This window comes from Elephas maximus, chromosome 3 (genome assembly GCF_024166365.1).
Source record: "Elephas maximus indicus isolate mEleMax1 chromosome 3, mEleMax1 primary haplotype, whole genome shotgun sequence".
NCBI lineage: Eukaryota > Metazoa > Chordata > Mammalia > Proboscidea > Elephantidae > Elephas > Elephas maximus.
The window spans coordinates 20,983,260-21,055,348 of record NC_064821.1 but is presented as its reverse complement, the minus strand read 5'-3'; the positions used below and the strand labels follow the sequence as shown (position 1 = coordinate 21,055,348).

General features: G+C 39.8%; 2 protein-coding genes across 2 annotated transcripts; both read left to right on the top strand.

The window, feature by feature from the left end:
* Positions 1–17,809: 17,809 nt before the first annotated feature.
* LOC126071022 (vomeronasal type-2 receptor 26-like) lies at positions 17,810–26,252 on the top strand. The gene is given in 7 exon segments (XM_049875333.1): positions 17,810–17,814; positions 18,046–18,337; positions 19,727–19,914; positions 20,394–20,511; positions 22,746–22,869; positions 25,316–25,561; positions 25,564–26,252. Coding segments are annotated over 7 exon segments (1,662 nt in total).
* A 26,225-nt stretch (positions 26,253–52,477) lies between these two features.
* LOC126071021 (olfactory receptor 7G1-like) lies at positions 52,478–53,212 on the top strand (the record flags this gene model as incomplete). The annotated part of the gene is made up of 1 exon (XM_049875331.1): positions 52,478–53,212. A coding segment is annotated over one exon (735 nt), but the record flags the coding sequence as incomplete, so codon positions are not given.
* Positions 53,213–72,089: the final 18,877 nt, after the last annotated feature.

Sequence of the window (72,089 nt, the reverse complement as noted above, 5' to 3'; positions counted from 1 at the left end):
TATATTTGATTATCCTCCATAAACCCAAAAAAAAAAAAAAAAAACCAAAACAAACAAACCCATTGCCATCGATTCCCATTCATAGCAGCCCTACAGGACAGAGTAGAACTAACCCATAGAGTTTTCAAGGAGCACCTGGTGGATTTGAACTGCCGTCCTTTTGGTTAGCAGGTGTAGCTCTTAACCACTACACCATCAAGGTTTCCCCCATAGACCATAAAAAATCTTAATTATTAATGGTCTAAGTCCTTATTATGTTTAGATACAATGTAAACACTCGAGGTTACAGATTTCAGCCATCTCTTTATAGATATCATTCCCTTTCCCTCTTTTCTCTCTTTTTTTTTTTTGGTAATTTGTCTTGCAAGAAATCATTGTTTTGTTTAGCTTCTGAAAGCAATAACAATGATTTCATCTAATCTTTCCACAGTTCATCAATCCTGGGCAATTTTACAGATAATTCTTCAAGAAATTATACTTTGTACCTTTAAGATTTGAGTAATAGTTGTATTAATTGATCTTATTCGAGCTAGGAACATGAAGATGTTATTGTTGTTGTTGTTAGCTGCTATTTCATTGGCTCCAGGTCATCGCAACTTAATCTATAGGAGAACAAAATCTTCCCTAGTGGTGTACTATATACATGATCTTTGATGTGTTTGAGACCATTGTTGAGAGTAATGTGTCAATCCATCTCAGGGAGGCTTATCCTTGTTTTTACTGACCCTCTACTTTACCAACTATGATGTTCTTTTCTAGCAATTGGTCTTTCCTAATGGCATGCCTAAAGTAATTGAGCCTAAGTCTCACCCTCTTCCCTTCTAAGGAACATTCTGGTTGTATTTCTTCTAAGACGGATTTGTTTGTTTTTCAGGCAGTCTGTGATATAGTCGATGTTCTTTGCCAAAACCACAATTAAAAAATGAAAATAGCCCCAGCAAAATATCACTATACTCCCCAAACCAGGCATTGTGGGGTTCAGGTGGAGGTGGGATCCCAAACAGGCCGCAGAGTCACTAAGGAGACTTTTCCCAGAAGAAATGTAAGAGGTGATGGGGCTGAAAGCAGCAAGCCGTGGCAGGAAGCACAAAGATATGATTGTTCTCAAATGTCTAGACAAGAATTTGGTATATGACACAATCTAGAGGATCTGCATAGGTTAAAAAAAAGGGGGCCTTGATGAGTATTCAAGTAGCCTAAACTATAGAGCAGCACTTGGTTGGTAGCACACTGGAGTCAAACTCTGTAGGGAGAAAATGGTGGTCATTACACAGCATTCTTTGGAGGCTTAGTTGCATGAGTTGGAATAGAGTAGCCTGTGGGTAGCCTTTCCCCAGTTGAAGGGCAGGGGTAAGGCATTCTGCTTAGCTCATTTTCAGTCTCTAAAAAATATTGGTGAAGTGAAGGAGGTGAACAAGGAGGATGACCTAAAGACCAGGAGGAGGAATACACTTCACTCAGGAATAAATTATTTTCACCTCTGCAATGCCACATCACTCAGACAAACCTAGAATGTTTTGAGTTATTGTGTAGTTCACAGGGTTGCTACCAAAGCAGTGTCCATCACCGCTTCAAGTAATTAGAGAAGCTACCATTTAAGGACATGCGGGTCAACTTTGGTGGACTCAGTAATGCCCTTAATGGGAAATGTCCCACTGAAAGTAAGCCTTGTTGAGACATGGCCAGGCTGGCATGCTTAGGACAAGTAGATAAAGATGAGACTTAGAGGAGGATATCTTTTGATCTCTTTGACCTGATTAATCCAGAAACTTGGTCAGGTTTTTTCTGTTGCCCACCAACTGTCTCTCTCTCTCTGCTTGTTTCTCCTGAACCATAATTCCTTCCTGTACAACCTGTTTTCTCTCAGTAATGGCTCGTAATCCATCGACTACTCCCATCTTAGATTTGCCATCACATCAAGGCTTTCATGAACGAGTCCCAGTCCATCATTCATTCATTCAACATGTTTGTTGATCACTGTTTTGGACACTAAGAGCCCTCATAGGGCAGTGATTAAGCAGTCAGCTTCCACAGGAAAGGTAGGTGGTTCAAAGCCAGCAGTCGCTCCATAGGGGAAAGATGTGGCAGCCTGCTTCCATAAAGATTTATGGTTTTGGAAACCCTGTGGGGCATTTCTACTCTGTCCTACAGGGTCACTAGGAGTTGAAATCTACTTAAATGTGGTAGGGTTTTGTGTGTGTGTGTGTGTGTGTGTGTGTGTGTGTGTGTGTTGGACACCATGGTTATAGTGGTGATCTGGACACAGAACTGGTTCTAGCTTTTTTCGGAAACCAGAGTTCAGTGGAAGAGACTAATAATGAATGAAGTAAGATCCTCTTCTGTAGAAACAGGCACTATGGTGGTAAGAAACAGCATCCACTGGCATTTGCCAAAGACAACCTGTGATGTAAGACCGTATTTATAAAGATAACTTGGTCTGATCATGAAAGAACTTAGTTTCATGGGGAAAATAAGCAGATAATCAAATCAATTCAGTGCAGTATGATCGGTGATGTAATATCTGATGTTTTGAATAACGAGATGATAGAGCGCATGATTTTGCCTGGAATGGTGGTGTAGTTTCCTAGTGCTGCTTTAATGGAAATGCCACAAGTGAATGTTCTCAGAGAACAGAAACTTATTTTCTCACAGTTTAGGATGCTAGAAGTCTGAACTTAGGGTGTGAGCTCTAGAGGAAGGCTCTCTCTCTGTTGGTTCTAGGGGAAGATCCTTGTCTCTTTCAGCATCTGCCCCTGAATTCCTGAGTTCCTTGATGATCTTCACATGGTAGCTGTTTTTCTCCCATTAATGCTTCCTTCTCTATGTGGCCCTTATAACTCAGAAGTGATTGAATTTTGGACATACCCTACATCCAAATGGTCTCATTAACATACAAAGAAAACTTTATTTACAAACAGGATTACATCCAAAAGATACAGGGGTTAGGAATCCAACAGGTATTTTGGGAAGGAGGGAAGAGGAATAATTCAGTGAATGATAGATGAAGCCAGGGAAGTCTACAAAAATAAGGATTCATTTGATCTGAGTTTTGAAGGAAGGTAGGAGTATTTATAGGCTTACAGAAGAAAAAATGTTACTCAAAGCAAATTAAATGATGACATGTGTCTGTATACACTGGTGCTTGCAAAACCACCTGAAATCATCTAAAAATGAGCTTTGATCCCAGCTCAGCCACTTCTGACACCCTCTGAGGACATACAGTGTTGAACAATAAACAGTTGTGCTCTTACAGGAACCTATAGAATAAAAATGGGCAAAAATCAGCCATGGCTTTGAAACAATGACACATTTCAACTAGAAATCGATGTGCCCCATTGTAAATCTGGATGTACCATGAGAAGAATTTAATGAGCTGCATTGTCTGTTATAAGCATCTTCTGGAGACACTTTCCTTGAAATATAGGCTGTTCTTCCTCCTCTGCATCAGGCTTCCAGACTTGGAGTGCCAAAGAAAGAGTATTCACATAAAGAAACCGAGGGGAGGGAAAGTGGCATGAAAAGAGGAGAGAGATGTGGGTCAAGAGTAGGGTTCCTCTTAGTTGGGACATGTTAAATCAAGTCAAAAAAAATGAGGACATGGTGCCAGAATTATCAGGGAGCCCAGGTCAGTGGGCACAGCACTTGTCACCAGACTGAGGAAGAGGTAGGTCAATTTGGTGCAAGGGGCTGCCTCTGTTCTTCCCTGAGACATATGCTACTGCACTGTAATCATGACATCCCTTTCTGCCAGGAGGGTATGTGGACCTGTGAGTGTTGCTCTGACGTGGTGGTGAGTGCTTTCTGTGGATGCACAGGTCATCACCATCAATGGTTTATGCCAAAGCATCAGATGCAATTACGCTACAAGGCCAGTTGCTGATTAAAACACTGACTCCTTCTAACCCTGACAAATCCCTCAGAGATGTGTTCTGTCACAATCACCCCAGCTCCTTGCAGGGACATGTAGAGATTTGCAGAACCATCTGTCTCAGGATGAAGTGGTCCCCGAAGCCTTGTTGACCATAGAACCTGATGGAATCCTAGACGTTAAAGGAAAAGGAGAGTCACAAAACATGTTTTTCACGTTGTTTTTCACTGGGTGTGTGTGTGGGGTACAGGTGCAGAGCCTCAGGGCAGGGTTATCCCCAGAGCTCCTGAAGGGGACTGAGTGAAGCAGGGAAAAGAAGGGGAGTTGAAGCTGCTGTGATCATTGTGTCAGGAGGGTGAAGTCTCAGCACCATGAAGCCCGTAGAAATCTCCCCTTTCTGTTCATAGCTTCTTCTACCTATGCCCTTCTTCTGGGCCTCAGCCTGGCACATGTCTCCCTGTATTTCCACAGGATGAGGGAGGGACTATAGTGGGCTTATCCTGTGCCTACACAGGAAGAAATCTTCCCAGCCGAGGAATGAATCTACTATCACCCCCAGCTCCTTGATCTCCTGGGCTCCCTTTAGAAAGAGGGCTGTGTCTTTAAGCAGGACAGACCCTGCCATGTCGTTCTCTCTGGTGTATCTGATCCTATTTCTGCTGCATTTACCCACTGTATGCAGTCTGGATTATGCTGAGTGTTTTAGTTTCCCTAAGGCCAGTGTCTATAGTGATAGGGACCTGGTGCTGGGCGGGTTTTTCCCCCTCTGCCTTTGGCAGGAGGACCAGAAATACATCGACTCTCTTTTTGGCTCGGGCCAAAAAACGAATGGAGATGTCCTCAGTAAGTTCATTGTTGTATGTGTGAGTGTGTACATGAGAGTGTGTGTGTAGGTGTATGTGATTGTGTGTTTCTCTTTCATCCCCCTGAGAGTTCTCTACCATAAGCACAAGAACTGCAGAAATACAAATTAATGAATTCTGAATGTTCCATCCCTTCTTTGTCCTTCTCCTTCCTTCCTTTTCCCATTTTCTTCCTACCCTCTTCAAGACAGAAGGGAGAAATTTATATCTGTCATAGCACAGTCCCCATTCACACTATTTCCATCAGCCTGAACCACGGTTATTTACTGAAGGGTTTGGACTGAAGTCTTTAATTTTTATGAACTCCAACATACTACCTTGTTTTCTTTTGTGCGTTGTGCTTTCCTGCGGTACCAAGAAGTCCAGAGTCACATGCTTTCTTCATGTAGTTTTATAGTTTAGGTTGTGGTTTCTGCTTTATTATAAATTTTGAGTTAATATTTACGTGTACTGCAAGGTGTGGATCAAAGGTATTCTTGTCACATATAAATATTCAACTGTTGCAGCTCCATACTGAAAAGACAATTTTTTCTCCCTTGATTCATCAGAAATAAGTTGTGTGGGTCTATTCTGGAATTTCTAATGTATTCCATTGGTCTGTATGTGTTTATGAGAATATCACATGATCTTGATTATTCTATTTTTATGATTAGACTTGAAATTGGGTAGCAGTATTCCTCCTAATTTAATGTTCTTTTCAGCATCTCCTTGATTTTTGCTCCTTTCTATTTCTGTATGAACTTTAGAATGAACTTGTTGATTTACAAACACAGGTCTGCTGGGATTCTAACTGGGACTTCACACAGTTCAGAAATTGTTTGGGGGAATATTGACATCTTAATAATTTTGAGCCTTCCCAAACAGGAGCACAGTGTATTTCCCCACTTATTTAGATCTCTTTTAATTTCTTTCAGCAAAACTTTGTACTCTCTCATGTACATGTCTTGCACGTCTTTTGCCAGTTTCATCCCTAAATATATTCTATGCTTATGATATTGTAAATGGTGTTTTAAAATTTTATTTTATAATTGCTCTTCACTAGTGTGTAGAAATATAATTGATTTTTCTATGTTGCGCTTATGTCCTACAACCTTGGTAAACTCACTAATTTGGCAGGGTTTTTCAGATTCCATCAGATTTTCTACAAAGGTGATTATGTCATCTGTAGATAAACAGCTGTATTTTGCATCCCTTTCATTTATTTTTCCTTCCTTATTGCACTTTTATTGCACTTTCTGGAGCCAACAGCAGATGTGGCATTCAGGAGGTGAGAACGGACATCCTTGTCTTTTTTTTTAAGTTAGGAGGAGAGCATTTGATCTTTGTACATTAAGTATTATGTAAGTGGTAGTTTTTTTTTTTGTAGATGTCCTTTATCAAGTTTTTATCAAGTAGATTTTGTTTATCCTGGTACAGACTACCAGGAAACTCTGGTGGCATAGTTCTTAAGTGCTATGGCTGCTAACCCAAAGGTCAGCAGTTCAAATCCACCACATGCTCCTTGGAAATTCTATGGGGCAGTTCTACTGTGTCCTACAGGTTCGCTGTGAGTTGGAATTGACTGGAAGGCAACGAGTTTGGTTTGGCTTTTATCAAGTTGAGGAAGTTCCTTCTATTCTCAGTTCACTGAGAGTTTTCCTATGTAATCCATATGAGATTTCCTAAAAGGCTTTTGGTGCATCTATTGAGATGATCAAGTGATTTTTCATTTTTGACATTGCTTAAAGGGAGAGTTTTGATAATTGACTTTCAAATGCTATATGACTTGTGAATGCTTGGTGGAAAATGCCATTGGCCTATAATGGACTATCCTTTTCAAACCTCATGGGATTCAGTCTCTTGAAAAATTCAATGAGAATTTGGGAATGCATGTTTACTGGAGATTTTTATTTGTAATTTTCTTCTCTTGTAATGTTTTATCTGGTTTGGTATCAGGGTAATGTTAGTTTAGCCAAATGACTGGGAAATAAGAGATTTTGTGGAACTGGTTTTAGCTCTACTTTAAATATGTGCCAGATTTCACACAAAAAACAATTATAGACTTTCTATCTTTCTTCCAAGACTGAATTTTGAAATAAATATTATTTATCATAAGTTTTTTTTTTTTCTTTTTAATACCAAATTGGAATCCATTAGCTCACATATTACACGGAATGACTGCATCTAGATTTGTAAGCTTGTGGGACAAAAAGCATTCATTTTCTTACTGCTCTTGTCCAAATTGGTGTGAAGGCTATTTGGGTCCTCCACTTTATTTTCTGGTATAAATTTTATAAATTACTCTGCATGTATTCTAAAGCTTATTGAATGCCACTCAGAACGAAATATTTAACTGGGGCTTTGCGTTTTCTGTAGACAATTAACTTACAAATTTAACTTCTTTAATGTCTATGAGATCTTCAGGTTTTCCATGAGCCTTGTGCTGGGTTAGGAAATTAACATCTAACAGATTAAATTCAGCAAAAAATGAATTAAACAAGTTAACTTTAAAGCTGTCATGAAATCTTATAAATGTCTAAATAGCAAAAAAAAATCACTGTCTTATAAAAAATTGAGAAGAAATAAGCAAAAATTTTAAATAAAAAATTTAATCGACCTCTTAGGACAGTTCAAATAGGAGAAATGAAGTCCTGATACATGCTACCACACGGGTAAACCTCGAAAGCATTATTCTGAGTGAAATAAGTCATTCACAAAAGGAGAAGTAATGTATGATCTCCCGTATATGAAATATCTAGGAAAGGTATGTATATACAGACCAGAGTTTATTAGTCACTACTAGAGGTGGAAGGAGGAGGAAATACGGAGTCATTGCTTAGGGGGCACTGAGCTTCTGTTAAGGGTGATGGAAAAACTGAAACTAGGTAGTGCTGATGGCTACACAACGTCATGATGAACATAATGTACATGTAAAAAAGGTTAAAATGTAAAATATTTTGCTTCATATATACTTCCAAAACCAAATAAAACCCATTGCTGTCGCGTAGATTCCGACTCATAGCAACCCTATAGGACAGAGTAGAACTGCTCTATAGGGCCTCCAAGGAGTGGCTGGTGGATTCAAACTGTTGACCTTTTGGTTAGTAGCCATAGGTTTTATGCACTGCGCCACCAGGACTTATATATGCATATACTTAACCAAAAAACTAAACCCTCTACCGTCGAGTTGATTCCAAATCATAGCAACCCTACAGGACAGAGTAGAACTGCCCCATATGGTTTCAAGGAGCGCCTGGGGAATTCAAACTGCCGACCTTTAGGTTAACAGCTGTAGCTCTTAGCCACTTTGTCACCAGCGTTTCTATATGTATACTTACCATCATTTAAAAAATTAATAATATGAGTGCTCTAAATAGCATAATTAGTGTGGTTGATCTTTTTGACATGTATGTCATATATCCTCTATATAATATGTATGAATTCTTGTTTCAAGAGTACATGGCACAGCAACAAAATCTGGCCATATGTTTAGACAACAGAAGAAAGCCTCAAAAATCAAAAGTAGAAATAATTCAAGCAAATTACCTCGGTAAAACATAATAATGTAAATTTTAAAGAGGATAGATCACCAAAATTTAGGAACCTTTTAAAAATACCTCCTGAATCTTTGTAAAATAATTAGTTCGAAAAACTGCACAGAAAATTGCAATATTGGTAGCATTTAAAAACACCTAAAGCACTGATTTAAGGAAATATTTGGCGAAAAATAATGTACCACTTAAAGGAATTAGTAAAAAAAACTAAATCAAACTTATACTTGTAGAAACTAGAAAAAAGAGCAAAAGAAAAGACAATTAGGACTAAAGAGAAAAGAAAACATTAATTTTTTAGGAAATAAAAAAATCTTAGAGCTATTAAAAACTCTAAGAGCTTATATGTTTGGCTACCAAATTAACGGGGGGAGAAGAAGCCTGAAATATATAATGAGAAATTATACAGGAGAAATAAAAGCAGGTAGAGAAATAACTGTAAATTTAAAGAAAACTTGCAGGGAGCATTTTGCTAAAGCCTTTGGAAATAAACTTGAAAACCTGAATGATCTGCTTATTTTTCAAGGACAATATCATTTATCAAAGCTGGCGCCCTAAAAGTTGACATATTAATGAGCACAGAAGACACTTGAAAAAACTCCTTAAAAATGCCTCAGGTGACAGACTGAGCCCAGCACAATTAGATGGTGCTCAGCTACTGCCACTGACTGCTCTGATAGAGATCACAATAGAGAGTCCTGCACAGAGCTGGGGAAAAATGTTGAAAGAAATTCTAACTCACAAAAAAAGAGTAGACTTATTGGTCTGATGGAGACTGGAGAAACCCCCAGAGTATGGCTCCCAGAGAACCTTTTAACTCAGTACTGAAGTCACTCTTGAGGTTCACCCTTCAGCCAGAGATTAGACAGGCTCATAAAAAAAAGAAAATAAGTGTAGCTGAACCACGCATATGAGACTAAATGAGTGCACCAGCCCAGGAACAAGGGCAAGAAAGAAGGAGAGGAAAGGAAATCTGGATGAATGGAAATGGGGAATCCAAGGTCAAGAAGAGAAAGTGGTGATACGTCATGGGGTTGCCAACCAAAGTCACAAAACAATGTGTATATTAAATGTGTAATGAGAACTAATTTGTTCTGTGAGGCTTCATTTAAAACACAATAAAAAAATAAAATGCCTCAGGTGAAAATGACAAAAGAGAGTAATCCTACTAAATGTTCGAAAACAAATTGTACTGGTGTAATTAAAACTGGTCCAAGGCTTCATAAAAAGGCATGATTACCATTTGAGACAGCTTGTTGCACTGTGGGGGCTTTTGTGTTGCTGTGATGCTGGAAGCTATGCCACCGGTATTGAAATACCAGCAGGGCCACCCATGGTGGACACGTTTCAGCGGAGATTCCGGAATAAGACAGAATAGGAAGAAGAACCCGGCAGTCTATTTCTGAAAAGAATTAGCCAGTGAAAACCTTATGAATAGCACTGGAAAACTGTATGATATACTGCCAGAAGATGAGCCCCTCAGGTTGGAAGGCACTCAAAATACGACTGGGGAGGAGCTGCCTCCTCACCCTAGAGTTGACCTTAATGATGTGGCTGGAGGCAAGCTTTTAGGACCTTCATTTGCTGATGTGGCATGACGCAAAATGAGAAGAAACAGCTGCAAATGTCCATTAATATTTGGAACCTAGAAGTACGAAGTATGAATTTAGGAAAATTGGAAATCATCAGAAATGAAATGGAATGCCTAAACATTGGTATCCTAGGCATTAGTGAGCTGAAGTGGCCTGGTACTGGTCATTTAGAATCAGACAATCATATGGTCTACTATGCAGGGAACAATGACTTGAAGAGAAATGGCATTACGTTCATCGTCAAAAAGAACATTTCAGGATCTGTCCTGTAGTACAATGCTGTCAGTGATAGGATAATATTCACACACCTACAAGGAAGACCAGTTAATAGGACTATTATTCAAATTTACGCACCAACCACTAAGGCGAAAGTTGAAGAAATTGAAGATTTTTACCAGCTTTTGCAGTCTGAAATTGAATGAACATGCAATCAGGATGCACTGATAATTACTGGTGATTGGAATGCACAAGCTGGAAACAAAGAAGAAGGATAGGTAGCTGGAAAATATGGTCTTGTTGATAGAAACAATGCTGGACATCACATAATTGAATTTAACAAGACCAGCGACTTCATTGCAGATACCTTTTTTCACCAACATAAATGGCAACTATACACTTGGACCTCACCAGATAGAATACACAGGAATCAAATAGACTGTATCTGTGGGAAGACAATGGAAAAGCTCAATATCATCAATCAGAAAAAGGCAAGGGGCTGACTTCGGATCAGACCATCAATTACTCATACGCAAGTTCAAGCTGAAACTGAAGGAAATTAGAACAAGTCCACAACAGCCAAAGTACGATCTTCAGTATATCACACCTGAATTTAGAGCCATCGTGAATAGATTTGATGCGTTGAACACTAATAACTGAAGACCAGACAAGTTGTGGAATGACATCAAGGACATCATACATGAAAAGCAAGAGGCCATTAAAAAGACAGGAGAGAAAGAAAAAATCTAAATGGATGACAGAAGAGACTCTGAAACTTGGTCTTGAACGCCAAGTAGCTAAAGCAAAAGGAAGAAATGATGAAGTAAAAGAGCTGAATGAAAGATTTCAAAGCGCGGATCAAGAAGACAAAGTAAAGTATTATGATGACATGTGCAAAGAGCTGGAGATAGAAAACCAAAAGGGAAGAACGTGCTCAGGATTTCTAGGTCTGAAAGAACTGAAGAAAGAATTCAAGCCTTCTATTTTTTTTTTATTGCAATACTGAAGGATTCTATGGGAAAATATTAAATGACACAAGAAGCATCAAAAGAAGATAGAAGGATTACACAGAATCAGTATAGGAAAAAGAATTGATCAACTTTGAATCATTTCAGGAGGTAACATTTGATCAGGAACCAATGTCACTGAAGGAAGAAATCCAAATTGCACTGAAGGCATTGACGAAAAACAAGCAGCGCTGGAAGTGCTCACTCTCCTATGCCAAGACATTTGGAAGGCAGGTACCCGGCCAACTGACTGGAACAGATCCATATTTATGCCTATTCCCAAGAAAAGTGATCCAACTGAATGTGGAAATTATGGAACAATATCATTAATATCACATGCAGACAAAGTTTTGTGGAAGATTATTTAAAAGCAGCTGCAGCAGTGTGTCAACGGGGAACTGCCAGAAATTCGATTCAGATTTAGAAGAGGACATGGGTCCTGCTGAAAGCAGAGAATACCAGAAATATGTTTACCTGTTTTTTATTGACAACGGAAAGGCATTCGACTGTGGATTATAACAAATTATGGATAACGTTGCAGAGGATGGGAATTATGGAACACTTAACTGTTGTCATGATGAATCTGCACATTGATCAAGAGGCAAGTGTTCAAACAGAACAAGGGGATAGTGCATGGTTTAAAGTCAAGAAAGGTGAGCTTCAGGGTTGCATCCTTTTATCATACATATTCAGCCTGTATGGTGAGCAAATAATCTGAGAAACTGGAATACATGAAGAAGAACAAAGGGTCAGCAGTTCGAATCTCCAAGGTGCTCCTTATATATCAAGAATGGAGGAAGGCTCATTAATAGTTTAAAGTCAGGAAAGGTGAACATCAGGACTGTATCCTTTTACCATACCTACCCAATCTGTATGCTGAGTAAATACTCTGAGAAGCTGGACTATATGATGAAGAATGGAGCATCAGGAATGGAGAAAGATTCATTAACAATCTGCATTATGCAGATGACACAACCTTGCTTGCTGAAAGTGAAGAGGACTTGAAGTACTTACTGGTAAAGATCAAGGACCACAGCCTTCAGTATGGATTACACTTCAACAAAAAGACAACAAAAATCCTCACAACTGGACCAAAAAGCAGCTTCATGTTAAACAGGGAAAAGATTCAGGTTGTCAAGGATTTCATTTTACTTGGATCCACAACCAACACCCGTGGAAATAGCATTCAAGAAATTGAAAGATGGATTGCGATGGGCGAATCTGCTGCAAAAGACCTCTTTAAAGTGTTGAGAAGCAAAGATGTCACCTCGAGGCCTAAAGTGTGCCTGACCCAAGCCATGGTTTTTCAGTCTTCTCGTATGCATTTGAAAGCTGGACAATGCATACCAAAAACAAAAAAAAAAAACAACCCTGGTGCCGCCGAGTCGATTCCGACTCATAGCGACCCTATAGGACAGAGTAGAACTGCCCCATAGAGTTTCCAGGGAGCACCTCGTAGATTCAAACTGCTGACCCTTTGTTTAAAGCCACAGCTCTTAACCACTATGCTACCAGGTTTTCCGGACAATGCATAAGAAAGACTAAAGAAGAATTGATACCTTGAATTGTGGTGTTGGAGAAGAATATCGGCTATTCCATGGGCTGCAAAACAAGGAACAAATCTATCTTGGAAGAAGTACAACCAGAATGCTCCTTAGAAGCAAGGATGGCGAGACTACGTTTCACATACTTTGAGCACATTGTCAGGAGGGATCGGTCCCTCGTGAAGGACATCATGCTTGGTAAAGTAGAGGGTCAGTCAAAAAGAGGAAGATAGTTAATGAGATGGATTGACACAGTGGCTGCAACAATGGGCTCAAGCAAAGCAATGATTATGAGGTTGCACAGGACTAAGCAGTGTTGCATTCTGTTGTGCATAGGGCTGGTGTGAGTTGGAATCCGCTGGACAGCATCTAACAACAACAACCATTTGACTTCCAGCTCCAGTAAACCTAAGTTATGTTTTGTGATATACCCAAGCCTTTCCAAAAGGGTTTATGAAGGTAAGTGTGCATGACTTACTCAGGTCCCTAGCAGAAAACATCTTGCATTTTTCCGTGCACTGAGGCACCTCCCATTTAAGTTGTTAGGTGTAGTCGAGTCAGTTCTGGCCCACAGCTACTGCATCTACTACAGAATGAAACACTGCCTGGTGCTGTGCCATCCTCACCATTGTTGCTGTGCCTGGGCCCATTGTTGTAGCCACTGTGTCCGGTCCATCTCCTTGAGGGTCTTCCTCTTTTTCCCTGACCCGCTTCTACCAAACATCATGTCCTTCTCTGGGAACTGATCCCTTCTGACAACGTGTTCAAAGTGTGTGAGACTGTAGTCTCAGCATCCTTGATTCTAAGGAGCATTCTGGTTGTACTTCTTCTTCCAAGACAGATTTGTTCACTATTTTGGCAGTCCATGGTATATTCAATATTCTTCACCAAAACCGCAATTCAAAGGCTTCCTTAGTCATTGTCCAGTTCTCTCATGCATATGAGAAGACTGAAAGCACCGTGGCTGGGGTCAGGTGCACTTTAGTCCTCAAGGTGACATCTTTGCTCTTCAATACATCTTTTGACTTCTTGACTGCTGCTTCCACGGCTGCTGGTTGTGGATCCAAGTAACATGAAATCCTTGACAACCTTAATCTTTTCTCCGTTTATCGTGATGCTGCTTATTGGTCCAGTTGTGAGGATTTTTTTTTTTTTTTTAATTTTGAGGCATAATCCGTACTGAAGGCTGTGGTCTTTGATCTCCATCAATAAGTGCTTCAAGTCCTCTTCGCTTTCAGCAAGCAAGGTTGTGTCATCTGCATAATGCAGGTTGTTAGTGAGTCTTTCTCTAATCCTGATGCCCCATTCTTCTTCATGTAGTCCATCTTCTCAGATTATTTGCTCAGCATACAGGTTAAATAAGTGTGGTTAAAGGATACAACCTTGACGCACACCTTTCGTGACTTTAAACCATGCAGTATGCCCTCGTTCTTTTTGAACAACTGCCTCTTGGTTCTTGTACAGCTTCCTCATGAGCACAATTAAGTGTTCTGGAATTCTTATTCTCTGCAACGGTATCCATAATTTGTTATGATCCACACACTTGAGTGAATTAGCATAGGCAATAAAACCCAGGTAAACATATTTCCTGGATTCTCTTCTACCAGTCAGGATCCACCTGACATCAGCAATAATATTCCGTTGATAGGACCTCAGTAAAATAATCTGCTTGGATGAAAGCTATACCATTGAGGTAAATCCTACCTCAATTCTGCCCCGAAGTCCTGCAAATCTCAGTTAGTTGCTTGGCTCATCACTGACTTGATTCCCCTAGGAACAACAAAACAAGTCTTTTGAAATAAAATTATTAGGGATGCTAAGGAAATTTATTTAGGTCTTGATTATAATTTGTCAATTTAATTTTTTATAATTGTAACTACTGATCCTAAATATTTTCTCTGTTCTTTGGTCATAAACTTCTTTGTTTTTGTTGTTGTTAGGTGCTGTCCAGTCGGTTCCGACTCATAGCGACCCTATGCACAATTGAAACGCTGCCTGGTCCTGAGCCATCCATAAAATCGTTGTTATACTTAAGCTCATAGTTGCAGCCACTGTGTCAGTCCACCTCGTTGAGGGTCTTCCTCTTTTCTGCTGACCGTGTACTCTGCCAAGCATGATGTCCTTCTCCAGGGACTGATCCCTCCTGACAACATGTCCAAAATATGTAAGACACAGCCTTGCCATCCTTGCTTCTAAGGAGCATTCTGGTTGTACTTACTCTAAGACAGATTTGTTCATTCTTTTGACAGTCCATGGTATATTCACTATTCTTCACCACCGCCACAATTCAAAGGCATCAATTCTTCTTCAGTCTTCCTTATTCATTGTCCAGCTTCCACATGCATATGATGTGATTGAAAATGCCATGGCTTGGGTCAGGCGCACCTTAGTCTTCAAGGTGACATCTTTGCTCTTCAACATTTTAAAGAGGTCCTTTACATCAGATTTACCCAATGCAATGCGTCTTTTGATTTCTTGACTGCTGCTTCCATGGCTTTTGATTGTGGAGCCAAGTAAAATGAAATCCTTGACAACTTCGATCTTTTCTCCGTTTATCATGTTTTCTTTATATTGAGGTGTAATCCATACTGAAGGCTGTGGTCTTTGATCTTCATTAGTAAGTGCTTCAAGTTCTCTTCACTTTCAGCAAGCAAGGTTGTGTCATCTGCATAACGCAGGTTGTTAATGAAAAAAAAAATGAGTCTCCCTCTAATTCTGAAGCCCTATTCTTCTTCATATGGTCCAGCTTCTCAGATTATTTGCTCAGCATACAGATGGAATAGGTATGGTGAAAGGATACAACGCTGATGCACACCTTTCCTGACTTTAAACCAATCAGTATCCCCTTGTTCTGTCCGGACAACTACCTCTTGATCTATGTAAAGGTTCCTCATGAGCACAATCAAGTGTTCTGGAATTCCCATTCTTCACAATGTTATCCATAATTTGTTATGGTCCACACAGCCTAATGCCTTTCCAGAGTAAATAAAATAACAGGTAAACATCCTTCTGGTATTCTCTGCTTTCAGCCAGAATCCACCTGACATCAGCAATGATATCCCTGGTTCCACATCCTCTTCTGAAACCGGCCTGAATTTTTGGCAGTTCCCTGTCGATATACTGCTGTAGCCGTTTTTGAATGATATTCAGCAAAATTTTGCTTGCATTTGATATTAATGATATTATTCTATAACTTCCACATTCGGTTGGATCACCTTTCTTGGGAATAGGCATAGATATGGATCTCTTCAAGTCAGTTGGCCAGGAAGCTGTCTTCCATATTTCTTGGCATAGACAAGAGAGCACCTCCAGCGCTACATCTGTTTGTTGAAACATCTCAATTGATATCCCATCAATTCCTGGAGCCTTGTTTTTTGCCAGTGCCTTCAGAGCAGCTTGGACTTCTTCCTTCAGTACCATCGGTTCCTGATCATATGCTGCCTCTTGAAATGGTTGAACATCGACTAATTTTTTTTTTGATATAATAAATCTGTGTATTCCTTCCATCTTCTTTTGATGCCTCCTGCATTGTTTAATATTTTCCCTATAGAACCCTTCACTATTGCAACTCAAGGGTTGAATTTTTTCTTCAGTTCTTTCAGCTAGGGAAATGCTGCGTGTGTTCTTCCCTTTTGGTTTTGCATCTCAAGCTCTTTGCACGTGTCATTATACTTCACTTTGTCTTCTCGAGACACCCTTTGAAATCTTCTGTTCATTTCTTTTACTTCATCAATTCAAGAATAAGTTTCAGAGTCTCCTCTGACGTCCATCTTGGTGTTTTCTTTCTTTTCAATGACCTGTTGGTTTCTTCAAGGATAATGTCCTTGATGTCATTCCACAACTCATCTGGTCTTCAGTCACTAGTGTTCAGTGCGTTGAATCTATTCTTGAGATGGTCTCTAAATTCAGGTGGGTTATACTCAAGGTCATATTTTGACTTTCGTGGACTTGCTCCGGTTTTCTTCAGTTTCAGCTTGAACTTGCACATGAGCTATTGATGGTCTGTTCTACAGTTGGCCCCTGGCCTTGTCCTGACTGATGATATTGACCTTTCCATCATCTCTTTCCAAAGATGTAGTCAGTCTGATTCCTGTGTGTTCCATCTGGTGAGGTCCCTGTGCATAGTCACCGTTTATGTTGGTGAAAGAAGGTATTTGCAATGAAAAAGTCGTTGGTCTTGCAAAATTCTATCATTTGATCTCCGGCATTGTGTCTTTCACCAAGGCCATATTTTCCAACTACCGATCCTTCTTCTTTGTTTCCTACTTTTGCAATCCAATCACCAGTAATTATCAATGCATCTTGATTGCATATTTGATCAATTTCAGACTGCAGCAGCTGATAAAAATCTTCTGTTTCTTCATCTTTGGCCCTAGTGGTTGGTGCATAAATGTGAATAATAATCGTATTAACTGATCTTCCTTGTAGGCCTGTGGATATTATCCTATCACTGACTGTGTTGTACTTCAGGATAGATCTTGAAATGTTCTTTTTGGCAAGGAATGCAACACCATTCCTGTTCAAATTGGCATTCCCAGCACAGTAGACTATATGATTGTCCAATTCAAAATGGCCGGCCAATACCAGTCCATTTCAGCTCACTAATGCCTAGGATATTGATATTTTTGCATTCCATTTCATTTTTGCCAATTTCCAATTTTCCTAGATTCTTACTTCGTACATTCCAGGTTCTGATTACTAATGGATTTTTGCAGCTGTTTCTTCTCATTTTGAGTCGTGCCACATCAGCAAATGAACATCTGAAAGCTTGACTCCATCCATGTCATTAAGGTCGACTCTACTTTGAGGAGGCAGCTCTTCCCCAGCCATCTTTGAGTGCCTTCCAACCCGGGGGGCTCATCTTCCAGCACTTTATCAGACAATGCTCCACTGCTTTTCATAAGGTTTTCACTGGCTAATGCTTTTCAGAAGTAGACTGCTGGGTCCTTCTTCCTAGTCTGTCTTAGTCTGGAAGCTCAGCTGAAACCTGTCCTCCATGGGTGACCCTGCTGGTATCTCAATACCGATGGCATAGCTTCCAGCATCACAGCAACACGCAATCCCCCACAGTACGACAAACTGATAAAAAAGACATTGAAATCCATGTGAAATTGTTCACTACAGTTTAGTAAGTAAACCCAGCTAAATGCATGTGTACCTTGCCTACTGTAAGCCCGTGCTTACTGGTCATGCTGTATGTACTTACATATACTGGATATGCATTATATCTAGGGTATAAAAACTTAATTGAGAGTGAGATTAGAAAAAATTCTAGAAGATGTCTCCTTGTGGTGCAATAAAGGAACTAAAGAAACAAAGGAGAAAAACAGAGTTCTAAAATATTATTTTTCCTTGCCTTGGCTTAAAGTTACTCCTGAATAATTATGACTTGATCATTCTCCCTTATGATGTCCACTCTTTTTAGGTTGTTCCCAAAAAACTACCAGTTTTTTCTGGTCTTTCACTTTGCCATTGAGGAGATCAACAAGAACCCCTACCTGCTCCCCAACCTGTCCTTGGGTTTTGACCTCTACAATGCCATTCCCAGGGACCACAGAACCTCAGAGAGTGCCCTGTTTTGGCTCTCGGGAGGGAGGCAGATTCTCCCTAATCACAACTGCCGGAGACAGAGCAAATCTGTCGCTAGCATTGTGGAAAGCAAATCAGCATCCTCTGCAGAGGTTGGAACACTGCTGGAGCTCTACAAAAGCCCACAGGTCAGTGGATTGTGAGCTCTGGAAACATAAGATCAGGTAGTGTCAATGGCATTCCCTGCTGTCTGATCAAGGGAAAGGAGGAAGGAGGGTTTATGTATTCCTTGACTGTTGTCCACAAATTCCAATGAATTCTGAGGATTGTGAGCTTATAGCTTGTGCCATGAAGGAGGATGAAGGAAGGGGAAGGAGCAGTGCTGTGTATCCTTTGAAGCTCAGCCCAGATTACAGCTCAGGACCAATACATCCACGCCAACTTCTGGAAATATAATCTGCTCACCTTCAACAGATAGCTGTGTGCCTTGTCGAAAATGCCCCAGGCAGGGAACTTCCCCAACCAGGATAAAACCCTTCTCAGGGGACAGACAGAGGCCAATAAATAATTGATGTGGGGGTAAGGCCTGGCCCTGTAGTCCGAATATGGTATATTAATAAAGTCCCCAACAATCAGTTGAGATGCAGATGCAGCTTTCTTATGGTTCAGCTTCTCCCTCTGTCCAATCCTGCTTTTCTCATGTGCCCAGAGGTGTGTCTCCTGAGGGCACTCCCATAAACTTTCCACATGCCACTCTCCATATCAAAGTCCCTTTCCAGGGAACCTGATCTAAGACAAGCAGCAGTCAGAAAGAATTAAGGCCAAAATAAGATTGAAAAAAAAAAACCATTGCTGTCGAGTCACTTCCAACTCATAGCGACCCTACAGCACGGAGTAGAACTGCTCCACGGGGTTTCCAAGGAGCGGCTGGTAGATTTGAACTGCAGCACTTTTGGTTAACAACCATGTTCTTAACCACTGTGCCACCAGGGCTCCAAAATAAGAGCCTTACGTTACGAGAATTCTGTGATGGAAAAATCATATTTCGAGACTCAGAGTTTATAATTGTGCTCCTCAGGATAATCTACAGTATGCTGAGGTATTAAGTTAAATCCAAAATATCAAGGGTGTAACAGGAAATATTTATTATCAGGGTTCATATCCAACATTGATCGCTAGGGAGATGGGCCTCAGTTACTAAGCCACAGGCTTAAAGCTGGTGGAAACACTACCATCGTGCAGGTGCACCAGCTGATATTAGTGCCTTCTTCTGTTGACCTGCAGGAGATGATGAGCACACGGAGATCTTCCACATCATCTTTTATGCTTTAGCCTGAAAGTCACACCAGGGGTTACACATCATGTCCTGAAAGCAGGGAGGCTGGAATATATGGTCTTCTGTTTGAACAGAATGAAAAAAGAACTGTGGAGTGTCCAATGCAGTTTCTTATTTTTCTTCAGCAGATATTCCATTAATTCCCCCTTCCACAGAGAGAATTCTCTTACTCCCTCTCTAATGAAGACCACTGAAATCCCATGCAACTCAGATTCATGACCTTTCTTTGTTTCATGTTCAGGTCACATATGGTCCTTTTGATCCTATTCTGAGTGACAAAGACCGGTTCCCATCACTGTATCCGATGGCCTCCAAGGATGGCTTTCTGGTCCATGGAATGATCCAGTTATTGATGCATTTTGGCTGGACCTGGGTGGGGCTTTTTGTCTCTGAAGATATGAAAGGGGAGCAGTTCCCCAGGACCTGGAAGCAGAGATATTAAAGGAAAGTATCTGTGTGGCCTTTGTAGAAAAAGTCTCTGAGATCAGGAGACTACACGAAGTCAGTACGTTGATGTTGAGAGACAGGATCAGGGATTCATTAGCAAATGTGTATATACTGTATGGTGATGCTGAGAGTATCAAATTTATAAGCTATTTCACAGAAACTTATTTAATCTCTGGAAAGGTATGGATCATGGAAGAAAACTGGCATAATCTTTTGCATGACATCTGTGGAAGCCTCTTATTTTCACATTGGGAGAAGGCAATCCCTGGCTTCAGACACTTTGTCAAGGGAGTGAACCCATCCAGGTATCCAGAAGACTTTTACCTCAGGAAAATCTGGCTTCAAATATTTAATTGTTTGATTGTCGGGACACAATGTGAAGAAATCGAGAACTGCCCACCAAATGCTTCCTTAGAGTCGGTGCCAGTCTCTCTGGGCATGATGAACTTGTCTGATTCTAGCTATCCTGTCTATAATGCTGTATATACTGTGGCCCAAGCCCTCCATGAAATGCTTCTGATTAACACAGAAATGGGATCTACAGGAAATGCAGAGGGACCTACGCTCCTCCCCTGGCAGGTACATCTCCTCCAGAGGCAGGATTTGTATTGTTCACCTAATGGCATTGGTGGTATTCTATTGAGGCACAGCAGCATGACCAGGCTTGTGACTCATGGTCAATAGGATCAGGCAAAATGAATGAAAGATTGTTCCCAGTGGATATACTGATAAGTGCAATTTTTGAGTATCAACTTGGAAAACCCTGGTCATGGGGTGTGGGGAGAAGTTCAGTTAAAGACCATGCAATAACAAAATGGTTATCAGAAAAGTTTCTTAAGGCCTAATATGTAAGATATGACCCAACCACAACTCATGCGAATTCACAGGTAGGTAAAAATGGGTCAAGTCTTTATTTCTCCCTGGGATACATACATTCCCCTTCCTTGGTATTCTAAAATGTCTTTGGGAAATGTTCTTTTTTTGAGCCATACCTGGTGACACTCTGACAAGTGCTTTATTTATTTTTTCTTACCAAACCTGCGATATCATGGGAGCGGGGGTTATAGTCCCAATTTGACATATGAAAACCCACACAATACATGTAAGATTCTGGGATTAGCTAGGATGAAAATGGATTTGTTGGGATGTTAAAATCTTCATTTACACCAGTTTTAATGAAGCCGCGAGCAGACTTTTTTGGTCAGGGTTGGATCAAAGCAAACATGTAAGCCAACCTCTAGATGGTGTCATGATTGGATTTGATTAGGCCTCCATTATTCTGGAGCCCTGGTGGCATTCTCCCTTGAGACCATGAGATGGTGGGCACACACAAAAAAATCAGCAACTACCATAACAAAATCCTGAGGGTAGAGAGGTGGGGAAAGAAGAATTAATTGGTAGGTATGAGCCCTCCATCTCTAATTTGAATGCAATCCTGTTTTAAAATTATGCCTCACCTCTAGCTTCATCCATTTATAAGGAATATCCAATTTACAAACAGCATTGGGGACAATATATTCTTGGATGAGAAAAAAAACTCTATGACACGGTATGATATTGGAAACCCTGTGAATTTTACTGGTGATTTTAGCCTGCTGATTAAAGTCAGAGAGTTTATCTTCAATAATCCACACGATCAAGAGTTAGTCATCAACAAAGAGATGATAGAATGGCCTGTTGGATTCAAAGAGGTATGACATCATCTCAAAATTGGACGTATACATTGTAGCTTTATCTGAACAGAGCCATGAGAGGCGATTGAGTTGGCACCCTGTTAACCCAGGGCTAAATTTATGATATTACTTTCACATATTATACGGCTGCACCTCTGGGAAGAGTAAGTTTATATGTGTAATTGTTTGATTGTTTTTAATTTGGGTTCGATTAGGCGTTAAGTATTGGAATGCATACACTGAAGGGAGGTAATGGACCTACTTTTTAAATTTTATACTTGGTTATCCTCCTTATATCACAGAAGAGTCTTAATCATGCATGCTCCAATCCCTATGTTTAGATGCACTGTAAACACAGATAGAGTCTGGATTTCAGCGATCTCTTTATAGATTTCATCCTCATTCTTTTTTCTATCAGTAATTTCTCTATCGAGAAGTCATCATTGTTTTGTTTATCTTCTGAAAGCACTGCCCGTCATTTCATCCAACTTACTACAGTTTATCAATCTTGGGCAGTTTTGTGGATGTTTGTACAGAAGTGATACTTCCACTTTTAAGGTTTCATTAAATGCCTGACAAAGGGGTACTATACCTGAACTCATGAACTCAGATTTGGATTAACCCCAATATCGGGTCCATAACATCCACTCATCGTTCTTTGCTGGTACACTTCAATTTATTTATGTAGGTACCTCTAGTAGGAAGTCTATTTATCACATTGTTAAATTCTTCCATGTAATACCTAAACTCTTATATCCAGTCAAGTATGGGGGCATGGTAAAATTATCCTTGGACATACAAGGCCTCAGAATCCTTATGATACAGTGACCTACACTGAAAGGACTTTAAGATAAAGTAGCAAAAAACAAGGAGAGAAACACTCAGGGGATGTTTCAGGTGATGATGTATGAAATGAAAGTCACCAGCTACTTCGGTAAAATTTTGATTGTATGTGTAACCAGTTAAAGAAAGAGGAACAATATTATTGGTAATTTATGTTTAGAGATCTAGGTAATATCAACAGGATGGAGCTGGAAAAGTGCCAGAAAGTGTAATAGAAGATCCAATTTCTTGCTTATTAGTGGACAAACTGCTAATAATGTGCAAAGTAATAACCAATGCATCCTTGTTTCTCTGCAGACTCCTCAATCTGTGTGTAGCCAGAGCTGTGGTCCAGGATCCAGGAAAATTCCAGAAGAAGAAAGGCCATTCTGTTGCTTTATTTGTACAATTTGCCTAGAGACAGAGACTTCATATCAGACAGGTATGAATGTTTATGACTGCCCTCTAATAACGCCAGCCCTCGCGCCATTCTCTCCATGAAAAGGACAGGAAGGGGAAGTTGCAGTGGGGTCCTAGGCCATGATTGTCTTCTGTTTTCTCTTTCACTCATTCATTCACCATATTTACTTTTATACCTAATATTGCTACAACATTATGGGAAAGGAGTAGATCTTTTGTACACTATTGGAACTAAATTGGTGTTAATTCAGAATAGATTGTTATAAAGTTAAGACGATAATCGTAAGCTCTAAGGTCACTACTAAGGAATACACTAAAATATACGCTGAAAAAATACACAAGAGGTAATCTAAATAGTTGCAAGATAAAAATCAATTAATCATGATTATGTATACATGTTTTTTGTATATATGTAATTATAAAATACATGCAGAAAAATACACAAGAGGGAATCAAAATAGTACACAAGAAAAAAATATATGAATCATTAAAAAAGACCATCATGCGGGAATTCTGGAACAAAAAAGGCATACGATAAGTAGAAAACAAAAAGCAGAAGTCTTGTTTTATCAATAATTACCTTCCATATAAATTGATTAAACTCTCCAATTAAAAGGCAGTGATTGGCCTAATGTATTGAAAAGAAAAAAATAAATGATCAAATACTGCATGTAAGAAACTCACATACAGTGAGTTATAAAGACACACATACGGTGAAAGTGACAGGGTGGAACATTGATATTCCATGCAAATATTAGCCAAAAGAGGGCTGGAGCTGCTATGCTAATACCAGACAATGTAGACTTTGAGCAAAAAATCATTACAACAAAGAAGGACATTATATATTCATGAAAAGGTCAGTATGTCAAAGGATACACCCCTTATTATTAAAACAGAAAAGAAATATAAGAAGGCATTGTCGTTTTGCTTCTGCAATATCCATCCTTCATACCTTCCCACCAAATCCCAAAGAATGTTCTGGTATCTATCTCTGTACCCCTTAGCACAGTTGTTAGGCATTTGTCTGCTAAGCAAAGGGCGGGAAGTTTGAATTCACCAGCCACTACCTGGAAACCCTATGGGGAAGTTCTACTCTGTCCTATAGGTTTGCTGTGTGTAGGAATTGACTTTACTGAAACAGGGTTTTTTACCCCATAGCTTATGAATCTTGTGCAAAGTTAAACCAAAGTTCAGAACTAGTTATAGCCCCTACTGGTCAATGTGAATTCCCAGCACCTTAACCTGTGTCTTAGACTGGGTTAGCTAGAGAAGAAAAACCAATAAGATGTATAAATATATGCATTTATATCAAGAAAATGGCTCACACGGTTGTAGAGGCTGGGACATCCCAAGTCTGTGGTTCAAGATAGAGGATTCTCCTGATGCACATAGCCACAGAGACTGGCGAACCCAAGATCAGCAGGTCAGAGAGCACGGCTCACACTCACAGGCTGTGAAGACTGATGAATCCCAAGACCAGCAGGCAAGACCACAGGAAAGCTGCTAGCTCAAGTCCCAAGAATCTAAGGTCAGATGAACAGGAGATGAACACCTGCCGGATCCAGAATGAGTAAAAGCCCACAAGTCTTGCCAGAATATCCACTTATATTCAATGCAGGCCACACGCCCGGGGAAACTCCCTTTCAACTGATTGGTTACTCACAGAAGATCCCATCATGGAGATGATCCCATAATATCAAGTCTCATCATGGAAGTCATCACAGCATCACAGGACTCTCAAACCACTGAGAATCATGGCCCAGCCAAGTCAACACACAGCCTTAACCATCACAACCAGTAACTGATTTAGAAAAAAAAGGGGGGAGGAGGGAACCTTTATGGTTAGAAACATCAAGAAGAACAGGGCTAAATTGTTTTGGGAAAGATAATCCTCACACTTCAGAGAGCTACATGAATCTTCTTTCTCTCTCAATCTGAGTGAGAATAAGGAAACTTTTAGACTTGATTATTCCATGAAAATACTGTCAACTATGGCAGTACAGGGCCAATCATCAAGAATACACTGGGGACAGCAGAGGAAATGGTTGTGACAATCTTAGTGCTTAACAATATAATAGACCTTTTTTGTACCATTAGCTGAAGATTCAGTTTGACTGGATTTTTTCTTACCTGCAGCTGAAAGCGTTCTCCCTGGATCAGGAATAAACCTAAAAACCCACTGCCATCGAGTCGATTCTGACTCATAGTGACCCTATAGGACAGAGTAGAACTGTCCCATAGAGTTTCCAAGGACTGCCTGGCAGATTCGAACTGCCGACATTTTGGTTAGCAGCGGTAGCACTTAACTATTGCGCCACCAGGGTTTCTGGGTCAGGAATACAGAATCTTAATCTGGTGTGTCTGAGTATTAATCTGAGGAGGTCAGTGTGCACAAAGAAGGCAAATGTAAACTTGGTAAAATGAAGAGCTTTTGAAACTGAAATGCCGAATCTTTGCTTTTTCTCCAGATGCACAGCAATGTGTCTAGTGTCCAGCCCATGAGTACCCAAACAGTGAGAGAAATCACTGCCTCCCAAAGGTTGTGACTTTCCTGTCCTTTGAAGATTCACTGGGGGTGACTCTGGCCTGCATTGCCTTGTGCTTCTCTGTTGTCACAGCTGCGGTTCTGTGGGTCTTTGTGAAGCACCGAGACACTCCCATAGTCAAGGCCAACAACCACACTCTTAGCTACATGCTGCTCCTCTCCCTCCTCCTGGCTTCCTCTGCTCCTTACTCTTCATTGGCTGTCCCAACACAGCCACCTGCCTTCTCCGACACATCACATTTGGAGTTGTGTTCACTGTGGCTGTTTCTACGGTTTTGGCCAAAACTCTTACTGTGATTCTGGCATTGAAGACCATGAAACCCGGAAGAACCATGAGGTGGTTGCTGGTTTCAGGGGCTTCTAACTCTGTGGTTGCCATCTGCTCTCTGATCCAAGTGATTATCTGTGGTATCTGGCTGGGTACCTCTCCCCCTTTCATTGACATAGACACACACTCTGAGCCCAGACACCTCATCGTTGAGTGCAGTAAGGGCTCAGTCACTGCCTTCTACTGTGTCCTGGGATACCTGGGATCCTTGGGCATGGGGACTTTTTCCTTGGCTTACGGGGCCAGGAACCTGCCTGATACCTTCAGTGAAGCCAAGTGTCTGACATTCAGCATGCTGATGTTCTGCAGTGTTTGGGTCACCTTCCTTCCTGTCTACCACAGCACCAAGGGGAAGGCCATGGTGGCCATGGAGATCTTCTCCATCTTGACCTCTAGTTTGGGGCTACTAGGTTGCAGCTTTGCCCCAAAGTGCTACATTATTCTAATAAAGCCTGATAAGAATGCTTTGAAAGGACTAAGGGACAAAATAGATTTCAGGGGAAAGATGTGGTCTAAGAATTTCTCTCACTAGTGCCTGTCTCGTTTTTAGGCTACCGAACAATAAACCAGGTGATTTTGCATCCAGATGTTAGAAAATAGTTGAAACTGCTTTACTTCTTTACTTTGGAACAAGTTCTGCCTCCTTTAGTTCTGGAATTCTTGTGTACAACATTTCTCAGCCAGCCTTCATGATCACAAATGTGAATGTTATCTCAGATCAATGGTTATCCAGAAAATGTTGTTTGTGCATTAATTACTACACTTCCTTTAGTCAACTGAGAGTCGCTGTAAACAATCATGTTTTTTGGAAAATATTTAAGTTGTACTGCGGCTTTCTATTCTATTCTCTTCTGAACCCTTTGTTGTTGTTTTTAGGTGCTGTTGAGTTGGTTCTGACTCACGGAGACCCTAGGGAGAACAGAATGAAACACTGCCTGGTCTTGCACAATCTTCATGACCATTGTTATGCTTGAGCCCGTTGTTGCCACCACTGTGTCAATCCATCTCACTGAGGGTCTTTCTCTTTTTTGGTGATCCTCTACTTTACCAAGAGTGATGAACTTCTCCAGTGTCTGGTCCCTTCTGATAACATGTCCACAGTATGTGAGATGAAGTCTAGACATCCTTGTTTCTAAGAAGTAATCTGGCTGTGCTTTTTCCAAGACAGATTTGTTTGTTCTTCTGGCAGTCCATTGCATATTCAGTATTCTTAGCCAACTCCATAATACAAAGGTATCAATTTTTTTTTTCCATCTTCCTTATTCATTGTCCATCTTTCATAGGCATATGAGGCAACTGGAAACACCATGGCTTGGGTCAGGCACACTTGACCCCTTTAGAGATTTTAAATGTTAACTGTAGGTTTATAATATATTTAGTATATTCCTGAATTCAAGAGGTAATTAGTTCACATGTCTTGCACAAATGTATCATCTATTATCCATAAACTTGTTATTACAAGATTTTTGCCCCACTGTTTTAAATGGTATCTTTATCACATACTGAATTCTCACATATATGTGGATCGGTTTCTTACCTACATGATTTCTTCCTTCTATTGATAGATTTTTGTGTTTGTGCTTATTTTTCGTCCAAATACCAGACTTGATGGAACGGTTTTATCATTGAGGTAGAGTTATTATAACATGCAATGAACCATTTTGATGTTAAATCAAAATCAGTGTCAGTTAATGAACCCACATTGTTCTGTAACCACCACCTACTTCTAGAACCTGATTATCACTCCAGAACAATACACATTGCCCGTTAAGAGGTTACTCCCAATTCTTCCCTTCTCCTAGGCCTTGGCAACCATCAATCTTCTGTGTGTTTCTATGGATTTGTCCATTCTAGATATTCCATACAAGCATTTTTGTGGAGGTGGAGCCAAGATGGCAGAATAGACAGACACTTCCATCGAGCCCTCTTTACAACAAAGAGCTGAAAAAACAAGTGAAACTAAGACAGGGAGCAAAGGCCCTGAGATCAGAGGGCGCCTGTTTGAAAAATAGCAAAGAGATTGGTGTGGTTAGAGGAGAAGCAAATCCAAGAGAAAGAGACTATATTATAAGAGAGGTAATAGGGGGTTGAGTGTGGAACCTAGAGACTTAGTAAGACAAGGAACAGAGGGCCCCCAAAATCTGCAAACAAAATAACAAGAAGTGGGCCAAGGCACAGAAACAAAGCCATTCCTCAGAACAATGGGGCAGGGCGTCTAAAAATACCTTTTAAAGTTGCCTTTCATAAGCAGCTGGAGAAAACCAGGCCCAGGGACATGCACAGAACATCCACGTGACCGCTGTGTAACCCCTTCCACCGGGGCAATGAGGGGCTGCAGGCCCAGCCAGGGAATTGTATCCGGGGAGCAAGAGACTGTGCGGGCGTGACACCCAATAAGTCCTGCTACGAATCCCACAGGCCTCCAGGACAGGAGCCATCTTAGAAAGCTGCTGCGCATACCTTAGTTAACATATCCCCACCTATGCCTATGAATAAACATGAATCTTTTCCCGCCCAAGAACTTTTAAAAATGTGGGCCTTTGTTTTGTTCTGTGAGATGAGGGTAAGTATTGCTCTAGGCGCTCCTTGTCTCCGCTCCCAAGCCTCTTCAATAAAGCTATGCTCATGTGGAAAACTATGTGCGTTACCTGCTCATTCTTGACCAGTAACAGGCAAGAACCTTATTCCAGTAACAAAACGAGTATATTTATGACAAGCTAGGAGCCCTGAACATCAAAGGCAAGCTTAGAAAATGAACTGAGGGGCAGGGGAAGGAAGAGACGGTTCAGAAGCGGAGAGGAGTTACCGAATCACTGGGAGTCCTCAGGCAGCATTTCCCGGAGCAGCAGCAGTTTCCCCAGGGAGAAGCAGCCACCCACACACCCAACTCACACCTCTGGAACCAGAGCAGAATGGCGCTCTCAGCAAAAGCTAAGAACTTGTGAATATTTTCCCACACTCCCCCACCCCCTGCAGCCCCCCTACAAGCCGGCTTCAGTGGCTGACTTCCCTGGGCCTGAGATGGGCCCTGTTGAGTGCCTAGAGCCATCCTCCCAGCCATGGAGAAGGATTAAATTAGCACTGGGGGAAAAGACAATTTGCCAGCTCTACTATCCGGAGGAGCTGAGGACAGAAGTGGATCCTGTCCTGGCATAAACAGTCTGTGGACTTTGAGTACCTTTCCCCTCGGCATGGCTTTTGTGCACCTATTTCAGGAGAATAAGCCCTTGTTGGCAGACTGCAACCCTTTCAGCTGTGTGGCGGAGAGGTTGGTGTTTGATGTTTGAGACTGCTTTGCCTATTAAACACGGTCTTCACCTTCCCATAGCAGGGGCCTAAGGACTGGTAGCTCCACTCAGGTCACGCAGCCACCTGTGACAGGGGTCCAAGGATAACTGGTACCTCCCAGTCCTTACAATCAAAAACATTGGGTGCCCGTGGTCCACCTGCAGAACCCACACACCTGTACACTGTATGGATCAGGGGACACACCTTCCTCAGAGACACGTGGGGGATGATTCTCAGTCCCCTGCCTTTTTCAGAGTGTGACCTCTGCAGCAACCAGATACCGGTACCTACACCAATTACCCCTGCCCTTCTAAGACTATAGGACAAAGCCTGTACCACACACTTGATGATCAGCTAACTGAAAAACTGAGCTGAATTCATGCAAGAAAAATGAATGGACTTCTAGACTGATATACCTGATAATAGCTCTAGCCATTTGGGGACAGGACATCCGAGCTCTAAAGGTGAAAATAATCAAGCCAGCTCACTCAAGCAACCCATTTGGGCATATCAAAACCAAACAAAGCATGAAGCTACAACACAGTAAGCAAACATAAAATAAACTAAAACAATAACTTGTAGATGGCTCGGAGACAACAGTCAATATCAACTCACATAAAGAAACAGACCATGATCACCTCAACAAGCTCTCAAAAGAAAGAATCCAGGGATCTTTTAGATGAAAGTGCCTTCCTGGAATTTCCAGAGGCAGAGTACAAAAGATTAATATACAGAACCCTTCAAGACATCAGGAAGGAAATGAGGCAATACACAGAAGAAGCCAAGAAACACAGATAAAGCAATTGAAGAAATTAAAAAGACTATTCAGCAACACAATGAAAAATTTAATAAGTTGGAAAAATCCATAGACAGACAGCAATCAGAAATTCAGAAAATTCAGAGAAGCAGATTGGAGCAAGTGGAAGGCAGAATTTCTGAACTTGAAGATAAAGCACTTGGCACTGATATATCTGAAGAAAAATCAGATAAAAGAACTTAAAAAATGAAGAAACCTTAAGAATCATGTGGGACTCTATCAAGAGAAATAACCTACAAGTGATTGGAGTACCAGAACAGGAAGGACAGCAGAAAATACAGAGAGAATTGTTGAAGATTCCTTGCCAGAAAACTTCCCTGATATCATGAAAGACGAGAAGATATCTATCCGAGACGCTCATCGAACTCCACATAAGGTAGATCTTAAAAGAAAATCACCAAGACATATTATAATCAAACTTGCCAAAACCAAAGATAAAGAGAGAATTTTAAGAGCAGCTAGGGATAAACGAAAAGTCACCTACAAAGGAGAGCCAATAAGAATAAGCTCGGACTACTCGGCTGAAACCATGCAGGCAAGAAGGCAATGGGATGACATACTGAAAACATTGCAGGAATTGAATTGCCAGTCAAGAATCATATATCCAGCAAAACTGTCTCTCAAATATCAAGGTGAAATTAGGACATTTCCAGATAAACAGAAGTTTAGGGAATTTGTAAAAGCCAAACCGAAACTACAAGAAATACCAAAGGGAGTTCTTTGATTAGAATATCAACAATATCAGGTATCAACTCAAGACTGGGCAGAGCAACCAGAAGTCAACCCAGACAAGGAAATCAAAAAAATAATTCAAGATTAAATAACACTCAAAACAGGGTAACAACGATGTTGTTATGTAAAAGAAGGCAACATTAAAAGATCTTCCATATGGAGAAGACAATACAGCAATACAAAGAAATAAAAGTGAGTTATAAATTTAGAAAATAGGGGTAAATAATAAGGTAACCACAAAGGAGACAAACTATCCTACACATGAAAATGAAATAGAAGAAAAAAATACAGACTCAGCAGAAACAAAGTCAATAACAATGAAAAGGAAGAAAGGACAATATATAAAGCTAATCTACTTAGCTCATAAAATTAAGAGGGAAAAAGAAACTGTTAATGACCTGCAAAAAAAGACATCAAAATGATAGCACTAAATTCACACCTATCCATACTTGCGCTGAATGTAAATGGACTAAATGCACCAGTAAAGAGACAGAGAGTGGCAGAATGGATTAAAATACATGATCTGTCTATGTGGTGCCTCCAAGAGACACGTAGACTTAAAGACACAAACTAAAACTCAAAGGATGAAAAGAAAAAAAAAAAATACATCAAGCAAACAACAATGAAAAAAAGAGCAGGAGTGGCAATATTTAATTTCTGACAAAATAGACTTTAAAGTTAAATTCGTCATAAAGGAGAAGGAAGGACACTATATAATGATTAAAGGGACTATATAGCAAGAAGATATAATCATATTAAATATTTATGCACTCAATGACAGGACTGCAAGGTACATAAGACAAACTCTATCAGCATTGAAAAGTGAGATAGACAGCTCCACAATAATAGTAGGAGACTTCAACACAGCACTCTCAGTGAAGGACAGGACATCCAGAAAGAAGCTGAATAAAGACACAGAAGATCTAAATGCCATAATCAACCAACATGACCTCATAGACATATACAGAACACTCCACCCAACAGCTGCAAAGTATACTTTCTTTTCTAGTGCACATGGGACAGTATGTAGAATAGATCACATATTAGGTCATAAAAGAACCCTTAGCAGAATCCAAAACATTGAAATATTACAAAGCATCTTCTCTGACCATAAGGCCATAAAAGTGGAAACAATAACAGAAAAACCAGGGAAAAGAAATCAAACACTTTGAAACTGAACAATACCCTGCTTAAAATAGACTGGATGGTAGAAGACATGAAGGATGGAATAAAGAAATTCATAGATGCCAGTGAGAACAAAAACACTTCCTCTCAGAACCTTCAGAACACAGCGAAAGCAGTGCTCAGAGGTCAATTTGTATCAATAAATGCACATATCCAAAAAGAAGAAAGGGCCAAAATCAAAGAATTATCCCTACAACTTGAACAAATAGAAAGAGAGCAACAAAAAAAAACCCTCAGGCACCAGAAGAAAACAAATAATAAAAATTAGGGCAGAGCTAAATGAAATAGAAAACAGAAAAACAATTGAAAGAATTAACAAGACCAAAAGCTGGTTCTTTGAAAAAATCAACAAAATTGATAAACCATTGGCCAAACTGACAAAAGAAAAACAAGAGATGAAGCAAATAACCCAAATAAGAAGTGAGATGGGCGATATTACAACAGATCCAACTGAAATTAAAAGAATCATATCAGATTACTATGAGAAATTGTACCCTAACAAATTTGAAAACCTAGAATAAATGGATCATTTCCTAGAAACACACTACCTACCTAAACTAACACAAACAGAAGTAGAACAACTAAATAGACCCATAACAAAAGAAGAGATTGAAAAGGTAACCAAAAAACTCCCAACAAAAAAAAAGCCCTGGCCTAGACCACTTCACTGCAGAGTTATACCAGACATTCAGACAGGAGTTAACACCACTACTACTAAATAAAGGTATTTCAGAGCATAGAAAACGACGGAATACTACCAAACTCATTGTGTGAAGCCAGCGTATCCCTGATACCAAAACCAGGTAAAGACACCACAAGAAAAGAAAATTATAGACCTATATCCCTCATGAATGTAGATGCAAAAATCCTCGACAAAATTCTAGCCAATAGAATTCAACAACATATCAAAAAAATAATTCACCATGACCAAGCGGGAGTCTCACCAGATATGCAGGGATAGTTCAACATTAGAAAAACAATTAATGTAATCCACCACATACATAAAACAAAAGACAAGAATAACATGATTTTATCAATCGATGTAGAAAAGGCATTTGACAAAGTTCAACACCCATTCATGATAAAAACTCTCAGCAAAGTTGGAATAGAAGGAAAATGCCTCAACATAATAAAGGGCATCTATACAAAGCCAACATCATCTGAAATGTAGAGAGCCTGAATGCATTCCCCTTAAGAACGGGAACCAGACAGGTATGCCCTTTAGCACCGCTCTTATTCAACATTTTGCTGGAAGTCCTAGCCAGAGCAATTAGGCTAGACAAAGAAATAAAGGGCATCCAAATTGGCAGGAATAAGTAAAATTATCTCTATTTGCAGATGACATGATGTTAGACGCAGAAAACCCTAAGGAATCCTCCAGAAAACTACTGAAACTAATAGAGGAGTTCAGCAGACTATTGGGGTACAAGATAAACATACAAAAATCAGTTGGATTCCTCTACACCAACAAAAAGAACATCGAAGAGGAAAAAAGCTTATCAATACCATTTGCTGTAGCCCCGAAGAGGATAAAATACTTAGGAATAAACCTTACCAGATTGTAAAAGATTTATACAAAGAAAACTACAATACACTTCTGCAAGAAACCAAGAGACCTGCATAAGTTGAAAAACACACCTTGCTCATGGATAGGAAGACTTAACATTATAAAAATATCTATTCTACCAAAAGTGATCTATGTATTTAATGCAATTCCGATTCAAATTCCAAAGACATTCTATAATGAGATGGAAAAACAAATCAGCAACTTCATATGAAAGGGAAAGAGGCCCCGTATAAGTAAAGTATTACTGAAAAAGAAGAACAAAGTGGAGGCCTCACTCTACCTGATTTTAGAACCTATTATACTGCCACAGTAGTCAAAACAGCCTGGTACTGGTGCAACAACAGATACATAGACCAATGGAACAGAATTGGGAATCCAGACATAAGTCCATCCACATATGAGCAGTTGATATTTGACAAAGGCCCCAAAACAGTTAAATGGAGAAAAGACAGTCTTTTTTTTTAAATAATTTTTATTGTGCTTTAAGTGAAAGTTTACAAATCAAGTCAGTCTGTCACATATAAGCTTATATACGCCTTACTCCATACTCCCACTTACTCTCCCCGAGTCAGCCCTCTACTCCTTCCAGTCTCTCCTTTCATGACGGTTTTGCCAGTTTCTAACCCTCTCTACCCTCCTATTTCCCCTCCAGACAGGAGATGCCAACACAGTCTCATGTGTCCACCTGATACAAGTAGCTCACTCTTCATCAGCATCTCTCTCCAACCCATTGTCCAGTCCCTTCCATGTCTGATGAGTTGTCTTCGGGAATGGTTCCTGTCCTGGGCCAACAGAAGGTTTCGGGACCGTGACCGCTGGGATTCTTCTAGTTTCAGTCAGACCATTAAGTCTGGTCTTTTTATGAGAATTTGGGGTCTGCATCCCACTGATCTGCTGCTCCCTCAGGGGTTCTCTGTTGTGCTCCCTGTCAGGGCAGTCATCGGTTGTGGCTGGGCACCATCTAGTTCTTCTGGTCTCAGGATGATGTAAGTCTCTGGCTCATGTGGCCCTGCCTAAGACAGTCTTTTTAACAAATGGTGCTGGCGTACCTGGATATCCATCTGCAAAAAAATGAAACAAGACCCATACCTCACTCCATGCACAAAAACTAACTCAAAATGGATCAATGACCTAAATATAAAATCTAAAATGATAAAGATCATGGAAGAAAAAATAGGGACAACGTTAGGAGCCCTAATACATGGCATGAACAGTATACAAAACATTACTTACAATGCAGAAGTAAAACTAGATAGCTGGGAGCTCTTAAAAATCAAACACTTAGGCTCATCAAAAGACTTCACCAAAAGAATGCAGATTACCTACAGACTGGGAAAAAGTTTTTAACTATGACATTTCTGGTTAGTGCCTGATCTCTAAAATGTACATGATACTGCAAAAACTCAACTGCAAAAAGACAAATAACCCAATTTAAAAATGGGCAAAAGATATGAATAGACACTTCACTAAAGAAGACATTCAGGTAGCTAACAGATACACGGGAAATGCTCACGATCATTAGCCATTAGAGAAATGCAAATCAAAACTACAGTGAGATTCCACCTCACTCCAACAAGGCAGGCATTAATCCAAAAAACACAAAACAATAAACTTTGAAGAGGCTGTGGAGAGATTGGAACACTTATACACGGCTGGTGGGAATGCAAAATTGTACAAGCCCTTTGGAAATCGATTTGGCGCTTCCTTAAAAAGCCAGAAATAGAACTACCATACGATCCAGCAATCCCACTCCTTGGAATATATCCTAGAGAAATAAGAGCCTTTTCATGAACAGAGATATGCACACCCATGGTCATTGCAGCACTGTTTACAATAGGAAAAAGGTGGAAGCAACCAAGGTGCCCGTCAACGGATGAATGGATAAATAAATTATGGTACATTCACACAGTGGAATACTAGGCATCGATAAAGAACAGTGATGAAACTGTCAAACATTACACAACATGGAGGAATCTGGAAGGCATTACGCTGAGTGAAATTAGTCATTTGCGAAAGGAAAAATATTGCATAAGGCCAATATTATAAGAAGTCGAGAAACAGTTTAAACAGAGAAGAAAATATTCTTTGAAGGGTACGAAATGGGGGAGGGCGGGAGGGTGGGAGAGGGATATTCACTAATTAGTAGATAAGAACTACTTTAGGTGAGGGGAAAGATAACACACAATACAGGCGAAGGCAGCACAACTGGACCAAACCAAAACCAAAGAAGTTTACTGAATAAGCTGAATGCTTTGAAGGCCAGTGCAGTGTGGGCAGAGTTTGGGGACCATGGTTTCAGGAGACATCTAAGTCAATTGGCATAATAAAATCTATTAAGAAAACAACAGAATGAAACACTGCCTGGTCTTGAGCCATCCTTACAATCGTTGTAACGCTTAAGCTCATTGTTGCACCCATTGTGTCAATCCACCTCATTGAAGGTCTTCCTCTTTTCTGCTGACCCTGTACTTTGCCAAGCATGACATCCGTCTCCAGGGACCGATCCCTCCTGACAACATTTCCGAAGTATTTAAGATGCAGTTTCACTATCCTTGCTGCTAAGGAGCATCCTGGCTCTAATTCTTCCAAGACAGATTTCTTCATTCTTTGGCAGTCCATGGTGTATTCAATATTCTTCACCAACACCATAATTCAAAGGCGTAAATTCTTCTTCAGTTTTCCTTATTCATTGTCCAGCTTTCACATGCATATGATGCGATTGAAAATACCACGGCTTGGGTCAGGCACTCCTTAGTCTTCAAGGTGATATCTTTACTTTTCAACATTTTGAAAAGGCCCTTTGCAGCAGATTTGCCCAATGCAATGCGTCTTTTGATTTCCTGACTGCTGCTTCCATAGCTGTTGATTGTGGATCCAAGTAAAATGAAATCCTTGACAACTTCAATCTTTTCTCTGTTTATCATAATGTTGCTCGCTGGTCCAGGTGTGAGGATTTTTGTTTTCTTTACGTTTAGGTGCAATCCATACTGAAGGCTGTGGTCTTTGATCTTCATTAGTAAGTGCTTCAAGTCCTTTTCACTTTCAGCAAGGAAGGTTGTGTCATCTGCATAATGCAGGTTGTTAATGAGTCTTCCTCCAATCCTGATGCCCTGTTCTTCTTCATATAGTCTAGCTTCTCGGATTATTTGCTCAGCATACAGATTGAAGAGGTATGGTGAAAGAATACAGCCCTGACCCACAACTTTCTTGACTTTAAACAAATCAATATCCCCTTGTTCTGTCCAAACAACTGCCTCTTCATCTATGTAAAGGTCCCTCATGAGCACAATTAAGTCTTCTGGAATTCCCATTCTTCGTGATGTTATGCATAATTTGTTATGATCCACGCAGTCCAATGTCTTCGCATAGTCAATAAAACACAGGTAAACATCCTTCTGGTATTCTCTGCTTTCAGCCAGATCCATCTGACATCAGCAATGACATCCCTGTTTCCACGTCCTCTTCTGAAACTGGCCTGAATTTCTGGCAGTTCCTTGTCGATATACTTCTGCAGCTATTTTTGAATGATCTTCAGCAAAATTTTGCTTGCATTTGATATTAATGATATTGTTCTATAATTTCCACATTCAGTTGGATCACCTTTATAGGCATAAATATGGATCTCTTCTAGTCAGTTGACCAGGAAGCTATCTTCCATATTTCTTGGCATAGATAAGTGAGCACCTCCAGCGCTGCATCTGTTTGTTGAAACAAATCAATTGATATTCCATCAATTCCTGGAGCCTTGTTTTTCACCAGTGCCTTCAAAGCAGCTTGGACAACTTCTTTCAGTACCATCGGTTCCTGATCATATGCTACCTCTTGAAATGGTTGAAAGTTGACTAATTCTTTTTGGTATAATGACTCTGTGTATTCTTTCCATCTTCTTTTGATGCTTCCCCTGTCATTTAATATTTTCCGCATAGAATCCTTCACTATTGCAACACAAGGCTTCAATTTTTTTCTTCAGTTCTTTCAGCTTGAGAAATGCCGAGGATGTTCTTCCCGTTTAGTTTTCTATCTCTAGCTCTTTGCACACATCATTATAATACTTTTTCTTCTCGAGCTGCCCTTTGAAATCTTCTGTTCAGTTCTTTTACTTCATCGTTTCTTCCTTTTGCTTTAGCTGCTCAACGTTCATGAGCAAGTTTCAGAGCCTCCTCTGACATCCATCTTGGTCTTTTCTTTCTTTCCTGTCTTTTCAATGACCTCTCGCTTTCTTCATGTATGATGTCCTTGATGTCATGCTACAACTCATCTGGTCTCCGGTTACTAGTGTTTAACGTGTCAAATCTATTCTTGAGGTGTTCTCTAAATTCAGGTGGGATATGCTGAAGTTCTGTCAGTTTATCATACTGTAGGGCCTTGCATGCTGCTGTGATGCTGGAAACTATGCCACTAGTATTCAGGTTCCAGCAGAATCACCCATACAAGACAGGTTTGAGCTGAGCTTCCAGACTAAGACAGACTAGGAAGAAGGGTCCAGCAGTCTGCTTCTGAAAAGAATTAGCCAGTGAAAACCTTAAGAATAGCAGCGGAACATTGTCTGATATACTGCTGGAAGATGAGCCCCCCAGGCTGGAAGACACTCAAAAGGAGACTAGGGAAGAGCTGCCTCCTCAAAGTAGAGTCGACCGTAATGATGTGGATGGAGTTAAGCTTGTGGGACCTTCATTTGCTGATGTGGTATGACTCAAAACGAGAAGACAGCTGCAAACATCCATTAAAAATTGGGGCCTGGAATGTATGAAGTATGAATCTAGGAAAATTTGAAATCTTCAAAAATGAAGTGGAATGCATAAACATTGATATCCTAGGCGTTAGTGAGCTGAAATGGACTGGTATTGGCCATTTTGAATTGGACAATCATATAGTCCACTATGCTGGGAATGACAACTTGAAGAGGGATGGTGTTGCATTCATCGTCAAAAAGAAAATTACAAGATCTACCCTGAAGTACAACGCTGTCAGTGATAGGGTAGTATCCATACACCTACAAGGAAGACCAATTAATATGATTATTATTCAAATCTACAGTCCAACCACTAAGGCCAAACAGGAAGAAGTTGAAGATTTTTGTCAGCTGCTGCAGTCTGAATTTGATCAAACATGCAATCAGGATGACAATTACTGGTGATTGGAATGCGAAAGTTGGAAGCAAAGAAAAAGGGTTGGTAGCTGGTAAATATGGACTTGCTGATAGAAAAATGCCAGAGATCGAAGGATAGAATTTTACAAGATCAATGACTTCTGCATTGCAAATACCTTCTTTCACCAACATAAACGGCTACTATACACATGGACCTCGCCAGATGGAACACACAGGAATCAAATCGACTACATCTGTGGAAAGAGACAATGGAAAAACTCAATATCATCGGTCAGAACAAAGCCAGGGGGCCGACTGTGGAACAGACCGTCAATTGCTCATATGTAAGTTCAAGCTGAAACTGAAGAAAATTAGAGCAAGTCTACAAGAGCCAAAATATAACCTTGAGTGTATCCCACCTGATTTTAGACACCATCTCAAGAATAGATTTGACGTGTTGAACACTAGTGATATTAAAGTTCTGTTTGGGGGAAAATAATATAATTGCTCTGAGAGCCTTAGACTGACCATGTAGAGTGTATTTTCTGTTGGGAAGTTAATTCCTATACCTACTAAAAAAAAAAAATACCTACTACAAGCACTTAATACAATGCCTGGCACATTATACTCAAAAAAAATTTAACTGGGACCATTGTCTTCTATATGTTGCCACAATTAATAAAAAATAAAAAAACAAACCAGTTGCTGCAGAGCCAATTCTGACTCATAGTGACCCTACAGAACAGAGTAGAATTGCCCCAAAGGGTTTCCAAGGAGCAGCTGGTGGATATGAACTGTCGGCCTTTTGGTTAGTAGCCAAGATCTTAACAACTGTGCCACCAGGACTTCAAATTTATAAGGCTTATTTATTCCTTGCTCTCACGTATTTTCACTACTTTCCTCAGCAGTTTTATTAGTTTACCAGTATTGTAATATCTATTAACAGGTTTGAAAATCAAAGGAATGATTACCGAGTAGGCAGGGTAGAGCTGGCAATCTTTTTTGGAGCCATATTTGCTTTGATTCTTATTCATTGATGTTTTTCTTTTTAATTTTTATTGTGCTTTAAGTGAAAGTTTACAAATCAAGTCAGTCTCACACCAAAACTTGTATACACCTTGCTACATACTCCCAATTGCTCTCCTGCAAATGAGACAGCCTGCTCCCTCCCTCCACTCTCTTTTTTGTGTCCACTTTCCCAACTTCTAACTCCATCTACCCTCTCATCTCCCCTCCAGGCAGGAGATGCCAGCGTAGTGTCCACCTGATCCAGGAAGCTCACTCCTCACCAGCATCCCTCTCCTACACATTGTCCAGTCTAATCTCTGTCTGAAGAGTTGGCTTTGGGAATGGTTCCTGTCCTGAGCCAAAAGAAGGTCTGGGGTCCATGACAACCAGGGTCCTTCTAGTCTCAGTCAGACCATTAATTCTGGTCTTATGAGAATTTGAGATCTGCATTCCACTGCTCTCCTGCTCCATCAGGGGTTCTCTGTTGAGTTCCCTGTCAGGGCAGTCACTGGTTGTAGCTGGGCACCATCTAGTTCTTCTGGTCTCAGGGTGATGTAGTCTCTGGTTTATGTGGCCCTTTCTGTCTCTTGGGCTCATAATTACCTTGTGTTCTTGGTGTTCTTCATTCTCCTTTGCTCTAGGTGGGTTGAGACCAATTGATGCATCTTAGATGGCCGCTTACTAGCATTTAAGACCCCAGACGCCACTCTCCATGCATGGGATGGAGAATGTTTTCTTAATAGATTTTATTATGCCAATTGACTTAGATGTCCCCTGAAACCATGGTCCCCAAACCCCTGCCACTGTTACACTGGCCTTTGAAGCATTCCGTTTATTCAGGAAACTTCTTTCTTCTGGTAAGAAGCAGGGCCATCAGTCAGAAACATCTCTGTGGCGTTGGGATGACAACAAAGCATATCTTGTGGTCTTCTTTGATGGTGGTGGTGGGATTGTGTTCAGCATCAAAACTGGAGCCAGCTCCTCACCAGGCACACCAGGTGTATTGTAGTGTAAAACTGTCTCCATTTATGCCCATAAAACACTTGCAGAGATGAGTCACGTGAGGCATTGTTCATACTGCTAGTTTCCATACCTCACCCAAGACCTACTGACTTTTATATATAGAAAACATCTGAAGGATTAATATTCAAAATAATTACTTTTTTGAGATTTTGATGTGTGCTGAAGTTTGAGAAACGTGACTTTAACATTAGAAGAAGATGAGGGAATGTATTTAGAATCTAGAATATGAAAGAATCTGGAAAGTGAAATCTTTTCATTTTTACTCATTAAAATATCATATGAAAAGTAGTGTATGGAATGTATCTGTAGTCCTTAAAGAATAGTAATCTAATCCAAATTCATATACCTCTGACCTGGGTGTCTTAGCTAACTGGTGCTGCTATAGCAGAAATACCACAAGTGGATGGCTTTAACAAGCAGATATTTATTCTCTCACTGACTAAAAAAAAAAAACTGACTAGGAGGCTAAAAAACAGGAATTCAGGACACTAAAGACTATGTTGGCATCTCCGGCCTGGAGGGGAGATGAGAGGGTGGAGGGGGTTAGAAGCTGACGAAATGGACACGAAAAGAGAGAGTGGAGAGAGAGAGCGGGCTGTTACTTTAGGGGGAGTAATTGGGAGTTTTTAGCAAGGTGTATGTGGGTTTTTGTGTGAGAGACTGACTTTATTTGTAAACTTTCACTTAAAGCACAATAAAAATTATATTAAAAAAAAAAAGTTGGGCAATGAACAAAGACCGAAGAAGAATTGATGCCTTTGAATTATGGTGTTGGTGAAGAATACTGAATATGCTATGAATTGCCAGTAGTACAAACAAATCTGTCTCAGAACAGCCAGAATACTCCTTAGAAGTGAGGATGGCTAGAGTTCATCTCATGTACTTTGGACATGTTATCTGGAGGGAACGTTACCTGGAGAAGGACATCATGCTTGGTAAAGTAGAGGGTCAGCGAAAAAGAGGAATGCCCTCGTTGAGATGGATTAACTCAGTTGCTGCAACAAAGGGCTCAAACGGAATTGATTGTGAGGATGGCTCAGGACTGGGCAGTATTTCGTTCTACTATACACAGGATCGTTCTACTATGCAAGGGAGAAACTTGATGCCACCTCACAACAACAACACACACTAACAACTCCCCAATTTATATCTCCAGAAAGGAACACTCCTCTGGATTGAAGATTTGTGTGGTTATCTGTCCACTTGATATCTCTATGTGGCTGCCTAAGAGGCACCTCAAACTAAACATATTCCAGAATACAGCCCTGATAATGAGACTATTAGCCCATGGTCACAATGGTTGTCAACTCCATTCTTTTAGGTGCTGAGCAGTTTTCTCCACTGATCATTATCTTTGATTTCTCTCTTTTTCTTATACCGTCTGTCCACCCCTTCAGGAAACTATGTTGTCTATCCAATGCAAATATATTCAGAATCCCATCAGATTTCGCCACCTTCACTGTTAATCACCATGATCCAAGGCACCATCATTGTGTTGTTGTTGCTGTTACCATACTTTTAGGATTATTAAAAAAAAAAAAAAAAATCTCTGTACCTGGTCATTCTTCATCTTCCCTTTCCATTTGGTGAAGTTTGTATAATCTGCCCAACACTATGTCTTTGATCTCTTCTATTCTCCCAGCACTTATTCCATTACAACGTCTGCTGGCCTCTGTGATTTGATTATTTTTGATGTTGTTGTTGATTCTGTTTGCGTTGTTTTTCTTCATGGTTATTTAAATTAAAACTTACATATTTCATTTGAATGGCAAGGTTATTCTCCCCTCTCTCTTTTGCAATTATGTGCTCCCTCTTTCTTGTCCTACAGGTTCACCAATCACCACTCCTCCAATCCTGAATTCCATTTCCTGACTCCCCAACTTGGTAGTACTGAGAGTATCACAAATTCAGCCACCATGACAGCTGGTAACTTGAATTATTTCCTCCATGGAGGCTTTTCTGAAACTTGCAGCTGTTATATGCACCACTTTATGTTTGAGTATCTTGTTGTTGTTGTTTGTTTTTCTTTTTTATACTACCTAGAAAACTTTAACTTGTATTTTTTTATACTTCAGGTGTTTCTGTGAGACCAGGAAAAGTTTATTTATTTATTTATTTATTTTGTGGCCGGCTGTATCTTGTTCTATTTTATCTCTTATTTCATGCATTTGAAGTGAATGGAGTTAAGATGGCAAAGGGTAACATCACAATGCCGTCTTGTCTCAAGCTGGGTTTTTAAGTAATACATGTAGAAAATTATAGGTTAAAAAATTTATATAGAAATAGATGTGCTAAAATAAACTGATGAACCCATGAAAATAGTGAGTTCATTAAAGGTAAAGGTATTTGAGTGAATACTAAATTGGAGCACCATCTTCACCTCTTAAATAATGGCTGTTATCTGTCTAAATCTACTGAGATTATGGATAAACTGCATACTAGTGCCTATACTGTGAATTCTCATAACTCCATTAAAAATCAGGAGCCAAAATATCAACCTCTTTCCACTAACGTGAATAAAATTTTACGTAGAAACTACTGCCATGAAATTGGATACTCTGGCTCCAGAACCCTAAAAAAGAAGTAACAAGTCTATCTATCGTTATCACAGTCAGAATTGATCACAGAGACTAGCTTAGAATATCTCTATGTAAAATATACAGAACGAAGATTAAGGTTCAGGGGACATTCAATGACTTTTAGAAAGAAACTGCACTGAATATTTGTATTTTACAGTATCTTATTTTTTTTAGCTATATTTCTAAATATCATATCCATATAGGTAAACGATATCTTCACACCTCAAATAGGAGTCGGGCTTTCTAATGTCTTTGGAAAGACAGAGATGCTTTCAGTTGGAATTAGAAAAAGAAGGCTGAAACACAGAGAAGGTTAATGCATTCACAAGTACAAGGTATGTGACATGGAGGTGAACAGGAACAGGTGAAGAGGGGCGAATGCATGTAGCTGCCTTTACGGGGTCACGAAATCAACCATCATGAATTTCGCTTTTTGAAGTCTTTGTCTTTAAGGATTTGCGCTGCCCTGGGATCAGAATGACACTAAAAGTGAGTGATTAATGAGGAGCTTTTTTGGCTATTTATCCCCCAGAGAGACAGAGAACGCAAATAGTATGCCTATGACCACCTCACTCAACAGCCCTCCCCCAGTCAGGAAGCAGTGCCCCTGAGACTCTGCCCACAGTCGATCCTCATATGGAGGAGCCTTGTCCCTCACTTGTCCCTCCGCCTTTCCTGAGGACACATCTTCTACATTCAGGGAAGATGTCAAGCATCATTCCTCAGTGATACCAGCCAGGTAACCTGTCGTTCCTTAGTTAATGTTTAAAAATGAAGACAGGTGTTTCACTACAGGTTCGTCCAGGGGAAGCTGTGAAGAGAGTACATGCATGAAATGATTTGAACCAAGTCTGCCAATAACTCATACCTAACCGTCTTCCATCTCCCTTACATGTTTCCTTATATCTTTGTACCAATATCAGGAAACTTTTATTCTACCAGTCTTTTAATTGTCTTTACAATGGCATGGACCATTTTCCTCCTGAGCAGAAATCTGCCCCTTCTTATACAGCATGACTTTAAAAATTCTCTATCATTTAGTTGCATTCTTGTGATGGTGAAGGATGAGGATTATCAGCTTCCCCTTAAGTTTCCATTCCTGGTTCTTAACACAAATTTTTCGTATCTCTGTGGCCTGGTACTAGTCTCTGGAGGAAGAGGTAGAGCCTGAGGCAAACTCTTCAGGCTGCCTCCGTAGTCTACTTGTTTCTCTTTAAAATTACCAAACATTTAAAATGATCATAACAGCACAGATGTTGTTGTTATGTGCCGTTGAGTTAGTTCTGCCTCATAGTGACCCTATAGGACAGAGTAGAACGGCTCCATAGGGTTTCCAAGGAGAAGCTGGTGGATTCAAACTGCCGACATTTGGGTTAGCGGCCAAGGTCTTAACCACAGCACAACCAGGGCTCCAACAGCACAGATAGTGTAATTAAAAAAAAAAAAAATACAGCACCTTACCCTTTTCTTATTAAATAAATGTTTACGCCCAGCTACATCAGCTTCTGGTCTTTTTTTTAAATTAAATGAATAAATAATGGACATACAGAAGATACCCCTCTGTATTTCCCACCATTCCTGTCTTACCTTTTCCCAGATGGCATTTGTTTCTGGTGCTGCTGTTTTTGGTCTAGGGCGCACACATTTGATTGTCTTGTCACGCCATTTTTTCCATCAGATACATCAACAATATGGAAACTAGAAACCAAACAAGTGTTTCCGAATTCCTTCTCTTGGGACTAACAGAGGATCTGGAGCTGCAGTTCCTCCTCTTTATCCTGTTTTTGTCCATATACCTGGTCACTGTCTTTGGAAACCTGCTTATCATCCTGGCTGTTGGGTCTGACTCCCACCTCCACACTCCCATGTACTTCTTTCTTTCCAATCTCTCCTTCACTGACATCTGTTTCGGCACAACCACGATCCCAAAGATTTTGGTGAACCTCAAAGCACAGAATCAGAGCATCACTTATGGAGGCTGCCTCAGCCAGGTCTGCTTTGTCCTGGTTTTTGCTGCTTTGGAAAATTTTCTTCTTGCAGCAATGGCTTATGACCGCTATGTGGCCATTTGTCACCCACTGAGGTACACGGTCATCATGAACCCCCGCCTTTGTGGCCTGCTGACTCTGCTCTCTCTGTTCATTAGCACTGTGGATGCCCTGATCCACAGCCTGTTGGTGTTGCGCCTGTCTTTCTTTATAGACCCGGAAATCTCCTAGGTCTTCTGGGAAGTTATTCAGGTCATCAAGGTTGCGTGCTCTGATACCCTCATCAATAACATCTTCATATATTTTGCAGCTAGCATGTTGGCTGGCATTCCTCTGTTTGGGATTATTTTCTCTTATACTCAAATTGTGTCCTCCATTTTGAAAATGCCATCAGCTGGTGGAAAGCATAAAGCTTTTTCTACCTGTGGATCTCACCTGTCAGTTGTTTTCTTATTTTATGGGACAGCTTTTGGTGCATATATTAGTGCTGCATTTATCCACTCATCCAGAAAGACTGCAGTTGTTTCAATGATGTACACTACGGTCACTCCCATGATGAACCCCTTCATCTATAGCCTGAGAAACAAGGACATGAAGGGATCCTTGAGGAAACTGGTCAGGAGCATATCTGCTTTTCATTGATTATATTACCTCATTTGGACTTGGGTTTTTAGATTTTGTCAAAGTAAAAGAATGCTCATGAGGTGGGATACTTGACTCTTCCATCTCTGTGTTTTTCTAAAAGGACTAGACAACATAATGGCTAAATGCAATTCGATTTGGTGTTTAAGCCTGACTTTGCTTCTTGTGTACTGTGTGATGCTTGACAAATAATTTCAACTCTCTAAACTCAGTTTCTTTAGTCAGGGTCTATAGAATCAGAGCCTGAGCCAGGATTCTTTATTAACTGATTTGGGGGGAACATTCTTAGAATTTAAAAAGCAGGAAAAGGTGGATAGGGTAAGTAAAGAATGTAGGCAAATCTGTAGGCATAGCTAGAGACTAGCTTCAGCCTGATCCCATGAATAGAGCCATGAGAATGGAAACGCAGTTAATCCCAATGACAGTCAAGGGAGCTGAATTTTTATGTGTCAATATAGTTCTTACCAATACACGTCACTGGTAAACTATATGTGTTTAAGATAACATCGGCATCCACCATGCTCCATTTTATTGTCTATTGTTGTTGTTCATTTTATATGCTGCTAAGTTAGCCATCAACTCATGACACAACAGGATCATACCATTATTATCCATAGTGTCTTTTTTGGCCGATTTTTTATGAGCAGATTACAAGGCCTTTCTTCCTTGTTTATCTTAGTTGGAAGCTTTGCTGAAAAATTTTCAGCATCACTGCAACACACAAGTCTCCAGTGACAATGCCTGAGGTGCATTGGCCAAAAATCAAGCATGGATCTTTCACATGGAAGGCGAGAATTCTACCACTGAACCACCACTGTTCCCCTTCATAATCTATAAAATTGGCATAATTAGATTATCTCAGTGGTTTCTAATGATTGTGATATAATTAAACCTTATCAGTGAGGAAGCCATCAGTTGTAATTAGAAAATATAAACATTGACTTTAATATGCTCCCACAGTAAAGAGCATTATCTTTCATTATAAAGACTTCAGAGTTAAGAAATGTACTGGAACATTACAGTAGGGATTCATTCATTCCCCTTGAGATGGTTTCACCTAGCAATGGTTCCCCTCATGGTGACAAATGGCTGCAACAGTCAGATGTCATACCCAGACGTGATACTCAGGGCCACAAAACTGACCATTTGTCCCTGAACCTATTGTTGATAGTAGATCTATTGTTAATAGACCTTTCCATACAGAAGATGTCTCCTCCCATCTCATCACTGAGAATAGCATCATATATCCCTTCTTAATCAAATTTCTGTTTGGGGAACAAGTAATTACTATGAGAGCCTTAACCTGTTGGAAGGATAACCCTTATAACTATTACAAGCATTTAATACAATGCCTGGCATATAACATTCAATAAAATTTAACTAAGACACGTGTGTTCCCTATGTTGCCATTATTTATTAGGCTTGTTATTTCTTGCTCTCACATATTTCTACACCTTACCTCAGAAGTTTTGTTGGTTTACATTTATCATAATATCTATCAGCAGCTTTTACTTGTCTTAGTAATATAATCAAATGATAAATTATTGAATAGGCAGGGAAAAGGGAAATAATGTTTCTGAAACCTTATTTGCTTTGATTCCTTCTCATTGATGTATTGATAAGAGTGTATGGAAGCTTTTAGTTTTCTCCTTAGTTACCTTATTTTGCAATTTTTCTTTGTCATCTCTAGTGGAGTCATTGTTTGATATAGTAGAGCCAATACAAAGAAATACAGTTGAGTAAAATTAATTAAATCATTGAAGTCATAGTGGGCTGGCCATACTATTAGGGATCTCATATAAAACTTTTTAAAGTGTATTTGTGGGGAAAAGTTTTTTTGCGGAGATGGACTTTATTTTGAGGAAGCCATTTTGTATAAAATAGGACAGTGGAAAAGGAGAGTTGGCAGGCTTAGGGACTTTAATAGTAGAAGAATATGGGAGAACGTATTTAGAACCTGGAATGTGAAAGAATCTGGACATTGAAATATTTCCAATTTTATTTATTAAAATACAATATGTAAAACAGTGTGTAAAACATATCTATAGTTCTTAAAGAATAGTAATATAATGAAAACTCATATGCCTGTGACCTAGTTTAAAAAATAAAGCAATGACATCACCATAGAAACCATTTGAAAGGTCTCCCTGTGTTCTTGCCTTCTACCCTCCTGGTGGCAAACACTATCTTGAATTCCGTATTTATCATTTTCTCTGATGTTCTTCAATTTGTTGAATCTTTTTATTATGGACTGAATTACATCCTCCAAAAAGCCCTAATTCCCTAGTACCTTTGAAGGGGATCTTGTTCAGAAATAGGTTCTTCAAAGCTGTTATCAGTTAAGGTAACATGAGGTCATAATGGAATAGAGTGGGTTCAAATTCGATAAGTGGTATCCTTATAAAAGAGACAGAGACAGAGGAAGGATGGTCATCTGAACACAGAGGAAGAGTTATGGTGCCGCTGCAAGCCAAAGAATGCCTGGGGATGGATACCAGAAACTGTGAGAAACAAGAAAGAATCTTTCCCTAGAGCCTTCAGAAAGACAATAGCCTCCTGACACCATGAATTTCAGACCTCCAACCTCCAGAATTGTGACACAACAATTTTTTCCATATTTTAAGCCACCTACTTTGTGGTACCTTTTTATGGGCTCTAGGAAGCTAATAAACATGTGAAATTGGCAGTATTAGATCCTATTTTCTTTATAAAACTGGCAATGGAATTAATGATTATTTTTAATCACCTCTATGTTTATCCCTATCCAATTTACAAATTTGTCTCTTTTTAAACTTGTTAATAGATAAGTCTTAATGTATGAATTTTGTATCCTGATTATGCTTTTTGAAATTCAGTCGTGTTGCTGGGTGTAGCAGTAATTCATTGACAAACAATGCTGTATTTTTTTACATCATGTATGGTGACATTACATAACAGATATCTTTTCTAATGCAGATGTTTTGTTGTTAGGTGCCATCGAGTCAGTTCTGACTCATAGTGGCTCTATGTACAACAGAACGAAACACTGCCTGGTCCCGTGCCATCCTCACAATCATTGTTATGCTTAAGCCCATTGTTGCAGCCACTGTGTCAATCCATCTAATTGAGTGTCTTCCCCTTTTTTGCTGACCCTCTACTTTACCAAGCATGATGTCCTTTTCCAGAGATTGATCCCTCTGGACAACATGTCCAAAGTATATGAGATGTAGTCTCACCATTCTTGCTTCTAAGGAGCATTCTGGTTGTACTTCTTCCAAGACAGATTTGTTCGTTCTTTTGGCAGTTCATGGTATATCCAATACTCTTCTCCAACACCACAATTTAAAGGTGTGAGTTCTTCTTTGGTCTTCTTTATTCATTGTCCAGCTTTCACATGCATAGGAGATGATTGAAAACACCGTGGATCGGGTCAGGCGCAACTTAGTCTACAAGGTGAAATCTTTGCTGTTCAAAACATTAAAGAGATCTTTTGCAGTTGATTTGCCCAATGCAATGTGTCTTTTGATTTCTTGACAGATGCTTCCATGGGTCTTGATTGCAGATCCAAGTAAAATGAAATCCTTGATAACCTCAGTCTTTTCCCTGTTTATCATTATGTTCCTTATTGGTCCAGTTGTGAGGATTTTTTCTTTCTTTGCATTGAGATGTAATCCATACTGAAGGTTGTGGTCTTTGAACTTGATCAGTAAGTACTTCAAGTCCTCTTCACTTTCTGCAAGCAAAGGTTGTGTCATCTGCATAACGCAGGTTGTTAACGAGTCTTCCTCCAATTCTGATGCCTCCTTCTTCTTGATACAGTCTTCTCAAATTATTTGCTCTGCATACAGATTGAATAATTATGGTGAAAGGATGCAACCCTGAAGCACACCTTTCCTGACTTTAAACCACAAAGTGTCCCCTTGTTCTGCTCAAAAGACTGTCTCTTGATCTATGTACAGGTTCCTCATGAGCAAAATCAAGTGTTCTGGATTTTCCATTCTTCTAAATGTTATCCATAATTTGGTATGATCGACAAAGTTGAATGCCTTTGCATAGTCAATAGAACACCAAGCTGAACCGAAGGCATTGGTGAAAAACAAAGTTCCACAAATTGATAGAATACCAATTGAGATGTTTCAACAAATGAATGCAACACTGGAAGCACTCACTTGTCTATGCCAAGGAATTTGGAAGACAGGCAGCTACCTGGCCAAACAACTGGAAGAGATCATATTTGTGCCCATTCCAAAGAAAGGTAATTCAGCAGAATTATCAACAGACCACAGCCTTCAGTATGGATTACATCTCAACATAAAACAAAAATCCTCACAACTGGACCAATAAGCAACATCACGACAAACAGAAAAGACTGAATCTGTCAAGGATCTCATTTTACTTGGATCCACAATCGACACCTATGGAAGCAACAGTCAAGATATCAAAAAATGCATTGCGTTGGTCAAATCTGCTGCAAAGGACCTCTTTAAAGTGTTGAAAAGCAAAGCTTTCACCTTGAAGACTAAGGTGCACCTGACCCATGCCATGGTATTTTCAATTGCATCATACACATCTGAAAGCTAGACGGTGGATAAGGAAGACTGCAGAAGAGTTGACGTCTCTGAATTGTGGTGTTGGTGAAAAATATCGAATATGCCAGGGACTGCCAAAAGAACAAAAAAAATCTGTCTTGGAAGAAGTACAACCAGAATGCTCCTTAGAAGCAAGGATGGCGAAGCTGTGTCTTACATACTTTGGACATGTTGTCAGGAGGGATCAGTCCCTGGAGAAGGTCTTCATGCTTGGTAAAGTACGGGGTCAGTGAAAAACAGGAAGACCCTCAATGAGATGGAGTGACACAGTGGCTGCAACAACGGGCTCGAGCATAACAACGAATGTGAGCATGACGAAGGATCAGGCCGTGTTTTGTTCTATGGTACATAGGGTTGCTATGAGTTGGAACCAACTTGACAGTACCTAACAACAACAACATATATATATATATATATATATATAGTTGTCTTAGTTATGTAGTTCTGCTATAACAGTACTACCACATATGGATGGCTTTAACAAAGAGAAATTTATTTCCTCACAGTAACCCAGTAACCCAACCCAGTGCCGTAAAGTAGGCTAAAAGTCCAAATTCAGAGTGTTAGTCCCAGGGGAACACTTTCTCTCTCTCTTGGCTTGGAGAAAAGTCCTTCTCATCAATCTTCCCATGGTCTAGGAGCTTCTCCTTGCAGGAACCCTGCATCCAAAGAACGCACTCTGCTGACGGCACTGCTTTTTTGGTGGTATAAGGTCCCCCTGTCTCTCTGCTTGCATCTCTTTTTTATATCCCAAAAGAAACTGGCTCAAGATACAATCCAATCCTGTGGATTGAGCCCTGCTTTGTCAACACGACTGCTGCCCCTCCACCCTGATTAACGTCATAAAGGCAGGATTTATAACAGATAGAAAATCACATAAGTTGACAAAATGGTGGACAATCACACAATACTGGGAATCATGGCCCAGCCAAACTGATACACACATTTTTGTGGGGCACAGTTCAGTCTATAACAAGTGTCATGTCACTTGTGAATAGATGTAGTGTTTCTTTTCTTTTCCAATTTGGATGTCTCCTATTGTCTTGGTCTTTACAGATTTGCATTGCCCTGGGATCAGAATGACAACAAAAGTGTTTGGTTAATGAGGAGCTTTGGCTATTGAGCCTCAAGGGACATACAGACTGCAAACAGTCTGCTGTGACCACTTCACTCAACAGCCCTCCCATAGTCAGGAAGCAGGCACACCTGAGACTCCGCCCACAAATGATGCTACTTACTCTGAGACCTCATGCCTCATTTAGCTCCTTTGCCTTTCCTGAGGACATATCTTCCAACTTCACCATCCAGGGCAGGTGTGATCATTCCTCAGTGCTGTCAGCCAGGTAACTAAAAATGGCTTAGCTAATGTCTGGAAATAAGGACGGTTATTTTAATACAGATTCATCCAGGTGAAGATGTGAATAGATTGTATGCATAAAATGATTGGAACCAAGTAACCCATAGAACTTCTGCCTGTCTGCCAGAAATATTCTGACATTTTTCCTTGCATCTTAGCATCAATGTTCAAGCAACTCTCATTCCATTAGCCTCCTTCTCTCTGTAAGGGCAGGGGCCCTGTTCTTCCTGAGCAAACAGGATGACTATAACAGAATTGTCTGACATTTACCTACATTCTTGTGGGGAAGGGGACTGCTTCACTTTACCCTTCCATCTCCGGTTCTTAACACACTTTCATATTAACTCTGTTGTCTGCCTCTGAACTATGATGAAGGAGTTGGAGGCCCAGACAGACACATTAGGCTACTTCCCTATCTGTTTGTTTTTGTAAAATTACCTAATATATAAAAGATCATGCCAGCAGATTGTGCAAAAACAGAACAAAAACCATGGATGCAATTTTGCCCCTTTCTAGAATTCTCTGCTGTATCAACATCTGTTTATTTTTGAAGTAACAAAGTATACATAATGAAGACATCCCATTTGTTTTCCTCTTTCTTCCTTTTGTTCTTTCCCAAGATGATTTTTGCCTCTGGTGATGCAGCGTCTGCTGTTCCAGGAACCATGCATTTTACTGTCTTATCATATCTTTTCCATCATTCATCAACAATATGGAACCCAGAAATAAAACATATTTCAAAATTCCTTCTCCTGGCACTGATAGAGGATCTAGAACTGCAGCCCCTCCTCTTTAGCCTGTTCTTGTCCATGTATGTGATCACTGTCCTGGGAAACCTACTCATTGTCCTGGCTGTCACCTTTGACTCCTACCTCCACACCCCCATGTATTTCTTTCTTGCCAATCTGTCCTTCACTGACATCTGTTTCAGCACAGCCACGATCCCAAAGATGCTGGCGAACCTCCAAACACAGAATCAGAGCATCACTTATGCAGGCTGCCTCACCCAGCTCTGCTTTGTCCTGATTTTTGGTGCTTTGGAAAATTTTCTCCTGGGAGTAATGGCCTATGACCGCTATGTGGCAATTTGTCACCCACTGACATGCACAGTCATCATGAACATTCGCCTCTGTGGCCTGCTGTTTCTACTTTCCTTGTTCATTAGGATCATGAATGCCTTGTTCCACGGTCTGATGGTGTTGCAACTGTCCTTCGGCCCAGATCCGGAAATTCCTTACTTTTTTTGTGAAGTTCTTCAGGTCATTGAGGTTGCCTGTTCTGATGCCCTCCTCAATAACATCTTCTCATATTTTGCGGCTACCATATTATGTGGTGTTCCTCTCTCTGGGATCATTTTCTCTTATATACAAATTGCTTCCTCCATTTTGAGAATGCCATCAGCAGGTGGAAAGTATAAAGCTTTTTCTACCTGTGGGTCTCACCTCTCAGTTTTTTCCTTGTTTTATGGGACAGGCTTAGGCACGTATGTTAGTGCTGCATTTACACACTCTTCCAGGAAGACTGCAGTAGCTTCAGTGATGTACACTGTGGCCACTCCCATGATGAACCCCTTTGTCTATAGCCTGAGAAACAGGGATGTGAAGGGGGCTTTGAGAAAAATTTTCAGGAGCATAACTGCTTTTCAGTGATTATCTTACCACTTTCAGCTTGGATTTCTAGATGGCATCAAAGGGAAAAGAATACATGTGAGGCAGAATGCCTGACTCTCCCATTACCACGTTCTTTTAAAATGACAACACAACATAATGGCTAAGTGCATTTCAACTTAGGTTTGAAATTTGCCTTTATTCTTTGTGTAGCTCTGTGTTGTTTGACAAATTATTTTAATTCTCTAAGCTGAGTCTCTTTGGGCAAGTTCCATAGAAGTGGAGCCTGAGGCAGGGTTGATTTATTTCTGTGGCACAGTCTCAGAATAAAGAAAGCAGGAGACGGTAGAAGGGTAGGGAAAGGATGCAGACAAGGCTGTGGGAAAAGCTAGAGACTAGCTTCCGCCTGATGCCATGGATTGAGTCATGTGAATGGAAATCAGGCTTAATCCCACTGCGAGACCAGAGAGCTGACCCTTTATGCCCAAATTTAGATATTAGTATGACATGTCGTTGGTAAAACCTGTGTGTCCGGGTAACGTTAGCATCCACCATACTCAGTTTAATCATTTATTTTTGTACTGGGTGTTGTTGCTAGCTGCCATCACCTTGGCACTTGACTCATGGCAACCCCATCCATAATGGGTAGAATCATTGTGATCCACAGGGTCTCACTGGCTGATTTCTTTGGGAGAAGATAGCCAGGGCTTTCTTCCTAGTTAACCTTAATGTGGAAGATCCACTGAAACCTAGTCAGCATCATAACAATGCTCAATGCTCCACGGACAGACAGGTTGTGGTGACACATGAGGTTTATTGACCAAAAATTGAAACTGGGTCTCTCGATGGAAGGTGAGAATGCTACCACTGAACCACAATTTCCCCCTACAAAATGTATAAAATTGGCATATTTGGATTGTCTCAGTGGCTTCAGATGACTGTGATAATTGAATCTTATTAGAAGGCTTTGCTTCTAATAAGAAAATATGAACCTTGACTCTAAAATACATAAACAATAGAGTTAACTTTCATTACAAGAACTTCAGAGATAGAGAATGCAAAAAAAAAAAACAAAAGAATTTTTTTACTCTTCCATGAGGTGGCTTCAACAAGGTACCTTCATCCTAGGAATGGTTACCCTCATGGCCAGGAATGGCTGCCACAGACTTAGGCATCATATCCAGTTATAATGCTCAATCACACAAGGTCACTGTTTCTCCCTGAACCTGTTGTTAATTGTCATTTTTAGGTGCTTTCGAGTAGGTTCCGGCTCAAATCAATCCTATATACAACAGAATGAAACACTGTCCAGTCTTGCACTGTTCTCACAATCTTTGCTATGGTTCAGCCATCTTTAAACCTACTGTGTCAATCCATCTTATTGAGGGTCTTCCTCTCTTTTACTCACTGCCTACTTTGCCAAGCATGATGTCCTTCTCCAGTGACTGGTTACTCCTGATAACATGTCCAAAGCACATCAGACAAAGTCTCTTTGTACTTCCTTCTAGGGGGCATTCTGAGTGTGCTTCTTCCAACACAGATTTGTTTATTCTTCTGGCAGTCCACAGTATATCCACTATTCTTCCCCAGCACCATAAATCAAAGGCATCAACTCTTCCTTGGTCTTCCTTATTCATTTTCCAGCTTTTGCATGCATATGAGGAGATTGAAAATGCCATGGCTGGGGTCTGGAGCACCTGGACCCACAAAGTGACATCGTTGTTTTTTAACACTTTAAAGAGGTCTTTTGCAGGAGATTTCCTGATTGCTGCTTCCATGGGCATTGATTGTGGATCCAGCTAGAACGAAATCCTTGGCAAATCCCATCCTTCCTCTGTTTATCATGATGTTTCTTATTGGTCCAGTTGTGAGGAGTTTGTTTTCTTTATGTTGACATGTAATCCATACTGAAGGCTGTGGTCTTTGAACTTCATCAGTGCTTCAAGTCCTTTTTGCTTTCAGCAAGCAAGGTTGTGTCATCTGTATGTTGCAGGTTGAGTTTTCCACCACTCCTGATGTCACATTCTTCTTGATATAGTCCAGCTTCCTGGATTATTTGCTTAGCATACAGATTGAATAAGTATGGTGAAAGAGTACAGCCTTGATCCACATCTTTCCTGATTTTAAACCACACAGCATGCCATTGTTCTGTTTGAATGACTGCCTTTTGGATTATTTACAGATTCTGTCCACATGAGCACCATTAAGTGTTCTGGAAATCCCATTCTTCTCAATGTTATCCTTAATTTGTTATGATCCACGCAATTGAATTCCTTTGCATGGTCAATAAAACAAAGGTAAACATCTTCCTGGCATTCTATACTTTCAGCCAAGATCCATCTGACATCAGCAATGAGATCCCTTGTTGCATGACCACTTCTGAATGGGGCTTGAACTGCTGATAGTTCCCTGTGGAGGTATTACTGCAACTGATTTTGAATTATCTTCAGCAAAATTTTACTAGCGGGTGATATTAATGATATTGTTTGGTAATTTCCACATTCTGTTGGATCATCTTTCTTTGGAATGGGCACAAATATGGATCTCTTCCAGTCAGTTGGTCAGGTAGCTGTCTTCCAAATTTCTTGGCATAGACAAGTGAGCACCTTCACCACTGCACCCCTTTGTTGAAACATCTCAACTGGTATTCTGTCAACTCCTGGAGCCTTGTTTGTCTCCAATTCCTTCAGTGTACCTTGGGCTTTTCCCTTCAAGGCCAATTGTTCTTTAGGATATGGTACCTCCTGAAATGTATGAATGTCAAGCAATTCTTTTTGGTACAGTGACTGCGTGTATCCTTTCTATCTTCTTTTAATGTTTCCTGGGACCTTCAATATTTTGACTATAAAAAAAAAAAATCCTTAAAATTGAATTTTTTCTTCGGTTTTTTCAGCTTGAGAAATGCCGAGATATGCTGAGAAATTGTTTTTGGTTTTCTAACTCCAAATCTTTACACCTTTCATTATAGTAGTTTACTTTATCTTCTCAACGCCCCCTTTGAAATCTTCTGTTCAGCTCTTTTACTTCATCATTTCTTCCATTTCGTTTAGCTGCTCTAACTTCGGAAACAAGTTTCAGAGTCTCTTCTGACATCCATTTTGGTCTTTTCTTTTTTTCTTGTCTTTTTAATGTCCTTTTGTTTTCTTCATGTGTGATATCCTTGATGACATTCCACAATTTGTCTGGTCTTTGGTCATAAGTGTTCAATGTGTCAAATCTGTTTTTGAGATGGTCTCTAAATTCAGGTGGGATATACTGAAGACTGTATTTTGCCTCTCATGGACTTGCTCTAATTTTCTACACCTTCAACTTGATCTTGTTATGGACAACTGATGGTCTATTCCACAGTCAGCCCCTGGCCTTGTTCTGACTGATGATGTTGAGCTTTTCCATCTTCTCTTTCCACAGATGTAGTCGATTTGAATCCTGTGTATTTCATCTGGTGATGTCCATGTGTATGGTAGCCATTTATGTTGTTGAAAAAAGGCATTTGCAGTGAATAAGTCATTGGTCTTGCAAAATTCTATCATATGATCTCTGGCATTGTTTCTATCACCAAGGCATACTTTCCAGCTACCAATCTTTCCTCTTTGTTTCCAACTTTTGCATTCCAATCACCATTAATAGTCAATGCATCTTTATTGCGTGTTTGATCAACTTTAGACTACAGAAGTTGGTAAAGATCTTCAATTTCTTCATCTTTGGGATTAATGGTTGGTGTGTAAACATGAATAAGAGTTGTATTAACTGATCTCCCTTGTGCATTTATGGATATTATCCTGTCACTGACAGCATTGTACTTCAAAATAGATCTTGAATTTTTTTTTTTTAAGAATACAACACCATTCTTTGTCATTTTGTCATTCCCAGTATGGTGTATCATATGAAAGCCCTATTCAAAATGGCCAATATCAGTCCATTTTAGCTCACTAATACCTAGTGAGCTAGTGACCACAGCTTTTAGTATGGATTACACCTCAACATAAAGAAAACAAAAATCCTCACTACTGGATCAATAAGCAACATCATGATAAAGGGAGAAAAGATTGAAGTTGTCAAGGATTTCATTTTACTTGGATCCAAAGTCAACACCCATGGAAGCAGCAGTCAAGAAATAATGATGCATTGCATTAGGCAAATTGGCTGCAAAATACCTCTTTGAATTATTGGAAAGCAAAGATGTCACCTTGAACACTAAGGAATACCTGACCTAAGCCATGGTGTTTTCATTCACCTCATATTTGTTCGAAAGCTGTTCAATGAATGAAGGAGACAAGAATTGATGACATTGAACTACGGTGTTGGTGAAGAATATTGCATATACCATGGACTACCAAAAGAACAAACAAGTCTGTTTTGGAAGAAGTACAGCCAGAATGCCCCTTAGAAGCAGGGATGCAATGACTATGTCTCACATACTTTGGATGTGTTATCAGGAGTGATCAGTCCCTGGATAAGTACATCATGCTTGGTGAAGTATAGGGTCAGCAACCTGATGGATTGACACAGTGGCTAAGCAATGGGCTCCAGCATAACAATGATTGTGAGGATGGTACAGGACCAGTCAGTGTTTCTTACTGTTGTACATGGGGTTACTATGAGCCAGAACCAACTCGAGGGCACCTAACAACAACAATAATGCCTAGGATATCGATCTTTATGCATTTCTTTTTTGATTACTTCCAATTTTCCTATGTTCATCCATCATGTATTCCAAGTTCTGATTATTAATGGATGTTTGCAGATATTTCTTCTCATTTTGGGTTGTGCCACATGAGCAAATGAAGGTCCTGAAAATTTGAGTCTTTTAAGATTGACTCTAATTTGAGGAGGCAACTCTTCCCTAGTCATATTTTGAGTGTCTTTGAACCTGAGGGGTTCAGCTTCTGGCACTATATCAGACAATGTTCCACTGCTATTCATAAGGTTTTCATTTGCCAATTTTTTCATAAGTAGATAACCAGGTCCTTTTTCCTAGTCTGTTTTTGTCTGGAAGCTCCCCTAAATTTGTTCACCATGAGTGACCCTGCTGCTATTTGAAATACGAATGGCATAGCTTCCAGCATCAAAGGAACACAGAAGTCAACCACAGTATGAGAAACTGACAGATGAGTGGTGTTTTTGCTAATAGAGGGTCACTATGAGTCAGAATTGATTTGATGGCAACAGAATTTTTTAATTCATGGAGTCATACAGAAAATACTCATCCCATTTCATCACAGATAATAGGTTCATATGTTCCTTCCTAATGAAATTTCTGGTATTGTGAAAAATAATTACTATGAGAGCCTTAGACTGACTACTTGAGTATATTTTCTGTGGAGAAGTCAACCCCGCTAACCACTACAAGTACTGAATACAATGTTTGGTGCATAATATACAATAAAATTTAACTAGGGGCATTGTGTTCTATATCTTGTCATCATTTGTAAAACTTGTAATTCTTTGCTTTCCTGTATTTCTACCACTTGTTTCAGCAGTTTTATTGGTTTACATTTGTCATAATATGTATCACCAGCTTTTACTAGTCTTAGTAATATAATCAGTAGGCAAGGTTGGTAATCTTTCAGTCACCTTATTTGTCTGATTCCTTTTCACTGATTTACTGATAAGAAGGTGTCTGTCTGGACACAATAGAACTTCCCAGATAGAATGGGAGAAAAATATAGAACAAAACTCAAATTCATGAAAAAAGATCAGACTTACTGGACTGATAGAGACTGGAGGAACCCTTGTGATAATTGCCCTAAGTCATCCTTTTAATCTGCAACTGAAGTCACTCCCAGAGGTCACCTTTAAGTCAAACAATAGATTGGCCTATAAAATGAACAATAACATTCATGAGGAAAGTGTTTCTTGAAATAATCAACTGTAAGAGACCAAATGGGCAACATTTGCCCAAAAGCAAAGATAAGAAGGCAAGGAGAGGCAGGGAAACTGGAGGAATAGAAACAGGGAAGCAAGGTAGAAATAAGGGGAATGCTGACCCACTGTGGGGACAGCAACCAGGGTCACAGAACAATTTGTGTATAAACTGTTGGAAGGAAAACTATTTGCTGTGTACAATACATTGCTTGGAAAAAAAAAAAGAGTTTGTCTTAGTTATCTAGTGCTGCTATAACAGAAATACCACAAGTGGATGGTTTTAACAAACAAATTATTTTCTCAAAATTTAGGAGGCTAGAAGTCTGAATTCAGATGCCGGCTGTAAGGGAGAGCTTTCTCTCTCTGTCAGCTCTGTATCAACATCCTTGTCTTTTCCGCTTGTTTCCTGGTTTCTTGGAGATCTCCACGTGGATTGGCATCAATCTTTCCCAATCTCTGCTCTACTTGCTCGTTTAATCTCCTTCATATTTCAAAAGAGATCGACTCAAAATATTCCCTACACTAATCCTGCCTCATTAGCATAACAAAGACAATCCATTCCCAAAAGGGACTATAACCACAATCAGAACCCAATGCCTTTGAGTCAATTCTGACTAATAGAGATGCCATAGGACAGGGTAGAACTGCTCCATAAGGTTTCCGAGGAACGGCTGGTGGATATGAAATGCTGATCTTTTGGTTAGCAGCAGAGCTCCTAACCACTGTACCACCAGGGCTCCAACCACAGGCATGGAGGTTAGGATTTTCAAGACATATTTGTGGGGGACATGATTCAATTCATAACAGAGGGTATATGGGTTTTTTGTTTGTTTGTTCACTTTTCCCCTTATTCAATTTATCTTACATTTTTTTTCTTTGTAATTTCTGGTCGTATTCACACAGGGAAATATGATTAAGTAAAGTGAATTGAGTCAGTGAGGTTTTAAGGGGAAGACTGCACTGTAACAATTCTTATATATAATTTTTAATGTGAATTTATTAGGGTAAAAATTTACCTGTGGAAATGGACTTTATTTTGAGGAAGATGTGTTCAGTATGAAACACGATGGGAGAAAAGCAAAGTTGGCAGGACTAGGGAGGTCATCTTTCCACAAGTAAAAACAAAAGCAGGACATGCAGTCAGAATCATCTCCGTGGTGTGGGGGTGACAACCGTGTAGGTCTTGTAGGACCATCAGTAGAGTTTCTGGAAAGCCTTCTGTTCTGGTCATCACTAATGGTGGTCATCACACTGGGAAGATGGCCTCTATCCTGGCACACCAGGTGTCTTCTCATGCAGAACTGCCTCCATTTATGTCCCCAGAGCACCTGTAAAGATAAGTCACCTAAGGCCTTTATTCATACTGGTGGTTCGTTTCCATAACTCACCTCAGAACTAGTGACTTGGATCTCTGGGGAGATACCCAAAAGATAACAACAACAACAAAAAACCAAAGCCGTTGTCATTGAGTCGATTCTGACTCATAGGGACCCTACAGGATGGGGTAGAGCTGCCCCATAGAGTTTTCCAGGACTGCCTGGTGGGTTCAAACTGCTGACCTTTTGGTTAGCAGCCATAGCACTTAACCACTACTCCACCAGGGTTTCCTCAAAAGAAATGCATTCTAAAAAGCACTTTGTGAGGTTTTGAGGCATGGTGAAGTCTGAGAAGCCTGACTTTAATTTTTCTTTTTTTTGTTTCTTCGTTAAATGAAGGCTAACCGAACAAACTACCTTCTCATTAAATAGTTAGTACACTTACTGTTTTTGATGTTGGTTAACAAAACCATGACAAGTCAACATTCTCTTTTCTTGACCTTGGGTTCCGTATTACCACCTGTCCTGTCCCCTCCTGCCTTCTAGTCCTTACCCCTGGGCTGCTGTGCCCCTTCAGTCTCATTTTGTTTTATGGGCCTATCTAATCTTTGGATGAAGGGTGAACTTCAGGAGTGACTTCATAACTAAGCTAAAAGGGTGTCCCGAGGCCATACTCTCGAGGTTTCTCCAGTCTCTGTCAGGCCAGTAAGCTTGGTGTTTTTGTGTGTGTGTGTGTGTGTGTGAGTTGGAATTTTGCTCTCCATTTTTCTCTAGCTCTGTCCAGGACCCTCTATTGTGATTCCTGTCAGAGCAGTCAGTGGTGATAGCCAGGCATCACCTAGTTGTACTGAACTCAGTCTGGTGGAAGCTGTGGTAGTTGTGATCCATCAGTCTTTTGGACTAATCTTTCCCTTGTGTCTTTAGTTTTCTTCATTCTCCCTTTCTCCCATAGGGGTGAGACCAGTGGAGTATCTTAGATGGCAGCTCACAGGCTTTTAAGATTCCAGACACTACTCACTAAAGTAGAATGTAGAACATTGTCTTTATAAACTGTTATGTCAATTGAGCTAGACATTTCCTGAAACCATGGTCCCCACAGCCCTCAACTCAGCAATTTGGTCCCTCAGGGAGTTTGGATGTGTCTATGGACCTTGTTTCCATGACCTTGCCTTGTACAAGCTGTGCTGGCTACCCCAGTATTGTGTACTGTCTTACCCTTCACCAAAGTTATCACTTATCTATTGTCCATTTAGTGTTTTTCCATCCTCACCCATCCCTTCCCTCATAGTCATCAAAGATTGTCTTTGTGTGTGTGTGTAAACCTTTTCATGAATTTTTATAGTAGTGGCTTCACACAAATATTTGGCCATTTGTGATTGACTTATTTTACTCGGCATGATGCCTTCCAGATTCATCCATGTTGTGAGATGATTTGCAGATTCATCATTGTTCTTTATCATTGCATATTATATAACATAGTTTGTTTATCCATTCATCTGTTGATGGGCATTGAGGTTGTTTCCATCTTTTTGCTATTGTGAACAGTGCTGCAATGAACATGGCTATTCATATGTCTATTTGTGCGACTACTCCTATTTCTCTAGGATATATTCCTAGGAGTAGCATTGCTGGATCATATGGTATTTTTATTCCTAGGTTTCTAAGGAAGTGCCATATCCTTTACCAAAATGGTTGTACAATTTGCATTTCCACCAGCAGTGCATAAGAGTTCCAATCTCCCTGCAACCTCTCCAACATTTATTTTCTGTTTTTTGATTCATGCCAGTAATTTCGGGGTGAGGTGGTATCTCATTGTGGTTTTGATTTGCATTTCTCTAATTTCTAGTGTCCCCGCCTCTCTGTCAGTTTGTTATACTTGGGGGCTGGTGTGTTTGTGTGGTTCTGGAAGCTATCCCACAGATATTCACATGCCAGCAGGGTCACCCGTGGCAGACAGGTTTCAGCTGAGCTTCCATACTAATCAGACTAGGAAGGAAGACCTGGAAGTCTATGTCTGAAAAGATTTAGCCACTGAAAACCTTATGAATAGCAGCATAACATTATTTGATATAGTGCCAGAAGATGAGCAAATCAGGTTGGAAGGCACTAAAAATACAACTAGGCTAGAGCTGCCTCCTCAAAGCAGAGTCGGCTTTAATGACATGGATGGAGTCAAGTTTTCAGGACCTTCATTTGCTGATGTGGCAAGACTCAAAATGAAAGGAAACAGCTGCAAACATCCATTAATAATCAGAGTCTTGAATGTACAAAGTATTAATCTAGGAAAATTGGAAGTCATCAAAAATGAAATGGGACCCATAAACATTGATATGCTAGGCACTACTGAGCTGTAATGGACTAGTATTGGCCATTTGGAATCAGACAATCATATGGTCTACTATGCCAGGAATGACCACTTGAAGAGGAATGGAATTGCGTTCATCGTCAAAAAGGATATTTCAAGATATATCCTGAAGTACAAGGCTCTCAGTGACAGGAAAATATCCATACACCTACAAGGAAGACGAGTTAATATGACGAGTATTATTCAAATTTACACACCAACCACTAACTTCAAAGATGAATAAATTGAAGATTTTTACCAAATTCTGCAGTCTGAAATTGATTGAACATGCAGTCCGGATGCTTTGATAATTAATGGAGATTGGAATTCGAAAGTTGTTAACAAAGAAGGATCAGTGGTTGGAAAATACAGCTTTGGTGAAAGAAACAATGCCAGAGATGGCATGATAGAATTTTGTAAGACAAATGCCTTCTTCATTGCAAATACCTTTTTTCAACAATATAAATGGCAATTTTACACATGGACCTCGCCAGATGGAATACGTAGGAATCAAATTGACTACGTATGTGGAAAGAGATGATTGAAAAGCTCAATATCATCAGTCAGAACAATGCCAGGGGCTGACTGTGGAACAGATCATCAATTGCTCATATGCAATTTCAAGTTAAAACTGAAGAAAATTAGAACGAGTCCAGGAGAGCCAAAGTATGACCTCGACTATAAGCCATCTGAATTTAGAGGCCTTCTCAATAATAGATTTGATGTGTTGAACACTAATGACCGAAGACCAGGTGAGATATGGAATGACATCAGGGACATCATCCAAGAAGAAAGCAAGAGGTAATTAAAAAGACAAGAAAGAAAGAAAAGACCAAAATGGATGTCAGAAGAGGCTCTGAAACTTGCTCTTGAATGTCGAGTAGCTAAGCAAAAGGAAGAAATGATGAAATAAAAGAGTTGAACAGAAGATTTCAAAGGGCAGCTCAAGAAGACAAAGTAAGGTATTATAATGACATGAGCAAAGACTTGGATATAGACAACCAAAAGGCAAGAACATGCTCTGCATTTCTCAAACTGAAAGAACTGAAGAAACAATTCAAGTCTTGAGTTGCAGTACTGAAGGATTCTATGGGGAAAATATTAAATGACTCAGGAAGCACAAAAAGAAGATGGAAGGAATGCACATTCAACCATTTCAGGAGGTACTATATGAGCAGGAACCAATGGTACTGAAGGAAGAAGTCCAAGCTACACTGAAGACACTGACACAAAACAAGGCTCCAGGAATTCACAGAATACCAATTGAGATGTTTCAAAAAACAGATGCGGCGCTGAAGTACTCACTCATCTATGCCAAGAAATTTGGAAGACAGCTACGTGGTCAACCACTGGAAGAGATCTATATTTATGCCTATTCCCCAGAAAAGTGACCCCACCTAATGCAGAAATTATTTAACAATATCTCTAATATCACACGCAAGTAAAATTTTGCTGAAGATCATTGAAAAGCAGCACAGCAGCATATCAACAGGGAACTGCCAGAAATTCAAGATGAATTCAGAAGAGGATGCAGACCAGGGATATCACTGCTGATGTTGATGGATCCTGACTGAAAGCAAAGAATACCCGAAAGATGTTTACCTGTGTTTCATTGACTATGCTAGGGCATTTGACTGTGTGGATCATAACAAATTATGGATAACATTGTGAAGAATGAGAATTCCAGAACACTTAATCGTGCTCATGAGGAGCCTGTACATAGATCAAGAGGCAATCATTCGAATAGAACAAGGGGATGCTGCATGGTTAAAAGTCAGGAAATGTGTTCTTCAGGGTTGTATCATTTCACCGTACTTATTCAACCTGTATACTGAGCAAATAATCCAAGAAGCTGGACTATATGAAGAAGAACAGAGCATCAGGATTGGAGGAAGACTTATTAACAACCTGCGTTATGCAGATGACACAACCTTGCTTGCTGAAAGTGAAGAGGACTTGAAGTACTTACTGATCAAGATCAAAGACCACAGCCTTCAGTATGGACATAAAGAAAACAAAAATCCTCGTAACTGGACCAATAAGCAACATCATGATAAACAGAGAAAAGATTGAGATTGTCAAGAATTTCATTTTACTTGGATCCACAATCCACACCCATGGAAGCAGCAGTCAAGAAATCAAAAGACACATTGCATTGGCCAAATCTGCTGCAAGGACCTCTGTGAAGTGCTGAAAAGCAAAGACATCACCTTGAAGACTAAGGTGCGCCTGACCCATGCCATGGTATTTTCAACCATATCATATGCATGCAAAAGCTGGACAATGAGTAAGGAAGACCAAAGAAGAATTGGTGCCTTCGGGTTGTGGTGTTGGAGAAGAATATTGACCACACCATGGACTGCCGAAAGAATGAAGAAATCTGTCTTGGAAGAAGTACAATCAGAATGCTCCTTAGAACCAAGGATAGCTAGAATAAGTCTCACATACTTTAGACATGTTGTCAGGATGGATCAATCCCTGGAGAAGGACATCATGCTTGGTAAAGTAAAAGGTCAGCGAAAAGGGGAAGGCCTTTAGTGAGACGGATTGATACAGTGGCTGCAACAATGGGCTTAAGCATAACAATGATTGTGAAGATGACACAGGATGTTGAAACCGACTACATGGCGCCTAAGAATAACAATAATGGCTAGTATTCTCAAGAGTTTCTTCATGTGTCTCTTAGCTGCTAGAATGTCTTCTTTACTGAATTGTCTGTTCATTTCCTTAGCCCACTTTTTAATTGGATTATTTGTCTTTTGGTTGTAGAGGTGTTGAATTTTCCTGTTGATTTTAGAGATTAGACCTTTGTCAGATTTGTAATAGCCAAAATTTTTTTGGCTATTACACTCCATAAAAAACTATGTAGGTGCTGTTTTTACACTTTTTGTGAAGTCTTTTGATGAGCATAAGTGTTTAGTTTTTAGAAGATCCCAGTTATCTAGCTTATCTTCTGGAGTTCCTGTGTTGTTAGTTACGGTTTGTATCATGTCAGTGTCATGTATCAGGGTCTCTAGTGTTGATTCTATTTTTTCTTCTATGACGTCTATAGTTTTTTGTTTTATATTTAGGTCTTTGATCCATTTTGAATGTTCTTGTGTATAGTGTGGGGTGTGGGTCCTGTTGCAAGTTTTTGCAGATGGACGTCCAGTTTTACTAGCACCATTTATTAAAAAGAGTGTCTTTTCCCCATTTGATGGACTTTGGGCACTTGTCAAAGATCAGGTGACAGTAACTGGATGGATTCGCATCTGGGTTCTCAATTCTGTTCCATTGATCAATGTATCTGTCATTGTACCACTACCAAGGCTGTTTTGATTACCGTAGCCGTGTAGTAGGTTCTGAGGTCAGGTGGTTTGAGTCTTCCTACTTTATTCATCTTCTTCAATAGTGTTTTACTTATCCAGGGCTTCTTCTCTTTCCATATAAAGCTAGTCATTAGTTTTTCAATCTCTTTAAAGAAAGCTGTTGGTATTTGGATAAGGATTACATTGTATTTATAAATCACTTTGGGTATAATTGTCATCTTCACAATGTTGAATCTACCTATCCATGAGCATGGTATGCTTTTGCATTTATGTAGATCTCTTTTGGTTTCTGGCAGTAGTGTTTTGAAGTTTTCTTTGCATAAGTCTTCCCTGGGTAGGTTTATTCCTAAGTTTTTGTTTTTTTTTTTTAGGGGCTATTATAAATGGTATTATTTTTCTGATTTCCTTTTCATTATTCTCTTTGTTTATGTATAGGAATTCGGCTGATTTTTTTTATGTTTAACTTGTATCCTGCTACCCTGCCAGATCTTTCTATTAGCTCTTGTAGTTTTCTCTTGCAGTCTTTTGGGTTTTCTATGTATCATATCATCTGCAAATAGGGACAGTTTAACTTCTTCATTACCAGTTTGGATGCACTGTACTTCTTTTTCTTGCCTTATTGCTCTAGCTAGAACTTCCAGGACAATGTTAAATAGGAGTTGTGATAAAGGGCAACCGACAAAAAAAAAATTTTTTTTTTTTTTTTTTTGTCTTTTTCCTGTTCTCAAGGGGGATGTTTTCAGCCTCTCTCCATTAAGAATGATGTTGGCTGTTGGTTTTGTATGGATGCCCTTTATTATGTTGAGGAATTTCCCTTCTATGCCTATTTTACTAAGAATTTTTAATCAGGAATGGGTGTTGGAATTTGTTGAATGCCTTTTCTGCATCAATTGAGATGATCATGTGATTTTTTTCCTTTATTTATGTGGTGGATTATGATGATGGATTTTCTAATGTTGAACTATCCTTGCATACCTGGTATGAATCCTACTTGGTAGTGGTGTGTTTTTTTGTTTGTTTGTTTGTTTTTGATATAATGCTGAATTCTATTAGCTAGAATTTTGTTGAGAATTTTTGCGTCTGTATTCTTGAGAGATACTGGTCTGTAGTTTTCTTTTTTTGTGGTTTCTTTGCCTGGTTTAGGTATCAGGGTTATGCTGGCTTCAAAGAATGAATTTGGAAGTATCCCTTCCTTTTCTATGTTCTGAAATAGTTTGAGTACTGGTGCAAGCCCTTCTCTGAATGTTTGGTAGAATTCTCCAGTGCAACCATCTGGGCCAGGGTTTTTTGTTGTTGTTGTTGTTGGGAGTTTTTTTTTTTTTTATTACCTTTTCAATTTCATCTCTTGTTGTGGGTTTGTTCAGATTTTCAACTTCATTTTGTGTTACTTTGGGTAGGTAGTGTGTTCCTAGAAGTTTGTCCATTTCTCTAGGTTTTCAAATTTGTTCAATATAGTTTTTCATAGTACTGTTATGATCTTTTTTATTTCAGTTGAGTCTGTTGTAATGTCCCCCATTTCATTTCTTTTTTGGATTATTTGTGCTCTTTCTTGTTTCTCTTTTGTCAGTTTGGTCGGTGGTTTGTCGATTTTGTTGATCCTTTCAAAAAACCAACTTTTGGTTTTGTTGATTCTTTCTATTGCTTGTCTTTTCTCTATTGCATTTATTTCTGCTTGATCTTTATTATTCCTTTCTTCTGGTGGCTGTAGCATTCTTTTGGTGATCTCTTTCAATTTGTTCAAGTTGTGTAGTTACTGTTTTGATTTAATCCCTTCTTTTTTTGATGTGTGCATCTATTGCTAAATGACCTCTGAGCACTGCCTTTGCTGTGTCCCAAACGTTTTGGAATGATGTGTTGTCATTCTTATTTGATTCTAGTAATTTTTTGATTCCATCTCTGATTTCTTCTATTACCCAGTGGTTTTTAAGCAGGTTGTTATTCAGTTTCCATTTAATCAATTTTTTTTTTCCCTTGCTCTTCCTGTTGTTAATTTCTACTTTGATGATATTGTAGCCAGAGAAGAGACTTTGTATTATCTCAGTGTTTTGGATTTTGTTGAGGGTTGCTCTGTGGCCTAAGATGTGGTCTATTCTGGAGAACATTCCACATGTGTTGGAAAAGATTGTGTACTTTGCAGCTGTTGGGTGGAGTGTTCTGTATATGTCTATGAGGTCAAGTTGACTGATTGTGGCCTTTAGATCTTCTGTATCTTTACTGAGTTTCTTTCTAGATGTTCTGTCCTTTACTGAGAGTGTAGTACTGAAGTCCTACCATTATTGTGGAACTGTGACTTTCTCTTTTCAGTGCTGTTAGAGTTTGTTTTATATCATTGGGTGCATAGATATTTATTATGGTTATGTGTTCATGATGGATCATCCCTTTCATCATTATATAGTGCCCTTCTTTGCCTTTTATGGTGGACTTTGTTTTAAAGCCTTTTATCTGAGATTAGTATTGCCACTCCTGCTCTGTTTTGGTGGCCGTTTGCTTGATACATTTTTTCCATACTTTGATTTTTAATAAATTTACATTTTTTTCCTAAGGTGTGCCCTTCTAGACGTCATATTTATGGATCCTTTTCTATCCATTCTGTCACTCTCTGTCTCTTTATGGGTGCATTTAGACCACTTTCATTCAGTGTAATTATTGATAGGTGTGACTTTATTGCTGTCATTTTGTAGTGTTTTTTCTTTGTTTGTTTTTGTGGTGCAGACATTTTCTTTGTTTCTCTTACTGTCCTGTGCCGAATTCCCTTTGTTTGTCAATTTTCTCTTTTTTTATAGATTTGTTTTTCCTGAGACTTTGTGTTTTTCTTCTTTATTTTGATGAGTTGGTTTGTTAACTTTCTTTATGTTTACCTTGAAATTTACCCTTATCTTCCTAGGTTTTAATCAGTCTGTTATTACTTGGTATCATCATGTCTTCCTCTGCATTAGAAAATTGTGAACCTTCTCTGTTTATGCCCTCTTTTGTTGTTCTGATGTTGTAGTCATTGACAGATTAACTTCTCTTGTTCCCTGTTTAAATTTTTTGGTTTTGAATCGTCCTTGAGAGTTCATTCCTAGGTTGGTATCTGGCTGGTGTGATATTGCATCCTAGATTCAGGCTATGGTATGATATTGTTTATTCTCAAACTGAAGGACTCCCTTCAGTAATTCTTGTAAGCTCAGTTTGGATTTACATATTCCCTTACTTTCTGTTTATCTTGAAATGTTCTAGTTTTACCATCATATTGGAATGAGAGTTTTGCAGGGTATATTATTCTTGGTTGGCAGTTTTTTTTCATTCAAGGTTTTATATATGTTATCCCATCTCCTTCTTGCCTGCATGGTTTCTGCTGAGTAATCAGAATTTAGTCGCATTGTTTCCCCCTCATATGTGACTTTTGTTTTTCTCGAGTTTCTCTCAGGATTCTTTCTTTTTCTTTGGTTTTAATGAATATGATTATGATACATGAATTGGTGTTTTTCTTTTGGGGTCTATCCTATATGGGGTTCGTTGAGCTTCTTGGACGGTCACTTTTTCATCATTCGTGATATTAGGAAAGTTTTCTGTCAGCAACTCTTCAGTGATTGTCTGTGTGTTTTTCATTTTCTCCCCCTGTTCTGGAACTCCGATCACGAGTAAAATTTTTGCTTTTGATTGTATCACACAAAATTCTCAGGATTTCTTAATTTTTCTTTGTTCTTTTTTTCTAATTTTTTTCCCCAAAGTAATACCCAAGTATTTGTCTTCAATTTCACTGAACTTTTCTTCCATTGTTTGAAATCTGATCCCCAGACCTTCCATGACACTGTCCATTTCTGAGATCTTATTGTTTATCTTTTGGATTTCTAATTGTTGTTTTTTTATGATTTCTAGTTGTGAATTTATTTTGACATTTTGTTCCTGTATTATTTTCATGAATTCTTCCATTTTTTGTCTGTATTTTCTGTGGATTTGTCTATTTTTTCCTCATTTTCATCTGCTTTTTGCTTCAATTCCTGGATAGCTCTGAATATTAGAGATTTGGATTCCCTATATTAGGTAGTTCCAGTGCCTTTTCTTCTACTGGAAAGTCATTTCGTGTTTTATTTTGGAATCCTACTGGAACCATCCTGTCCTTTTTTTATATATGTTTTGATATTGCCTGCTGTCTTCAGGACATTCATTATTTTCTTTGTTTATTGATTGTAGATTTGTTTATTTCATCCTGCTTTTTTATTTTATTTGGTTATATCTGAGCAGGCAGGCTGTGTGTTCTTTGTTGTTTGCTCATCTGTGGGCTCGATACTTTTCACCCTGTCATCCAATGGGCAGCGCTGGTCACTCAGCTATGGCACAGCAAGGCAGATCCAGCTGAAGGGGAGGGGCTGGGATGGGTTGTTTATGGCATGTACTAGGGCCAACAGGGCAGGTTGGGGGTCAGTGCAGGGCAGGTTCTGGTAGGCTGTGCCTGTGCTGCTTAGGACTGTGATGTTCATTGCCTAGTGTAGCTAAGCAGAAAGGAAAAGGGAGGTTTTGATGTGTGAAGCTAAGACGAGTATGAGAAAGAAGAGGTAGAGGAGAGAGAAACGGGAGCCAAAAAGCAAAAAAGTGCTCAGAGAACTAGCCATTGGAGTGGAGAGATGAGAAACCAAGAAAAACAAACAGGAAAAGAGAAAAAATAAATAAGTTTTTTTAAAAAGGCCCCCAAGGATCCCAGTGACGTGGGTATGCAGACTGAGGCAGTGGCTCCAAAGCCATGCAGTACAGCCTGGCTAGAAGGGATGGAGATGGCACACAGCACCAGAAATTCAGGAAACAGGAAAAGAAGGTAAGTAGAAAGAGATAAGAAACTGATAACTGAAGAAAAACAAACAGGAAAAAGAAAAAAAGAAAGAAAAGCCTCCAGGGATCCCACCAGCATGACATCACAGACCTGGGAAGGGGCTCCCAAGCTGCAAAAACAAAAAGAAAATAAAGACTGCAAAAAAAAAAAGAAGAAGTACCCAGAGATCCCACCAGCATTGCAGCACGGATGGGGGAAGCAGTTCCCCAGCCAAGTGGCGCTTTACAGCCTGTCAGGAAGAAGGAAAGATGGCACACAGAACCAAGTGTTTGAGAGAAAGGAGGGGGAGGAGGTGACAGGCAGGGACAGAACAAAAAGAAGCCAAAAAAAAAAAAGCAACACAAGCAACAACAAAATGGCACGGAAGGAGCCAGCCTATGTGGGCGGGGTGAATCCAAGTGGCAGGGAGCCAGCGCCTTCCAGCCAGCCTAGCAAACTGGGCCTGCTGGGAAGCATCAGGGGCCAAGCAGCAGGAAGAAGGGTGAGGGGCGAGGAAGGGTGTATTGCTGGCTACTGGTTGTTTTGTCTTCTGCTGGAAGCTCTGTGAAGCTGCTTTCTGGTACTCCCTGTCTGCCAATCCCAACAGGCATCCAAGATGCTGAATCCGTGCTGTTTTAGTTGACATGGGACCTCTGTTTGTACCTCTCCTTAGTCTCTGTTCTCCGTCAGTTTCTTTTTCCCTTCAGGAATACTAGAAACTGGGAGAGCTGAAAAAGGATCTTCCCTTAGAACCTTCAGAAACAACATAGCCCTGCTGACAACCTTAGTTCAGACTTTGAGCCTCCAGAACGTTGAGACAAAAGATTTTTCTCACTTTAAGCCACCCACTTTGTGGTAGTTTGTTATTAAAAAAAAAAATTACCATTGATTCGATTCTAACTCACAGCAACCCTATAGGACAGAGTAGAACTGCCACATAGAGTTTCCAAGGAGCTTCTGGTGAATTCGAACTGCTGACGTTTTGGTTAGCAGCCATAGCACTTAACCGCTACACCACTAGGGTTTCCACTCTAATATAGCAGCCGTATAAAACTAATACACCTGTTAAATTGCTAGTATTTGATCATATTTGTTCTATGTAACTGGCAATGGGATTAAAGGTCATTGTTTTATCACCACTGTGTGTATCCCTATTCAACTTATAAATTTGTACCTTTTTAAACTTGTTAATAGTGGAACATTAATATATAAAAGTTGTGTCCTGATTGTGCTTTTGAAATTCAATCATGTTGCTGGGTGTAATAGTAACTAATTTGTTTAAATTCTGTATGTATTT